The 71,497-nt window shown below is 45.6% G+C and overlaps 1 protein-coding gene across 1 annotated transcript; it reads right to left on the bottom strand.

The window, feature by feature from the left end:
- Positions 1 to 30,808: 30,808 nt before the first annotated feature.
- BCAS1 (brain enriched myelin associated protein 1) lies at positions 30,809 to 68,664 on the bottom strand. The gene is made up of 14 exons (XM_085558301.1): positions 68,516 to 68,664; positions 65,747 to 65,820; positions 65,576 to 65,657; positions 57,612 to 58,087; positions 52,387 to 52,539; positions 51,794 to 51,838; positions 51,318 to 51,341; positions 48,916 to 49,059; positions 45,960 to 45,995; positions 44,575 to 44,775; positions 42,486 to 42,653; positions 39,388 to 39,453; positions 35,428 to 35,676; positions 30,809 to 32,055 (listed from the first exon to the last, which is right to left on the bottom strand). The coding sequence occupies exons 1-14, from the start codon at positions 68,637 to 68,639 to the stop codon at positions 31,981 to 31,983; spliced, it is 1,917 nt and encodes a 638-aa protein (XP_085414427.1). The 5' UTR covers positions 68,640 to 68,664; the 3' UTR covers positions 30,809 to 31,980.
- Positions 68,665 to 71,497: the final 2,833 nt, after the last annotated feature.

Genomic DNA, 71,497 nt, shown 5'->3' with positions numbered 1-71,497 from the left:
AATATATTTGTTATTCCGAATTAACCAGTCAGCACCATTTCCAATCAGTGGTTCATGACTAGAAAGTTGTGTTTTTTCCCCAGATTTAAACCTGGGGCACAGGGAGGCAGAACCAGCAGCACTTTCCACCTTCCTGGGGAGCACTGGAGGCACAGGTGAGGATGGGCAGGGTCTCTGCAGGTGCAGCACTCAGGATTTATCAAATTCCCCATGTGCAGAGCTGTTCTCAGCTCATATTTGGGTTCATTTCTTGTTTTTACACAAGTAATTTCTTGTTTTTACACAAGTGAGACCCAAGGGCCTGTCTGCACTTCAGCAATTCTCCCTTCAGTGAGTTGGTCCAGCTGCTTTTTGCTCCTTTTTCCGAGCGCTGAGACTGAGCTGGTGCCAGCAATAAACAGAATTTTGTCCCTTCTCTCCCAGTTCTGCTGCACTTTGAGGTTTAGATGTGAGCGAGAGCCTTGTTTCCTGAGAAAAACAATGATTTGATTAGAAATTACTCAGCTAACGAGTCGGTTCCAAGTGGCTTCGGGGACAGCTCTTCCTAAAATCATTTTTTTGTCAGCAAAGAGAGTTTATAATAATAATAAAAATAAAAATCAAGAAACATCTGGGCTGTCACTGCCTGCAGGAGGTGTTTGGAACTTCCCTCTCTGAGCTCTGGACTGGGAAAGTGGAAGGTGGTCCTGCATGGGGTGGGATGGGATGAGCTCCCTCCATCCCAAACCCTTCTGGGATCCATTTAACACAGAATATAACATATATTATAATATATAATATACTATAACAGAATAATGAGGTTGGAAGAGACCTCTGAGATCATCAAGTCCAACCCATGCCCTAACACCACAACTAGACTACAGCACCAAGTGCCAAGTCCAGCCTTTTTTTAAACACACCCAGAGATGGTGATTCCACCACCTCCCTAGGAAGACAATTCCAATATTTTATTATTCTTTCAGTGATTTTTTTTTTCCTAATATCCAACCTAAACCTTCCCTGACATAGGTTGAGACATTTCCCTCAGGTGCCCTCCCTGCTGAACGCTGTGAAATTCACATTCTCTGGACACAAAGACATCATTGTGTCCCTCGGGATTTCTTAGAGAAGCACAGAGAAAAGAAGAGAAAATAATCTTTATCTCTGCTCCTTTGTTTTCCCCGTGTAGAATGTAGCATAGAAATTGTTTATCTGAATTGATTACTCAATTAAATTCTAGTAAAAGTTAAGTTCAATAACCAATCAAATCCAACTGTGTCTCAGTCTCAGCAGTCACAATTTGTTAAATAAATAAGTAAATAAAAAATAAATATACAAAGATAATATATGTTTAAATAATATATTCAAGTAATATAATATAGTTTTAATAAAACTCTCCTTCAACCTTCTAATCAAGAACCAAACATCATCATTTCTTCCTCACATCCAAAGTCACCACATTTTTACTATAGAACAGATTCTTTACAAACTGCACTACAAAATGCCGACAGGCCCTGTGCAGGATGTTTAGAAATTCCCTATTTTTCCATGAAATTCTTCCATGAAATATTGCCCTTGAAATATTAAATATGACAAGGGGAGATGCTGAGCATCCCCTAGAAGAATAAAGTGAAACCTAGAGGGTGGAATGGGCCCAGTAATAAGGATCCTGCTTTTATATATATATATATATATATATATATATATATATATATATATATATATTTATTTATTTATTTATTTATTTATATAAAATATATGTATATATATAAACACATATATATACATAAATAGGAATATATACAGATATATATCTGTATATATATAATATATATTATATATATTTATATATATAATATACAACATATATCTACATATATATACACACATAAATAGGTATATATACAGATATATATCTGTATATATACATATACACAGTATTTATAGGTTGTTTTTATTAGTAGTACTATTAGTATTGTTAGCATTATTATTTTTTTTCTTCTCTGAAAGCGTTGCAAGGGTTTAATTGCAGCAGCCCAATGAAGCTCTGCCATGCCCCCATGCTTCCTCCCCTGGCTGGAACTCGGGGGGCTGGAGGAGGAGGAGGGAAAAGCAGGAAAAGAACACTTGGCCAGGTGCTTTTCATGACATTGTGGTCAAAATAACCCAAACCATCCCTCGAAAGAGATGAGTGAGTGCAGAATGAAACCTCACAAGACATTTATTCTCTTTCAGACACTTTCCACTCTTGCCCCCCAACATTTAAACCACAGCGCCTCCAGCTCCACGGAATCCACGCGTGCATAGATGAAATAAAAGTGCATAAAACACCCCTGTGCACAGAAGTTTGCAGAAGTGCAGGCACGTGTTTACCAGGCTGGTATTTGAATATTTTACTTCTGCATTTGTACGGCTCAGAAGAACAAAAAGTTGAAGTCTCTAAGGGGGTGGTTTTATAATTCGGATTGAAATCCTTGGGAGATGTGTGTGCTACAACCTCTCATGGCATTTTTATCCATTAAAAATTCACTTGTAAGAGCTGTCCCACCGAAATGATTTGTGCTGAGTGAGATCAGTCACAAATAATCACTGCTTTGATGTTTAATCAATCCAGAGACACCCCTGGATGTTGGCGTGGGGATGGAACGGATCCATTCCCACATTAAAAATACATGGAGGAGCTTCCTGGCTCTGAGCTAGCACAAAAATATTTAAATTGCTTTACAGAGGACTGGGCAGGGCACAGCTCACCTGCGGGCAGCAAAGCCCCGCTGCACCCCAGCTCTGGGGCTCCTTCTGCTCCCTGACACACCTGGAGCTGCAGGGCAGAGTCCTCACCCCTTATTTTTAACCTCCAAATTCTCCTTCCGCTGCTCAGTCCTTGCAGAAATGAGCAGGGAAGCAGATATTCCGGAATTTAGATAGAGCCTTTATGGTTAACCTTGAAAAAAAATCCCTCACTTTCTCCCCACTTCTTATCCTCAACAACATTTTCAGTCTGAGCATCGCTGTATTTAATTTTTGTAGTCAAAACAGAACCACAAAGATCTCAACACAGAGCCAAAAGAATGGTTGTTGTTCCTCCTCTTACCTCAGCATCACAGTCAGAAAATGTCCTTAAATGAATGAAAGAGCATTTTTAGGGATGCAAAAACGTCCTGAGGCAAAGATACTTTTTGCCTGCTCTTGAATTTAGAAGGTTTGGACCAAATTATTTCAATTCACTGTGAGAAGAAGTTTTGCAATGATTACACACTTGTCAGACTTTGAACCTCTTCCCCAGAGAACTTCTCACCTCAGAGCAATTTCAGCTCAAGCTGCTGCCTGACAATTTCTTCTATTTACTTTTTGCTCTTTCCCTCCACCTGCTGAAGTTTTGCCCACTCAAGCCACACAAAAGGAATGAAATGATTTAACCTTTGATAGTTTTACCAAAAAGAATGTGAGACTGACCTATCAAATACTCAACCCCCTGCCCAGCTGAGCACCGAGCTCATTTTCTGCTACTTTTTCTTCAGGAAGTGCAGATTTTAAGCTCTGGCAGATAATAATACACAGAGCCAGGGTTGGTTTTTTTTACCCAGTGACACAAAGGAAGTGGTTTTTTGCTAGCAGGTACCTTGCTTGGGATAATAAGGTAATGAAAGTTCATCACTACAGACAAATTGTAACTGCAGCCCATCCAATCTGACCCCAAGCCTGAGTGACTGAATGAGAGAACTGCATTTTTAACAGCCCTAAGCCTCCAATAAATCAACTTCACCTCCCCGGAGCTGTTAGAACTTCGATAGATGCAGATTTGGAGCAGGAAACAAAAAAAAAATCTGTAAGAAAGAGAGGTTTCAATGGTGCTATCTGCATGCAAATCAAAGGCCAGTTGAAACTTTAATCACATTTAGCTTTTCTCTCTTCCAGATTGCTCCCTGATTTGAACAACCCCACTCTGGAAGAGAATGCACAGGGAGGGATATCAAGAGGCAAATTTACTCCCAGAGTTAGGAAAGATCACACATGGAGCCCTAATTCTGCAGGGCCAGCCTTTCACCATGAGAAATGCAGATTTTAAACTGGAGTAGGGGAATACAGAAATATGAGCATGTGTTTTAATCATAGCAACTGAATAGATGGGCTGAATAAATAGCAATAAAGGCACTCCTAGATCTTGCAGGCACATCTATAGAGAAGCACAGAGAAAAGAAGAGAAAATAATCTTTATCTCTGCTCCTTTTTTTTCCCCGTGTAGAATGTAGCATAGAAATTGTTTATCTGAATTGATTACTCAATTAAATTCTAGTAAAAGTTAAGTTCAATAACCAATCAAATCCAACTGTGTCTCAAACTCTCAGCAGTCACAATTTGTTAAGTAAATAAGTAAATAAAATTAAATATACAAAATAATGTCTCTTTACATAATATATTCATGTAATATAATGTAGTTTTAATACAACTCTCCTTCAAGCTTCTAATCGAGAACTAAGCATCATAATTTCTTCCCCACATCCAAAATCACCATATCTTTGCTATAGAACAGAATCTTTGCAACCTGCACTACAAGGTGCAGACAGGCCCTGAGTGGGATGTTGATACATCTGTAAAAGGTCTTTTCTACAGGCAGTGTTTTTGGAGTTCTTTACCAGTGCTCAGCGCCTCGCTGCTGTGGGTGTGGTAGAACACTCACCCTTGCTAAAGCCACTTTCCCTCCAAGCTGAAATAGTCACTTTTCCTGATTAAAACGGGTACAAAAAAAAAAAAAAAAAAAAAAAAAAATTATGTCGGTGGTTAGAGATTAAATAGTCTGCAATACTTCAAAAGCCTGTTTACCTGTGATTTAAAACCAGTATCTTCTGATCAAAGAGATAAGCTGTCTCCATGCTGTCTGCTGAGCACTCTCCTAAGGCCTTTCCCCCCTTGAGTTAACTTTTCTTTTTCCTGAAGTATGAAAGGATGCGAGCTTCAGACTTGTCCCTGTGCACTCACACACGGTTTTGCCTGGCTCTATCATCCTGCACGGCAGATAATGTTTCAGCAATTTCAGATTTAACAGCTGCTGCCAGGAGCTGCAATTGGATAATCTGGGGGCTGCTGCTGCTGCTTTGAAGTTGCCAAGTCCCAATAAACCCCACAGCTCCGAGTGCTGCACTTGGGATTATTACCAGCTAATTGGGAGAACTTTGGAAATATTGAAAGCACTGGGATGCAGTGGGGTAGATTTCTGCTAAAATCAGCTGGAAACAGCAGTGCAAAACTTTATTCTTCAGGTCAGCTGGAAACAGCAGTGTAAAACTTTATTTTTCAGGTCAGCTGGAAACAGCAGTGCAAAACTTTATTCTTCAGGTCAGCTGGAAACAGCAGTGTAAAACTTTATTTTTCAGGCCAGCGTGGAGTTGGAAGGGAGGGATGAGGGTTTGAGCTGCCATCCTTTGGTGCTTGGTGCTGCCACTGGAGCAGAAAGGAGCTCAGGGCCTGGCAGCCACTTCCTGAGAGCAGAAAAAATAACCTACATTTTCTGCAGGTTGTGCTGAGATCCGGGAGCTCGGATAGCACCACTCAAGTGCTGAAAAAGAGATGCGAGACCTCCCCTGCTGGACGAATTCCAGCCGGGGAGACAAGAAATCCAGAGCTGGGGAAGGATGGAGTGACACGTTTCCTCCTTGAGAGAAACCCTTCTCTCTGATAGCAGCAAAGAATTTGTTAAATATAAAACGCTGAAGCTGAGCTACTGGGGGGGAGGCATCAGCACTGATAAATATTTACTTGAAAATATCGTCAGAGTAGAAAGTTAATTGAAATGCTGAAGCTTTGTTTGCTTCCCCCTCAGCACAGCTGAAACAACAAAACCAGTCAGGCAACTTTTATTTTTTCTTTTTTTTTTTTTTTCGGTTTTTTTTTTTTTGTTTTTTTTTTTTTTTTTTTTTGGTTTTTTTTTTTTTGGTCAGGTATGTGCTGACTTACTGACAAAAAGCTTTGGGGTTCTCAGAAAAGCTGCAGCACCCCGGGGACTTCTCCCAGCTCCAGACTTCATTAAATATCCTGGGTGCTCTTTGTGTGCATCTGGTTTGTGGTCAGACCCAGAATTCAGTGTGAAAACGCTGCTGGGACACCCTTTCCCAAAACATTCAAAGCTTTACAAATGAGAGTGTAAGGTTCTCATTTGTGAGGGTGAAGTTTTTGGTGTTTTGGCTCTGGTTTTGCTGCACACCTCCCCCTTACAAAAATGAGTGTGGAGATAAAAATTGTGTGCTTTTTGCTCCACTCCCTCCTCTGTTTGTTTTCTGGATAAAATGAAATTTCTGAAATTCCACGGTGGGTTGTAACATTCTGTAGGACTCTCATGTTTAGTAAATTTGGGTTTTTACATATTGAATTTTTTTTTTAAATGCTTTTTACAGAGTGGCTGTAATTACAGAAGCGTAATTCCATGAAGTGCTTTCACACCTCTTCCACATCAGGGTTAGTGCTAAATAAGTGCCACAGACTTCATTTTACAGCTGGAAAGCTGCAGCACAGCCCCCTGCAAGGCACCTGGACATTTATTTTTGCACTGCATCCCAGCTGGGAGCTGGGAGTGGGCAGGAAAACCTCGCTGAGCTCATCCCCTCCTGCCTCACCTGCCTCCGGAGGCAGAACTCACGGCCACAGTGGAGGAAGAGCAGTAAAGGAGAAGGAGCAAAGCTTTGAGAATATCCTGAGCACAGAGGACTTTTCTTCCTGCTGGCTCTTCACATTAATTCCATTTTACCTGCGTTACCTGAACTAAACCCAGCAGCAGCTGCTACATCCCATAATACTCTCCTTCCCTCCTCCGGTGTAAATGCAGGTGAAGTTTAGAGTTAAAATCCTGATTATCCTGGCCCAAAGGAACCCAAACGGGGCAAAGCCCAGCGGCCAATGAAGACACCTAAGGAAATGAAATATTCCTTTTCACAGGGGATTGTGGTGGCAGGGAAAGGGGGAATGCATTAAAGAGGGGAGGTTTAGGTGGGATTTTGGGAAGGAATTCCTGGCTGGGAGGGGGATGAGGGGCTGGGATGGAATTCCCAGAGCAGCTGTGGCTGTTCTGGATCTCTGACCAGGCTGGACACTGGGGCTGGGAGCACCTGGGACATTGGGAGGTGTCCCTGCCATGGCAGGGTGGGATGGGATCAGCTTTAAGGTCCCTCCCAGCTCAAACCATTCCGTAATTCCCAAAATCTTCCAGCTGATGTGAAGACAGAGAACGCTGACCCTATGGAGAAAGGCATTTTTTAAAGAAGAATTTGATCTGGAAAGTCCCCCACGCTAAATGGGCTGAGGAACATCCCATGTGCCACAGACAGTTCCTGTTCAGAGAAGTTTTGTGCAGGACTTTTCCAGGACAGGTCTCTCGCCCCTCCCTTTTCAGTGGAAAAAAGGAAGAAAAGGGAAATTATTGTCCTGTGTGTTTCTGATAATGCAGAAGGATTCTCTTGTGTTTCACGCACAACATGTGGTGGTGCACACCAGGATGTGGGTGACACAAAGGTTAGTGTTAATAGTCAAAAATTACCTGTAAGTGATAAGGAAATGAAATTGAAAGAAAAGACACGAAAAAATTCCTGGAATTTTCATTACAAACCCTCACCCACACAAAACCAGACAAGCATTCCTGTTTTTTTGCCTATTTTTCAATAAGTTTGGGGTTTTTTTCTCTGTAAAAAGCTGTTTAAATGGCTGAAATAAGAATAATCACCAGCAGCACCCAAGAGTGTCCTTTGATTGCTGTTCCAGGTAAGGTTTTCCCAGTGCAGCACAAAGGAGCCATTCAGGGGCCCACAGGGCCACTCTCAGTACAGACCCAGCCACGAAACTTTGACCCCACAGCATGAAATCATAAATTGATATCATTTAGGGACAAATGTAGCATCTTATCCCACATTTATTGCCACCGACTGCAATAAAATAAAGATAAATGGGAGGGATGAAAGGCTCCTGGTGGGGCTGATCATATCAACACCTGAGTGTCAGATAGAGTCCAAAGAAAGCAAAGAAAGCTCAGCCCAGGGTGTGCAGGGATGGGGATGTGTCATCTGCCTTCTAGACAAAGCTTTTAATACATTAAAACCACTTAATATTTAAAAAAAAACCCATTTAATTCTCCTTCTGTGGCTTCCTGTTAAGGCATTCTCATTCTGCAGAAAAATGAAACTACAAGATTCATGCTATTTTTGGGGCTGTTTTTGAAGAACTCACAGCTTGTTCTGGGACACAACAGAAACTCGAGATGAAATCTGTAGAGCTCTGAGTTTCTCAGGTTGTGCTCACAGGAGACTGTGGTGCCTTCAGAAAGTGGAGCAAGTGCCTTGGCATTTGGCTGCAGAAACCTCCTGGCACTTGGATTTGCATAAATGGGTTTGTCCTTTGGCTTGAAGTGCTTCAGGGCTGTTGAAATGGTGGAAATGGCAGATTTGTGATGCATTTTTGGCCAGAGCAAACCTCTTTTTCCCATCCAGCCAGTCTGTCTGGGAGGTTCTGGGTAGCACAGGGGGAGATTCTCCACCTGCAGGTTAAAAACTCAAAGAAATGAGTGGGTGGAAAAACTCAGTGTAAGCAGTAAACTGCAGGCCATCATCTTGATAAGAAAAAGCAAATCAAAAAGCACCATTTCAGAGGGATAAACTGTGCAATCAAGGAAAAACTATGTTGTAACAACTGTGGTTTTAATGTCATGAAGACATCAGGAACTCAGGATGAGGAAGGCACCTAATGATTTATTTTCCTAATTTCAGAATGTCTCCTGTACCTTCTTTTCCCCTGGTGAGAATCCATTATTAATATTTACAGGCAATTCTCCTGTAAGCAGGTAAAGGCTCATCATCAAATCAAATCAAATTACTGTGCTCCTGATGGCACTTCATGAGATGAGCACTTTATTAGGGAACAAAAGCTTCCAGAGAGATTATTTAATGAGAAGTACATCAGTTTCTTTAATACTTTAATGGTAATTGCTAGTGAGACAATTATTTTCCTTGCCCAATGATTCTTCCTCCCCTAGTGAGCACTGTTGTACTCAATGCTTAGAGCATGATATAATTATTCTGAGTTCATTAATAGGCAATATTTCTTGTCCTTTCATTAAACCAGATCTGTGCATCTGTCTGAATAAGAATATATAAATCAGCAGCCATGCAGCACAAAGTTTCTATTATTATTTAACTGGTAAGGAAAGAACAATATGAGCCTGGCACTCTTCAGTAAATGGAGGAAACCTGACCCTGGTGGCTGAGCAAATCTCTATCTCCCTGCACATCTGCTCCACTTCACTTTCCCACCAGCCAGGCAAGGACAATGATTCCCCAGCCTTGCAGGGAGCTCTGAGAATTTAGAGCTGCAATAATAAATTACTAATGCTCTTTTTCAACCCCTGCCAGGCAGCAGGGAGCAGTGATAAGATGATAAGGCCACAGGGACGGGTGCCTCCGTGGCTTTCTGGTCCCGGGAGGGGAAGAGCTGTGGCAGTGAGCATCATTTTGGGGTGTCTTTTGCCCTTTCCATCACTTTCCATCACTTCTTTGAGACTTCTAATCCTCCTACTAACCATGAGCAAGGAGTTCTTTGGGAAGCCTTTGAGAATCCTTCTAAACATTGTAAGGAGTTCTTTGGGAAGCCTTTGAGAATCCTTCTAACCATGAGCAAGGAGTTCTTTGGGAAGTCTTTCCAGCTGGGAACCAGCAGCAGCTCCTGGGTGGATTTGGGTGGATGGCAGCACCAGTGAAAGGTCTCACCCCGCTGCAGCCACACTCCTGCTGGGTGATGCCAGGTTTGGACAAGGCTAAGGAGAGCCACGTCCAAAAAAAAAAAAAGGGAAAGGGTAAATCAGGGAGGTGCTCCCGTGGGTAACAGACACAGCATCAGCTACAGAGGGAGCTCAGGGCACCTCCTGCACCTGAAATATCAAACCAGCTTTGTCTGAGCTCTGCAGGTCAGCAGTAACTTCATCCTACCATGGAAGACAGTGTGCACGAACTTTTCTAAGGCCTTATCATTCTACTTCAGACCAATTTTCATTCTGAAGCCCCCTGAGCCTGTCTGCCCCCCAAAGCCCCAGTCCTTTTTCAGCACGAGCAGCCAGAATGAAGGGAAGTGCTGCAGAATGAAAGGAAGAGCAGAGCTGATGCTGAGCAGGAAAACTTCTCCTGAGTGCTCCATGTGGGAGCAGGATTTGCTGGCAGGAAGGAGAAAAAACAAGGTCCCACCTCCCTCTGCAGCTGATCCTGCACAGAACACTCTGAGCTTCCCCTGGATGGTTTTGCATGTGAGGGGTGATAAAGATCTTTTCCTCCAGTTTCATGTTTGCCTGCTGTTCTTGTGTAATGGCCAAACCTGTTTGGTTGCAGATTCCTCTGTCTGGCCTGATTAATATCCTCCTCTCTGGACCCCAGGAGGGAATCGGGGAAGTTCTTGGTGATTTTTAGGCCATTTGTTGCATTATCTGGGCTGTCATTCTCTATTTCAGCTCTGGATTGCTCAAAACCCAGAGGTCTATGCATTGCTTAAGGCTTTGCTCTGCTTCTCTGTTCTCCAGAGCAGCTTTTCTTTGAATTGCTACTGAAACCAATTTCAGGAATAATCAGCTGCTACAAGAGTTGAATGGAGATATCCCAATGTCTCTTCAGCCAAGGATTTCAAGCCCTGTATGTGCAGGGAACCAAGAAAAGCACAGCTGTTACAAACTCCAGATAATTTGGGCTTGTGAATTCCTCGTAGCAGAGAACAGGAAATCTCAGATGCTGTCCACTTTTCAAAGGAGGAGACAGCACCCAGTACAGCACAGAAAAGAGCACGGTGTGCCAGCATTCCAGTCCCAGTGTGAGGCAGCACAGCCTCTCCTGGGGGACAAATATCCAGAGTGGTTGGATATTCTTTAATTCCCCAGAACCTGAAGAAAATAAGCTCAGCACAAAGCGAGTTACACCTGGAGCCTGGAGAACCTGGGCACACAAGGCATGGAAAGGTGATTAAATAAAGTCACTTGGATGTGACATCCCCATAGAGACTGTTGCTGCAGCAACAAGACCTTTAGTTCCTCGAGTCACTTAAAGATAAATAATACCAGGAAAAAGAGATCCTGCTTCCCAAGCCCTTGTGAAATGTTCCAAAAAAGCACATTTCACCTGAGAAGAACCTGGGATGAGTGCTGTGCACATCCAGCAGGTGTACAGCACTGCAGGGCTGTAATCACCACCTTCCTCCTGATCCTTATTCTGAGGCAGCTCATCATCCTCCCCATTACCAACCACCCCTAAAAAAAACCATGAGAGGGAAAGAAAACAGTGCATTTGGCTACAGTGGACTATTTTGAATGGCTAAGAGAGAAATGGGGGTGGAAAATGAAAAGTGCATTTATTGCTGATTCTCACTATGAGATTTGACAGATAGCATTTGCCTCCAACCTTTCAAGCCAGAAGTGGAACAGATGTTCATGAAAAGCCAGTTAATTTCCTGCCATTTGTGAACTGATTAGAAACTGAAACATTAGCACACTGACACTTCTTTATTTTTAATCTTGCTCGTGTTTTGAAAGGAAAAGAACCACCGGGAGCTAAGGTCTGGTTTTCAGATAGGAATAGCTGCACATTTTTATTTCCTCTTTTCACCCAAAACCTGGCTGTTAAGGAAATGGGAAAAAGCCAACCTGAGGCTGCACAGGCAGGAGCTACTCAGTGCTGCCAAGTGTGTCCTGGCACAGCTTAGCCAGGGAATGAGGAAGAGGAGGCTGAGCTTCCACACACCCCTAGCTCTTGTTACAGCTGCTAAGTCCACCTACAAAGGCTCTACAACCGGTTTCCAACAGCTTGTAAACAGGCTGGAATGCTGGTACAGCTCACTGTCAAAAAGGAGGTGTTCTGCCCTGCAGGGAGGAGCAAGGAATGAGGAACCCTCCCAGGTTTGGTTTCCAGCAGTGTCCTCACTCAGCCTCTGCTTCAGAACTCCCAGAACAGAAATTCAGGCCCAGACACAAATGTGGCAGGAGCAGCTTTGAGTCCATTCAAACCTGAACGGTGGCTCCAGATCGAACTGAAGGAAACACTTTTGGGCTGCTATTGATCCCAGTGGGAGAACTTTGGGCGTGCATTATCAGTTATTCCTATTCTCCCTGCCCCAAGAAAGAGGATTCTACTCTCTTGGGTCAGAAGGAGCACGTTACTCAAAAGTAAAGCTGGGCAGAGGGTTTCTGACAAAGCGAGGTTTTGTTGGGCAATCACAGTTTGCCAAGCCTGGGATATGTTATTTAAAACATCCTGGGTTTGACGAGCAGGCACCAAGGCTGGGGCAGGTCCAGCCCAGGGCTGGGGCAGCTGCTGGGCCACTCCAGCCCCTGCCTTTTCCCTGCTGTCCTTGTCAATATTCCTGGAGAGCTGTGGAGCTGCTCGGCAGCCAAATGAGAAAACTTCATCTTCCCAAAGCAAGTTGGAAGTGAGCAAGCAAACAAAAAAAGGAAAAGGAAACCTTGTGAATGGCAAACCCTGCTTTTCACGGCAGCTGTGCTCAGGAGTAATTACAACCAAACAAAACAAGAGCTCTGTGTTTAAAACCAGGATTTAAGAGGAAAATCGGTCAGGAGAGATTCTGCCCCAGGTCAGCACGCTGGTCAATATAATATATATTTTTCCTAGGCTGCACTTACATCCACAACTGGAAAAGCACGTGCTTTCAAGCGTGGAACATAAACTTTGCCTATCAACAGCCCGAGCAGCACAAATGTGCTCAGACAGAGGATACAGGGAGCAGCACAGGTTGCGTGTGCCCATGTGTCCTCACACATGTGTGTGCACCAAGGCAGGCTCCAAAAATCACAGAAACGCAGAGCTGGCAGCTGGGGACAGTTCCACGCTGAGAAACAAAAGTTGTGTTGCCCGACAAAGCCATTCCTCCATCCTTCCCCCGAGCAGCCTGGGGAAGGTGGGGCGGTGTTTGCTGCCGAGTCTCAGGTTTTTGGAGCAGGTGGCTGGGTTAATCCCCCGAAGCAGCCCCAGCACACAAAGCCGGGCTGGTTCGGACTCTGCTGTGCCGCTGGCAGCCAGCACACAGCCAGCTGGAAGGTTGTGAGTGAAACCCGGCCGTGTGCGAGCAGCGGGGGATGTGACACCGAGCATCCCCTGCGCGCTCCGCCCGACCCTCCCGGCCGCGGGGACCGAGCTGCTGCCAGCGGGACAGCGCGCATCAAATTCAATTAATTCAGATTAAAGTTACCGGCCGCTAAAGGAGAGCCCTCACTGTCTCCCGGAATTCATCCCCCTCGCTAAAATTGTACCGTTCCCCTTTAAATTCCTTTCCTTGCTCCGCTTTTCAAGTTGTCTTTACTTTTTAATTCCTTTCTTCTTCCTACTTCTGCCACCACTCCTCTGCTTCCTCCCTCTCCCGGGGGAGGGGAAGGGGAAGAATAAATGCTTTGTTGTCGCTCCCCTCCCCCAGCCCCTAAAGTTTGCCTCTCGCATCCCCCTGGAAAACTGCATTTCCCTGGGAGAAACCCAGCTTGGAATTGGCAACTGGATGTTTGACACACAGACGGGAAGGGGGGAGGAAAAAGGCAGATTTTGCGGGAGAAAGGATGAATCGGGGTTGTTTTTTGGGTTGTTTTTTTGTTGTTGCTGGGTGTGTGATGGGGAGCGGGACCCGCATCCCTCCCAAATCCCCGCGCAGGGACAGAATCCACGGCTTGGGGAGCGTTTTGCTTCTCCCTGCGGCAGGAATTCCCTATTCCCGGCTATTTCTGGAGCGATCAGCTGCGAAACCATTCCCAGCGACAGGAAAAACCCCATCGCTGCACCAGCGCTTGGTGCTCCCCCGAGGAAAGGCAGAGCAGCTGCCCCAAATCCATCCCGGCATCAGCCAAAATCCCTCTCCAGCGTTACCTGCCCGCTCCTCCCCAGAGCCACGCCATTGTTTGGAAGGGGAATTCATTGTCTCACATAAATCATAAGTGTGCTCAAATGAAATCAGCGTTGGAGAGCCCGGGGAAAAAATTAACACAAGTCACTGAGTAATTTTAGAACCGTTCAGGAGCTCTGAAAGGCAGCTGAGAGGATTGTTTTGTGTTGTTTTTTTAAATTATTTTTTTTTTTAACAAACAAAATCACACAAAAAAAACACCCCAAGATTAATTTGCACAACCGTTGCGATCTTTAGACAGAATTTCAACTCCCACTCTTAATCCTTTCAATTTAAAATACTTCAAATATTTCTATACAAACTCGATTTTTAAAATTCCCCTTCCCCCCCCCGCCCCATTTTTGCCCATCTGTTTATAGAGCCCTAATTCAGGGAATAGAACGTAAATGAAGGTAAATTAATCAATTAAAAAGCAAATAGAAGAGAACAAGATAATGAGTGTGATTTGACCAAATTATGACTAAGGGAGGATATGACAACAAGGTAAAATATTTTAAGGCTGGGTAACAGCAGAGCCTCCAAAGGCTCCCCAAAGCTCCAGCAGGAGATGGGGGAGATGCTGACAGCTCCTTCTGCCCTCAATGCAACCAACGTGCTCCAGCAGAATTATTTAATAGATCTTTCCCAGGAGTTGATTATCACACATAAACAACAGGCTCAGAGCACAGAAGAATCCTGAAATGACAGGGGATAATTTTCCTCACTTATTCAAAATCTAAAACAAAATTTTAAAATTACACCTACAGTCTATTTAAAAATGCTATTTAAAATCAGGGCATTGAGTGAAGGTGAACTGAGGTATTTACTGATTTACACCAAGTCTGTGTTTATGTCACAAAAAGTTTGCTGGCACTCTTTTGTTATCTTTATGTTGCATAAATCCAGCCTAGTCAGGTATATTTATTTTAGGCAGTGCAGTTTTAAGGGGTTGTACTTTGTTCTAACTGAAATACAACAAAATTCAGCTTGTTCTCCCCCCCTTCCCAGGTACACCTAAACCACAAAAATAAAACTACAGTTTTGCAGAAAGTTTGACTTTGGATTAACATACTGAATTGCTGGATCTACTCCAAATGTTAAAAAAGTCTCACATATCTGGACTTGAAAACTCTGTTTTTCTTTTTAGAATTGATAGCACTGTAGTCTAAACTACAAAAAAATAAAAAAAATAGACAAAACCAAATACCATGGGGGTTTTATCACTAAAATTTGCTTTCATGCAACCTTGTCAAACATTTGTGTGTTTTTCCTGAGCAGAATTCTAGTTACAGTGGTGTGATTTCATAAAGCATTTGCCAAAGAGTCCTGCAGATAATCAGCTCCTGGTTTCCTTGGGGTAAATGAGCACAGAGCACCCTGCCCGTCCCTGCTCACTGCTGGAGGTGTAAAGCAGGACTTTGCTGGGGATTTTGTATTTCTGACATCTCTTCTCCATGATGGGTTTTGCTTTGTGTCTCCCCCACCCCCTGGATTTCCAGAGGCACCCAAAAGTGGGCAACAATCAGCAAGTCCAATTTGGTCAGCTGTCAGAAGCTGCTTGAACATTTGCTTATTGCCAAACTTCCTTTATAAAAATGTCTTTTATGAGCTGGCACTGAATTAGTTTCGTGCCCTTCCTTTTCAGTGTGATCTCTGCTCTTTCACTTTTGAGGTGATGCTAAGTGCTGGGGCTGAGCTCATTAAAAGCAGAGTTCTGTGAGCTCCAGGGGATGAATCTCTCTCTCAGCCATCACCCATTCATGCTCCTCCTGTCTCATTTTAGCTCAATCACCAGCAATAGCAGGGCTGCAGCAGCCTGGAAATGGAAGGTGCATTTTGGGATGAGATGCTCCAGGGGCCTTGGCACCTGCAGCTCCTGTCCCCACCTGGAATCCTGCACCAGCTCTGGGAGCTGCTGGAATCCTTACAGGAGAGTGGGCAGGGCTGGGATGGAATTCCCAGAGCAGCCGTGGCTGTCCTGGATCCCTGGCAGTGCCCAGGGCCAGGCTGGGCAGGGCTGGGATGGAATTCCCAGAGCAGCCGTGGCTGTCCTGGATCCCTGGCAGTGCCCAGGGCCAGGCTGGGCAGGGCTGGGATGGAATTCCCAGATTTGTTGTGGCTGTCCTGGATCCCTGGCAGTGCCCAGGGCCAGGCTGGGCAGGGCTGGGATGGAATTCCCAGATTTGTTGTGGCTGTCCTGGATCCCTGGCAGTGCCCCAGGCCGGGCTGGACACTGGGACAGGGGAAGGGGTCCCTGCCATGGCAGAGGTGGGATGAGAAGATCTTCAAGGTCCCTCCCAACCCAACCCATTCCATGGTTCCACCCGGGTGCCTGAGTTCAGTGGCAAAACACCTGCAAGTGTACCTGGAGCTGCTTTCCATGGACTCCTCAAACTGCTTCTGCACAAGGATATTGCAAATGCAGGTGAGCCCAGGGGGAAGAAATGACAACGTCTGATTCAGCTCAGAAGGCTGAATGATTTCTTTATTATAACTATGCTATAACACATTAATATACTATTTAAAGGAGCTACTAAAACTATAAACCTACTTTTTCTAACTACCAAATCTAACTCGCAACTCGTGCCCCTCTCTGAGCTCAGCCCCAGGTGGGTTGGATTGGCCACCAGGCTCAAACAATCCTCACCAGAATCCAACCCAGCACTCACCCCAGGTAAACAATTCTCCAAACACATTCCACATGGGAAAAACAAGGAGCAGAAATAGAAATTGTTTTCTCTTTCCTCTCTCAGTGCTCCTCTATGAAAAATCCTGAGAGAGAGAAAGATGTACCCGTAACAGAGGGAGACAAAAGAAACTGGCCCATGGTACTGAAATGAAGGTGATAAACCAAATAAACCACTCAGCTGGAGTTTCAAAGGTGTAAACACCAAGAAGGAGGATTTGTGCATTGCTGTTCTCCAGCACACTGAGGAACAGCAGCTCCAGCAGGAGCCCTGAAGCAAACTGAAGGCAGGGAAAGTGCTCTTGGGTCGGTTCTCAGAAGCTGGGCTCTGTTTGCATCACAGATCAGATAATATGCAAGACCTGCAAATCTCTTATTTCTGTCATCAAACAGGAAACAGAAATAACAGACTGTGACTTGCGGCCGATCATGTGAGAAAAAACTGAACAATATGATGCTGCTCTTGGAGCATCTATGGAAAAATCACAGGGCAGAGCTTCTTTGCACCAATTCTCTGACAAATCACTGTGAATAAATAGCAGCCATTGTGAATAAATTGATTTGAATCAGGTGATTTTAAATTAAAATCAAATTCAAATTTAATTAATTTATTCATGATGGCTATAGCAAATTCTAAGTTCTTTATCTTGTCTTACTCCACAAAATACTATTTTTCCTCTAAACTACCCAGTGCCTAAGTTAAACTCATTTGAGTATTAAATTGCAAATTGAGACACACACTGAGTGAGATTTTAAGTGAAGAAGAACAAAGTTTTGAGCCACTTGCAGTTCAGATTTGGGTCACTTATTTTACTCAGCCCAGTCTGCTCATTCCAAGCCCAAACATGACTCTCACTGACATTAAAAATGTCACTTCCCTATTCCAATACTGTGAGGAAGTTTTGATGCTTGTTTGTTTTTTTTTTAATTTTTTTTGTTTTTTTGTTTGGTTGGTTTTGTGTATTTTATTTGTTTTTGTTTTTCTATTTTTATTTTTATTTTTTTAATTACCTTTTGAGCACACCAATCTCCAAACATCTCCCAGATGTGTGGAAGCAGAATCAGCAATTTCTCTTTCTGTAACTCCCTCTGACACAGAAAACACCAAAAGCTTCTGGCCCAGACAGGCAGGAGCTCACAATTATCAATCCCTGCACACAGCTGGGGAGAGGCCCCCAAATATTCCAGGTCAAGTTCCAGAATTGGGGTTTGTGCCTCGATTCTGTTGTCACCTGATAGGCTTTGAAGAAGGAAGTGCTGCTATTGCTTCACAGAATAAAATAATTCACAATATGGATTATTTGGTTCCCACAAACTGGGGCTGCACTTGGGAAATTCTCCTTCTTTTTCTCTCTGTGCCCCAGAGTTTCATCTGGAGCCTAAAAGAAGTGGCTTCTCAGAGCTCTTTCTAAGAACAGGCATTTTTAAAGCAAGAAAAAGCCCTGCTGCATGTGGGAAGTTGCATTTCTCATTTCTGCAGCCCCTCCCGAGCCGCCTTTGTTTTTACACCAACAAAAGCAGGGCTCTGGCTCTGGGGGTGCTGCATTTATTCCGTGTTTGGGCTCTGAGAGAGCATCAGCTGCTGGCTGGTCTTTATGAGGACCAAGGAAACACCATGGAGTTTGTCAGGCAGATGTGTCAGGGCTTTTTGGGGTGTTTTTCACTCCTGGCAGCCCTGCAAACCAACATTTTGTGCCAGTGTCCAACAGGCATTCGACTGGGCTTCTTATTTCAAGATTCCATTCACTGCAATGAGGTTTTGGTAAGAAAAGAACCACCTGGAAATTGCCATTTTCCCCTGTGCTACTCACTGTCCTGCTACCCACAGCTTTGATTCTGTCTCCTTTCATTATGAAGCTGTATCACCACTGAGGAGAAGCACCTAAACTGGATTTATTCTGCTCATCAATTCTGATAATAAATCAATACCACTCTGTGGAAGAGAAGCTGGAAGCAGCTTATCACCAAATCTAGAGCAGTTTCCCCATCCCCACTCAGCTGCCAGCTCAGAATTTGCTCTCAAACTTCTTTTTATGGCCCCCTCTGGCTCATCTGGCCAGAGCTCAGTGAATTTGGAGAAAAAGTGAGGAGGTTCTGCCAGCCTGGCTCCATCCCACGGTCCCCAGGCTGGGCAGGGGCTCCACAGCACCCATGGGTGGCACTGGGAGCCTGGATCCCACCCTCCCTGAGCACCCCAAAACTCCAGCCTGTGCCACCCTCCCTTTCCACGAGGCTGGCTGACTCCCAGCAATAGCAGGGACGATGTTCTCCTGACAGAAATGCAGCCCCAGCAGGTTATCCCACCTTTCCTAGGGCAGGCAAAGCCACACGACGTGGAATGCTCTTCACTAGGCCAACTGACAAATTATTTTTCTTTACATTTCCAGATTGCATTTCCATGAAAAAATGCAAATAAAAATCATTCTGGCTCTGGTAACGTGGCCTTTGTCCATCACATGATTTAAATTCATGGAGAGTCAGAAATTTAAACCAAATTATCCAGAGGTGAAAACACATCAGCTGTAAGCATAAGGACCTCAAATTAAATTTAGGGTTTTTTTCCTATATTTAGAGGTTTTATTTGAGTATCTGCCCCCTACAATAACTTCTCTTTTAGGTGAATTGTGATGAAAGGGTAAACTGCTAATTGCTTCAGCCAACAGCCCTGGACACCTGCTCTTATCACCAGAGAAATCCTGAGCAGTCCCTGCAGATTTCCTCTGACACAAAATTGGATCTGGATCCCCGACTCATCTCTGCCCGACCCAGAATGCTGCAGTGGAGAAGGAACATCCCTCACCTCTAAAGGGGCAGTCCCACACATTTTCCATGAATAAACTGAAATATTAATTAGTCAGCTTTAGAAGCATTTCACCATTTCAGTGTCTCAGGAAATCCCAGAGATGCTCCAAAGCACAGCCTCGAACTGCAGCCCTGACCTGTGGACTGGGCAAAGATCACTCCAGAAAGGAATTCCTTCTCCAGCTGATGGTGACTGTCGGACAGTAACAGCTCTGCTTTGTGCTGGGAGCACACAGCTGCTGAAGCAGAGTGTGCTTTTTGTGCTTTTGAACCCAGCTGGGACTGCACTGGGATAATGCTGGAAATGATTGCTCAGCTGCACCTTGGGGCAGGACTGGCAGGACTTTGCTCCAGTGCAGCCTGAGGGAGAAGAAAATCTCTTTTTAAAAGCTACTGGTTCCACATGAGTTATTCTGCTGAGGTTACAGACAACAGGGTAAGGATCCCAGTTATCCCAGTTACCCTCATTAATGACTCAAGGGTCCCAGTTATCCCAGTTACCCTCATTAATGACTCAAGGGTCCCAGTTTTCCCAGTTACCCTCATTAATGACTCAAGGACCTCAGTGTACCCCTCATTAATGACTCAAGGCTCCCAGTTAACCCAGTGTACCCCTCATTAATTACTCAGGGATCCCAGTGTACCCCACATTAATGACTCAAGGATTCCAGTGTACCCCACATCAATAATTTAAGGATCCCAGTTACCCCAGTGTACCCCACATAAATAACTCAAGGATCTCAGTGTACCCCACATAAATAACTCAAGGATCTCAGTGTACCCCACATTAATGACTCAAGGATCCCAGTTACCCCACTGTACACCACATTAACAACTCAGGGATCCCAATGTACCCTACATTAATGACTCAAGGATCCCAGTTAGCCCACTGTACACCACATTAACAACTCAGGGATCCCAATGTACCCCTCATTAATGACTCAAGGCTCCCCACATTTATAACCCAGCCGATGCTGGCAGCTGTGGCTGCACCCCTGCTTTACTCAGGCAGCTGATTGCACCAGAGCCTCGTTAATTATGGCCACCAGCAGGCAGTTCTGGGTCTCAGAGCAGTGCCCTGACTGCGGCCTGAGCTGAAAGCACACCCTGACTGTACAAGTGGCAATAAATACATGCATGGCTGTAAATCACATTAAATCACACGCAGTTGTCTTTGCTTCCCCCTGTGCCATTGTCAGCCATCAGCAGCGTTTCCATTCTGCACAAAGCCCCCTCCAGTGACTTCCAGGGGTTCCAGCTTTCCCGGGGGCTGGCAGTGCTGGAGGGAACCCTGCACTGAGACCTCAGAGTGCAGGCTGCTTCCTGAGAGGCTCTGCTGAGAACAAGCAGCAGTTTTTCTTCAAAGCCCTGTGGTGAGGCTCTCAGGTGAGCACGTTTCCTCTCCACCACGGGCTTTGTTCCTCTCCTCAGCAGCTTTGTTTTAATTTCATTCTGACTCTGAACGGGACAGTAAGAGAAGAACAATACCACATTCACAGCAGCACAAAAAGTGACTTCCGTGTTATGGCATGACCAAACCTCTCCTGACCTTTTTGTTTCTTCTGCATCTGAAAGACAAAGGGACAATGGAGCAGGGAATATGTCTTTTCATATACATCAAGCACTTAGTCTCATTTATCCTCTCTCTTTTTAATTTAAAGGCACTTCTGTGGTGCTTGCTTAGCATTCTCGCACTGTGCAGAGTTACATGTTTAGTTTTAGTTGCATTGTTTTTTCCTGCCCTAAGCACATCAGTTTTTGCAGGATCAGTCTCTCATTTCCCCTTTAGCATCACCCCTTTCCCAGCACTCCTTGGCTTTTGTTTGCCCCACATCAGCTTTTGACCAGTGGGATCCCAACAAAGGCACCGAATGAAACCCCAGAGAGGCCCCAGCAGTGCCAGGCAGGAGCTCCCTGGGCCAGGAACTGGGACTAAACCACTCAGGGGCATCTCTTTATGGACAGCAGGAAACCTGAGCAGAGATCACCAGACACAACCCCCAGCCCGAGCTGTAAATCCTGGAGAACATCAAACCACCCCAAAAGAGCAAACAGAGGAGGAGCAGCAAGGCTGGGGGTGCTGAGCTGCAGCTGGGAGCAGCCCTGGTTCTGCTGAGGCTGCAGAAGTTTATTTACCCAGCACTGTGCAGAAATTGCTCCGAAAACATCTCGGAGGAGCCGCTCGTGATCTGTGGGAGTCCAGAGCATCCCTCTGCTGTCCTGGGACCCTGGCAGGGGTCAGAACCCCCTGGACAGAGCCCCCAGAGACACTGGCTGTGATCTCTGTCCATGGAAAAGAGTTTTCAATCTTACAGCATGAATTACCAGCTCTGAGTGTTTGATATACATAAGAATTAAGTGTGGCACGAGTGCAAAAGTAAAATTTTAGGATTCTAGATGAGGGGTCCAAAGGGGACAAGATGGAGGAAATTGGGTGTGCCTTGTCCTTTTTCTCCTTCTTCATGCCCTCCATGTCTCACTGTGGTGTTGGCATTTTTCTGTTGGTTCAGGCTGGGGACACACTGTCCAACGTAGGTGACAGATATTGGCACGTTCTTGTAAATGCAGCCCAGGGAGTTTCTGGTATTTAATGTTTGTCACATCCCACTGAGGGCAGAGCCCCACACGCTGCCCTGCAGGACAGAGCTGGGCAGGGCAGCAGAACATGTGAGAGATCAACAGAATAAACAACCTGGAAACCAGCACAGACCAATTCTGGCTTCTGCTTTGGCAGGGGAGCTACAGACAGAGACTTTCTGCAATCTCAGAATCATCAATAGCTCCGATTCTGACAGTGATCCTCCCCCCAGGATGAGCAAAATCCTCTCCCAGAAGAGAGGAGCTGGAGCTGAGCACAGTGGGGAACCCTCAGTGCCACCCCAGCTCCTGCCCGGGCTCCATCCCGGATCCCAAACTGGGATCAGGCAGTTTGGGATTATGGCCTTGTCTGGGGCTTCTCAGGGGGGGAAAAAAGCCCAAAAAACCTGTAAGAATAGTTTTAGAGCCTGAACCATGCAAGAAATTAAATCCAAGTGCCCTCTGCTGGCATTGGAGAGAGAGATGGGGCTGAGGAGGGGAGAGAAGGAGGGCGCACAGAGGAGGGAAGTGATGTGAGGCAATGTTCAAAGGAACTGTGCCAGGAAAGGGGGAATGGCCGAAATTCGATCAGCCACAGGCCTGAGAGAGCCTGGGCTGCGGCTGTCAGGCTCGGGACATGAGAAAGAACATGAGAAAGAACATGAGAAAGAAAGAACATGAGAAAGAACATGCCTGTGGCAGGCACATTCTTCTCTCTCTCAGGATTTTTCATAGAGGAGCACAGAGAGAAAAAAAGAAAACAATTTCTATTTCTGCTCCTTGTTTTTCCTATGTGGAATGTGTTTGGACAATTGTATCCCTGGGGTGTTGCTTGGTTGGATTCTGGTGAGGATTGTTTGAGCTGGTGGCCAATCCAACCCACCTGGGGCTGGGCTCTCAACAGAAGTTCATGAGTTGTTAGTTAGATATAGTAATTAGAAAAAGCAGGTTTGTAGTTTTGGTATCTCCTTTAAATTGTATATTAATGTATTATAGCATAGTTATAATAAAGAAATCATTCAGCCTTCTGAAGTGAGTCAGACATCAGCATTTCTTCCCACTGGGCTCACCTGCATTTCCAATACATGCCAAAGAATATTTTTTTGTGTGAGAGCAGAACCAGGCAGGGTGAACAAACTGCTTCTGGTTCAGGGGCAGGGAAGGGAGATAAAACTATTTTTTAATGTCATTTCTATGTTAGGACAGAATATCACTCTATTTTTTTACATTTAAAAAAAAATACACATTTTCAGTTTCTCATAGGAAAAATCAGTGGTGGAGGCAAGGAAGAAGAAACATTTTTGATAATTTAGCACTTCATGTGGTTATTTTAAAGCTGAGCAGTGTAACAGTGACATTACCACATGAATCTGGTCCTGGAAGAAATGATATCATCCATGCTGATGGGAACCTAATCCCTGAGGTCCAGCAATGCTGGGGTGGTGAGGGTGTGCAGCACTGACGAAACACTTCATGGAAAATCAGTTTCAGGCAGACATTTCTGCACAGAACAACTCATTCCTGCCCTGTTAGACAAGCAGCAGCTCTGATTTTATTGCTGACATTGGGTTTGAATGAGGAAGTTGTGTGTCAAACAGGATTGGAGGGCACTGAGATTTTACTGAGCTCACTAATCCACAGGATGCTCTCAACCGCCTTCGTAAAACTTAAAACAAAGTTTACTATAGATTAACTGCAGCACCAACAGCAGGGCTATGGCAAGAAAAGAATAAAATAAATAAAAGAAGAAAAAATGAAATAAAACAAGAAAAAATAAAATAAAGCTGCTTCTGATGGTGGAAGTTTAATATGCAACAAGAAAAAAAATAAAGAAAAGGTAAAAAAAAAAGGAGAAGCCTGTCTTGCCTGAATGGCCACGGGGCAGTCAGGGCTGTGGCACCAAACCTGGCTGGTGCAGACACAGCTCAGGGAAATTAAAAATGCTGGGAAAAGGGAAATTAAACAATGGCTGGAGCTCTCTCATTGTGTGTTCTCTGCACCTCTGCCTTGAATGTAAAAAACCCCAAAGACATCCAAGAAGTGTAAACAAATGTAGGAAGAATAAAGCATTCTCCTCCTGGAGGGATCTGATTCGAAGTCAGCACTGCATTAACTTGCAAAAACTGATGGTTATTATTATTTTTTTTTTCTACAGACAGTTAACAGCAAAATCTAAATTCAGGCTAACAACTGGAATAAAAATGTCACTTTAAATATCTGAGATGGCTGTTGGTGATAACAGCTAGGCTGCTACATTAGTTTTAATTGCCTCGGATTGCAGATTGAGATTTTTCAGGAGTACTTTGTGTTCTCCTATTGGCAGGGCAGAGTTCAACTGCATGTGTTAGGGAGTCAGATATGAAGAAGTACTTAGATAAATGTGGTCGATATGTGGAGTCTACCAAATATTCCACAAAAACAGTGATTTGTCCCCAAACTTCCCAACTAACATAGTATTTTTCACCTTTTAAGAAGTACTTAGATAAATGTGGTCGATATGTGGAGTCTAACAAATTGAAAATAGACAATATTCCACAAAAACAGTGATTTGTCCCCAGACTTCCAAACTAACATCATGTTTTTCACCTTTTATAGGAACTAACACTACAATCTTATGAAGGGTCAGTCAGGAGTAAATTCAAGGTAAAGAAGAAGCTGAAAATGAGCTGACAGTGCCAATTTGGGGTGACCTCCACAACATGTCACTGCCAAAGAATCAGCATTTATAAAACCTTCAGTTCTTGGAGGAATTACATGCAGAACCCCCCAAATTTAAAGCCTGTATAATCAGTAGTTGCTTAGGAATTTCTTGGCAGCGCGTGCCCATCAGAACAAAGCTACATCTGTGAACAACAAGCCTGAGGAACACGTTCTGCAAACCCCGAAATTCTATTTCCAGCCTCCAATACAGACATTTACAAGCATTTCTGCCAGTAACCAGCAGTAATTTTAGTGCAATGTTTGTTTCCAAGCTCTTGAAAGCACCTACTCTGTGTAAAGGACTGGGAATAGCAACTACCATCTTTACCCTGTCTGCAGCAATTACATTTTTCCTCGCCTTGAAGCTCAAAAAATCCAGGCGCAGACTGGATGGAAAGTGAGGAAATTTTTCTGAATTCTTCCCCTTTCAGCATATGGCTTAGTTTCAATTTTTTTCCAAGCTAGAACAATGTGCTGTACAGGGGACAAGATGATGAATGCTTAATTTTGGGCTCGGTTAAAACAAACAACTTTCTCTAAAAGCAGATGCTTTGTTTCAAAGTGACATTTGGTAAAAGCCTCGGTGTCCACATTGTGTTACATCACTGCAGGTCAGCTCCGTGACTGACACACGGGACCAGGGGAAAAAAGGAGATTTCCCTTAACCCTCACCTTGCCACAGCCCCCGGGTGCTCTGAAGGCAGAATTCAGGTTCCTTTCACACCATTTCTTAATCTCCCTGCACTAATCAAGGCTGTTACAAACTTGAGAGATGCTGGTAATTTTATCTGTTGAGAATTAATAGAACAGAAACAATTTCCCACCAAGATTAACCCAGGAAAGAGTATTTCACAACTTCTTTCACCAAGAAAGCTTTTCTGATGCTGGAATTTGGGTTTCTTTTACACCATTTCTTAATCTCTTTGTACTAATCAAGGCAGTTACAAACTTAAGCGATGCTGAGAATTTTGTTTGTTGAGAATTAATAAAACAGAAAAAAATCCCCCACCAAGATGAACCCAAGAAAGAGTATTTCACAATTTCCTTCAGCAAGAAAGCTTTTCTGATGCTGATGCACCAAAATCCATCATTTTTTCACATCAAAACTCTCAATGCCAGCCCTGTTTGGGTCTCTCAGAGGCTTTAGTGTCACATCCCCTCCTTCCCAGCACATTTTACAGGGAAAGACAACTTTAAAAACTTGTTATTTCTGTGATAAATGTTTCCCTGTACTTCCAGGCTCCACTAAATTCACATTTTAGCATTGCTGTTCACCTTTAAATAGATATTTAAGGAGGTCAGAGTTATTTACGCTCTCAGGGTTTAATTAGGTGGCCAAGGCCACATTTTGGCTTCCAGTAAAAAGGTGGGAGAGCAGAGGGATGTGCTGGGCTGCAGGTGGGCAGCACTTCCCAAAGGGTGGGGCTGGGTGGGGATGGAGCCAAGGAACTGCACAGCACTGCCAGGGGAAGCACCCCACAAAATCCAGGGGGAAGCACCCCACAAAATCCAGGGGAATCAGCCCAAACCATGGAGGAACCATCCCACAAAATCCAAGGGAAACCACCCCACAAAATCCAGGGGAACCACCCCAAACCATGGGGGAACCACCCCACAAAATCCAGGGGAATCAGCCCAAAACATGGAGGAACCATCCCACAAAATCCAAGGGAAACCACCCCACAAAATCCAGGGGAACCACCCCACAAAATTCAGGGGGAATCACCCCACAAAATCCAAGGGAATCAGCCTAAACCATGGGGTACCACCTACAAACTCCAAGGGGAACCACCCCACAAAATCCAGGGGGAACCACCCCATAAAATTCAGGGGAATCAGCCCAAACCATGGAGGAACCATCCCACAAAATCCAAGGGGAACCACCCCACAAAATCCAGGGGGAACTACCCCACAAAATCCAAGGGAATCGGCCTAAACCATGGGGGAAACACCCCAGAACCATCCCACAAAATCCAAGGGAACCAGCCCAGGGGAACCACCCCCCAAACCACAGGGGAGCCACCCCCCAAGCTCCAGAGAAAGCTGGAGCCATAGAACCCCATCAAGCTCTGCTGTCTCCTTGGGCAGACACAAAAAGACTGAAAAGGCTCCAAGCCACCCCCGAGCTGCCTGGGCACAGCTTTAGCTGCCGTGCAAAGCCAGCCCTTCCTCCAGCAGCTCCTGGCAGCTCTGCCTCCCTGCCCCAGCCCTTCAGGGGATGAAACCTTCCATCACCTCCCAAATGAACCCAACTGGGCTGAGCCCTTAACCCCTCCCGGGCCCCGTGGCACCTGCAGACCCCCTCAGCAGATGGACGTGGGCAAAACCTCGTTTTTACTCAGCACTTTTACTGGGTGGAGGCAGCAAAGTGGGAGAAGAGAACCAAAAACTGAGTTTCAAGTGTAGCCACAATGGCAATAAAAGCCTTTGCATGGATTTAGTCTTGCTGGAGTGAAATTTGTGTGGCTGTGTCTCTGGTGGGGCTGCTCTGCTGGAAGCACCAAAATCCTTCTGGTGTGGCCCTGGGGTTCTTGGGGTAAAGAGAATTTTTTCTATAACATCTAAGATTGGTTCTGCTCCGTAGCTGGCGTTGGGAATGTTGATAGAGCATTTTGTGGCAATAAACAGGGAGTAATAAAGTTATCTAGCCCTGATTGCTGAATTTGATGAAGGGCTCCCGAACAGGGCATTTGATCATTATGTGCTTTTTCACTATCTAAATATATGAAGGTTTAAAAAAAATTAAAAATATTTTTAAAATAGAAAAAAGATTGCTTCAGCTGAATTTTACAAGCAAATTTTTCACAAGCAATTATTTTCTTTCACTCATGGCAGCCTAGCCAGGGCTCAAAAGCCGCAGAGAGAAAAGCTTCCTGTGATGATGGAGTCCCAACATTCTGGGCTACTTCAGTTTATTTGCCAAAGCAATAAAATTTCAGCCTATACCAGCTCAGAATCTATTTCTCCAATGGACTTGAAACTGCTGACAGCAAAAAAAAAGTGAAACCTCTGCAGCTTAATCCCCACTTCCCCTCTGTTTTCCAGACAACTCCAGTGAAGTGATCACAAACATCCCTGAAAGTGGCGCCCAAAGATGAGTCTGCAGAATTCTAATTGTGTTTTCGGTGTCATTGTGTTTTAAATGCCATCGTGTTGAGGCCTGTCCTGTGATCAGAATAAAGGACCTTGCTGCGTGCAGAGGCAGGTGAAGGGGCACTGCTGGATTCTGCATCACCTGGGCTGTGATAAAGGAGGAATTTGGAGTTTGTCCTTTCCGGTTTAAAGTTGAATCTCCGGTGCTTCCTGTGCACGAGGTTCTTTCCTCTGCCCTGCAGCAGGTGACAGATTTAAGAGGAAATGATGAAGTAAAAGCAAAGAGTGGTGATAAGAAGTTTATTCTTCTTCGAGGCTTTTGAGAGTTTGTTTCCAGAAAATGACACTTCTTGAAGGAATTTGTAAGCATCTTCAGCCTGCTCAGGGCTGCTGCAGAATTTCCTGTTTTTGTGTTTTCAGAGCTGCTGAGCTGCTGAAATTGCCAGTAAAGCCCAGGGTGTGCTATCCAGAAGAGGTGGAGTCTATAACAAATCCAGATTTCTCACTGATATTCTCAGAGATTGTGTGACTGGACAGAATTCCACCTCCAGTCCCACAGCCACAACCCCTCTGTGTTTATCTCCTGACACACCATCCTTCCATGCAGGAAACCATGGGGATTTCTGCTTTAGGAATGGCTTGAAAGCCAGCTGCAAACATTTACATCCCAAAAGGCGTCAGGTGTTCATAAAAAAACCTGATTTTGTTGTGGGTGCAGAGCTGTGAAACACAAACTGGAAGTCGGGGCCTGGCTCAGCGTGAGCAGACTCGGCTCCCAAAGTGGAGGATATTAAACTTCCAAGGGGGCAGATCCCGCTCACATTCCCTGCTCTGGGGCAGATGGGTCTGGCATGGCCAGCAGGGAGGGATTTGGTGCTTTCTAGGCACTCTCAGAGGAGTTTATGGCCCTGCAGCCCTCCTGGGAATGCACAGTGGGAGCTGAGCTCAGCTCCAGACACACAGAACCCCACTGGGAACCTGCAAATAAACCTCTGCGTGCTGTCAGACAGCATTTCTTGCACAAAAGCTTGCAATTTGGATCCATTCCCTTTTATATTTATCAGATGTGTAAAACCCTTCCAAAATGCCCCCATGAAACACTCCCTGAGACCCTTGATCAGCGTGATCTGCTCCAGTTGTGCTCCAAAGCATAAAAGCAGAGAATATTGTTGACAACGGGCTCCAAAGGCAATGTTTGGCCTTGGCTGCTCTTTTCCTTAGTCCTGCAGCCCTTTCCAAAGCTTTGATTTCCAAATGACTTGTTAAGCTTTCCTGGACATGAAAGCTGCACTTTAATATTCCTTATATCCATGTGGGATGCAGAAATTCCGCTGAGGTGGGCATGCTTCCCTAAGATTCCCTAAGACCTTTCTGAGCTAGGGATGCTTCCCTAAGACCTTTCTGAGCTGGGGATGCTTCCCTAGGTTTTCCTAAGACCTTTCTGAGCTGGGGATGCTTCCCTAAGACCTTTCTGAGCTGGGGATGCTTCCCTAAGATTCCCCAAGACCTTTCTTCCTCTCGGTGGCTGCTATGGGGAGCCTCAGTGGCTTCCTCAAAGCTGCTGGTGCTGCTGCTGGCAGGAGGAATCAAACAAAACCAGGCAGTTCCTGCGTGGAGCCCGTGCCAGCTCTCAGAGTGGTTTTATTTCATGTGCAATGAGAGCCCTGTGCCATGGAGGGCACCCACAGCCACTTGTGGTTCTTGTTTCTGTGCCAGGAGCGTTTCCTCACTCCTCAAATCAGCCCCTTTGCCAAGTGATGGGGTCAGGGCAGCAGCCCAAATCCCTGGGAGCAGAGAGTGCCCTCAGCACAGGCCTGCTCCCAAAGGGGAGAGCTCTTCTCCTCCAGAGAAAGCCTGCTCTAGCCAAAATATAAAAATAATTTATATCTACACAGTCTATAATATAGTAATATATATATATATATATATATATATTCTGTATTTTCAGCCTGGAAAAGAGAAACTTTTTTTCTCTTCCACTGCCTGAAGGAGCTGCAGGAAAAATGGAGAAAAAGGATTTCCAAGGGATGGAGAGGCTGGAAACAGGGAATGGAGGTTTGGGTGGGATACAGGGGAGGAATTCCTGGTTGTGAGGGTGGGGAGGGGCTGGGATGGAATTCCCGGAGCAGCTGGGGCTGCCCTGGATCCCTGGCAGTGCCCCAGGCCAGGCTGGACACTGGGGCTGGAGCCCCTGGGACAGTGGGAGGTGTCCCTGCCTTGGCACTGGGTGGGCTTTAATGCCCCTTCCCACCCAAACCCCTCTGTGATTCTGTGCTAATATAACTGATCACAATCATAATTTTTATTTGAAAATTACTGAAATACTCTTACTGAGGTAATCACAGCAGTGTGATCACATCATTTATTCCCCATGCTTTGATAAGAGCTCCTGTCTCACACCTGGCACTCCCACAGCCCTGTGTGACCACGGGGGTTGTCTCCCTGCCTGTGCTTTATTCAATTCAGTCTCGTGTCATGTAGATTTTATTTTATTGTTAAATTTTATTATTAATTAAAATATTAAATTTTGTTATTAATTTTATTTATTAAAGCTTAATTTTATTTCTTTCTTTCTGTGGAGCAAAACTGGGTAGGACAACCCCAATTCTTTCATGCTGGGGCTGCACAGGAGTCACTGGTCCTGCCCAGAAGGACAAGGAGGGGCTGTGGGTCAGGCTGGAAACCTGGGAGCAGTCCCCAGGGATGGAGAAATCCCTTTGTGTGGCATCAAAGTGCCAGTGGGGGGAGCAGAAAGAGCCTTTGTAACTAAAGAACCTCTGGTCTGTGCTCTGCACAGAACCAGCTGCAAGTTTTGGCTGGGCACCCCAAAGCTGCAGCCAAAACCCCACAGAACTGCAGGGGCTTTTCACCTCTGTCCTCTCTGCTTACTAGAAACACAGTTCTGCAGAATTTACAGAATTCTCCCTTGCTTTCCAGGTGTAATCTTCACTCAGATAAAGAGAGGATAACTATTCCCTCCACAGGCAAGGTTTGTCTGTGCTGATTTATAACTTAATGTCACATCAATCATCAGACCACGGGGGATGGAAATAACAAACTTGGTTTGAGAACTGAAGCAGCAACTGATTTTTTGTTTCAAAGGATAAGTATTAGTTTATTTAAAGATAAGGATGTCAAAATATACAGTATTGCATCATTAAGATCAGTGTGGATTAAAACGTCAGGTCCCTGGCTCCCTATACAGGCTAGGATGGAACGAGCAGAAATCTTAATTTTCTGTAAAATTTATTAACTACAGTTATTACAGGAGTCTTGTGAAGCAGAGAGCTGCCTGGGCAGCTTTGATTTTGGCTTTTATTAGGATTAATTACAAGTATGGATATAAACAAACATCGGGATGGACAACTAAAGTTTCCTACGACCTAAGGAACATTAATTGCGGGCTGGCAGGCACAGCCCGGCGTTAGGGGATGTGGCTGCCCTCTTGTGTCCTATTAGAACCTTAAATAGCTTTTAATTTGTTATCCCACCCGCCCGGCCAGGAGAGGAGCCGCCTCAATGGCGTCAAGCCTTTGCATTTTAGCGCTTTAATTTCCACTGATGAGCCGGGGGAGCAGGGCTGGGTCAGCAGGGGCTGGGTCGGGCTGAAGGCTCCGCTGCACTTCAGCTCTGCGGGAACCCCAGCAAAGCCACTGGGCTGCTGTTCGGCTGCAGCAGAACATTTCGCAGGGGATTTGTGCTTTCCTGGCTGCCCTCGAGCTCTCTCAAGTGAAGGATCCTCTGCCCGGGCCTCGCTGCCATCCTCTGCCACGTGCTTTGCTTTTCTGTGCCATTCATTGAATTCTGTAAATCACAATGGGCTGAAAAATCCTATATGAAACCGGTGGTAACCTTGTGCAGCTCTGGCAGATTCTCTGCTTTTCCTGCCATTTATTGAATTCTCTGCCACCCTCATACCTAACTTACCCTCCCCTTTACTCACTTCATCCACAGCACCTTACCTTTAACACATTTCATGGGGATCTTTAGAGCTGCTTTCTACAGGTGAGCAACAAACCCTGCCAGTGACTACCTGCAGTGATACCCCGGGGTTTGCTTCAGCCTCGGGGGTTTGTGGCAGCGTGGGGAGGAAAAGGAGTTATTCCTGCTGCCAGAAAGGAGTCATTTCTGCTTCCAGAAGGGAGTCATTCCTGCTGCCAGAAGGGAGTCATTCCTGCTGCCAGGAAGGAGTCATTTCTGCTGCCAGGAGCTCCCCGAGAGCTGCTGAGCCTCCCTTCAGCAGCCACGGCTGGGCACTACTTGGATTTCCCAGCAGGGAGGATGGACACGGGATCTGTCTGCACTTCAGCATCCGACATCCTTTTGGAGCCCTGTGGGACGAGAGAGACACCTTTAGGAACATTTCCAACTCTTTCGGAGTGGTCAAGTCTGGAATTGTGTCCTAGACTTTTGCTGCCAGGTATTTCTCACTGATTTAATCTCCCTGCTTCTCTTCATTTAATATGCACAAATATATGAGCACCATCTGCATCATGAGAACCACACGAAGTTGCTGCCTAAATGTGGGGGTTATCTCAATATAATTGTCTCAATTGGCATGGAAACAATTGTTTTCAGGAGCTGGGCTCACACAGCAGAGCCAGGCTGCTGTGTGTCTGTAGTACTGGAGTTTTGGCATAACTTTCCCTAACATTTCCCTGCCCTAAATGCTTCACTGCAGCCCTTCTAAGAGTCCTTCAAGCATGATGAATGGTGTATTCTAGCCAGCCCTGCTCTAGGTTAAAGGAACATTAAATACTTTTATGCATGACAGGTATTCGACAATGTTCGAGTGATAAAGGTTTTTTTTACACTGCAAACATAATTCTAGGTTTGGAACCACTCCAAGACACTAATCCAGCTTAGATGAAGGAAATGTATAGCTCTAACTATACCAACTACATTTTTCACTAACTGATAAAAACTTGGCTCTGGTTTAACGTGCTTGACCTAATTTTGCTGGCCTTGAAGCTGCCAAAACTTCAGCAAAACGGACCCACAAGCAGTGTTTGAGGTCACTGTTAGCACTGCGGGGTGTCAGTGCTGTTTGTAACCCAAATCATGCCTTGCTAAGCAGAAAATCCAGCAGGACAAAGCTAAAGGTGACTCTGTGCTTTCCCTAGGATAGGAACCAGGCAGAACAATGTGTGAATTGTCCTTCCCTGAGGCTTCTGTGTTACACACGGAGAGTGAAAGGTCTCGACTTATTCATCCCCTTCAGGGAAGTAAAACCAGCAAGGTTTTTGCACTGATAAGACTCCACCTCACTGATCTTTCTTTAATTTTTCACCTTGGAGGATCTAAGTATGAAAATGAGCAGCCAAAAACAACAATGGACTGAAAAATCCCATCTAAAACTGATGGTAACCTTGTGCAGCTCAGCTGCCTGCAGTGGCTTTGCTTCTGCTTCCCCTGATGTTGAGTTTGGAGGAAGCTCTAGAGCAGAATAAATGGGTTTGGCCACTTACAGGTAGCAGCGAATCCATCATTTATCCATCAGCCAATACTAAGTGAGCTCTTCGTTCCAAATTTACCCAGAAACCCTAAAAAACCTCCACATCAGGTAAGGATTTTCCATATCACAGGAGTAATGGGGTCTGCCAGCTCCAGCTCCTGTCTGAACATGATGAAGCGACTTCTAAACTGATTAGGGAATAAGATGATAAAATTTGCCTTTCTTCCTATAAAAGGGTGGAGGGAGGAGACAGGAGAGGAGGCTCCTGGGAGATAATTCCCATTTTTGCCTCATTTAGCACTCGCTTTGCTGCAGTCTCCTGCTGCACCCATTTTCAAGGTGCTTGCTGATTAAAGCAGGAAGATCAGCCTGGCTGATGATTCCTGTTGAACTGGAATTTCCAAGCCCTTCTTTCTCCTGAAAGAAAGAACTTTGTTCTGCCTTTTTTAATGGACAAATTCCAGCTCTGCCCTGGGATTCAGGAGCTCAGGTACCACCAGCTCATGGCTTTGTGGCAGCGAGGTTGGAACATTTGGGCAGAGCATTTTAAAGTGCACACACAGCAAAATAGTGGTGCTGGAGTACTTTTTCCACCAGATTTTGCTCAGGAGAAGCCTGGCTCAGTGCAGCACATCCTCTGATCAGAAAAAACCCAAATACTTTCCACGTGCTGAGCACTCCCAGCTCCTGACAACTGCACTATGAGTTATTCCAGCTCAGGAAACAATGTTATTAATCTTTTTTCCCCCCTTTTTCTTTCTAATCTAATCTTTCAAAGACTCCCTTAATACACTTGCTACAGTTTATAAATTAATCTCTTTTACCATAGGAACAACCTTATCTGTGCTCAAACCCCGCAGCTGGGCACTGATGCTGTTTGCTTGCGAGAATGGCTCCAGCTGTAGCCAAAATTTCAGCATTTGTAGCCCAAATTTTGGCATTTGTAATCCAGCAGCTGGGAGCAGAGGCTGGAGCTGCAGTGTTTAATCTGCACTCCTGCCCTGTGGCATCCTCCTGCTCTGTGCCATTCCCAGGGGACTCAGGATCCAGGAGAGGGTGGTGTTAAAATCCAGAACAGGAGTTGTTGGGTGGGCACAAGCTGGCTGAGCTGCTGATCCCCTCTCCAACATCTCCTGCTCCCATTTTATCAACTAAAAGCTGAATTTCTCTGCGGAGTTGCTCGCAGACAATCGAGCTGTTACCTTGGGATGGCAAGGCTGGCACTGGTTGGTGTCTGTGATCTAATTATTTTAGATCAATGATTGCAACTTCTGATCACCTAGGAGATGAGGAGATTATTTTTTAGATTGAAGAATGAGTTTCTTAGTTCCTGGTAACCTTGAGGATATTCTAAGAGAGGTAATAATAATAATAATAATAATAATAATCCATAATTCTATTTAATGAGAATTTTTCCCATATACGGACTTCATTGTTATGTGGTTTGCTGCCACGTTGAAGCACAATAAACTGACCAAACCAACTTCACTGTTGTCAAAAATGTCTCTTTTTTTAGAGTTAACAGGAAAGGGAAGCTGCAGGAGCACTCTCTGTAATTGCAGCAGAAGATAAGGCATTGCACAGCCAAACTGAGGCAGAGTGAAAAAATAAATCCTACAGAACTTCTCTGCTTCCTCTACACTGATTCTGTTTTATTCCTCAAACGGTCTTTTTCCCTCTCACAATCTCCTCCTGATCTAAAAGCTTTTCTTGCCTTTTCAATCTGAGCCACCTTTCCTGCCTCTCTTCTTTCATGAATTTTGAAGGTGTTTCTGCACTCCTTCAGATCTCCCTTCCTGGAAGAATTCTAAATGTGTGTCTCTTGTTAAACTCCACGAAGGAGTTTTGATTTTGATCCCCTCCCTTGATTTGGAACTTGCAGGGATTTTGTCTTGCAGGGATTTGCTTTGGCAGGGATGTCCCAGCTGCACCCCCACGGGGGCAGGCAGGTTCCCTTGGTAAACCAGCCCCACCTCCACTTTCCCTTAATTTTTTCTTTTTATTTTAATTCCCTGTAATTTGTAGGAACATCGAGCCATCGAGGCATGAACCCCAAACCCAGCACTGTGCCAACAATTCCTGGGTCAGCACCCAGGCCTGAATTTTCCTTCCTTTCCCAAAACCTTGCTGCTCCTTGGCCCGAGTTGAAGCTGAAGCACAAACCCCACATGGAGCAGAACCTGCGTGCCTAAACCAGCTGGAAAACAGCAAAAAAAATAATAAAAAAAAGGAAGAAAAATGAACGTACAAGGCCTTTAAAAAACCCTCCCAGGGACTGCCTCTTCTCTGTCTTCTTGTAGGAGGGCTCCTTGCTGTCGCCGCCGTTGTGGATGGAGTCGGGCTCAGGTGCTGGCTGCTCCCGGGGCTCTGGCTGCTCCTTGCCCTTCTGCTTGCCCAGCTCCAGCGTGGATTTCTTGTCTTTGGAGCCCTCTTTGCTCCTTGGGCCCCCAGGGTCGCTCTCGGGTGGGGCAAGAGGCTTCTCCGTGGCGTTCAGAGTCTGCAGCGGTTTCAGACAGGGTGTTTTTAGTGGGGAATGGAAGGAGTGCAGAAGGAGATCCATAAAAATGTTAGGGGAAAAAAAAAAATCATAATTGGAAAAATGAACGGGCACCTGGCAGGAGGAATCCTGCTGCCCCAGCGGGTTTGCATTTCCCCAGGTTGGGGTGAAGTCCTGCAGTGTTGGCTCAGGGAGCTGATGGAATTCCATGAGCAAAGGCTGCAGGATCAGAGCATCCCTGCCTGGAGCAGCTGCACTGGTGGGACTGCTGGAGTGGGCACAGAGTCACTGCCCACTGCAGCACCCCCAGAGTCTGCACCCCGAGCTCGGAAAGCACCCAAAAAGTGCGAGGAAAAGATCCGAGAGAGGACAAAAATCAAAACACAAAGCAAAGGATGAAAACAAATTCCCTGTGAATGAGCAACACTCCAGCCAAAAACTAACAACACAGGGTTTGCCTGTGGAAAGCCAGAATATGATAGAAAATTTCATGTACAAGGGCAAAAGAACAGACAGGAAATCTTCCAAAAAACCACAATCACAAAGCACCTGTCTAGAGTAAAGGGGAAGATTCTCGAACTCAGAGAAATTCAGGATATATTTGAATTTCACACAAGAAAAATCATACCTGGCAAGCAAAGGATCAGACAATGAAATTGTCACTGTTTGGAAAGTAGTAAATGAGGGTGTTTTTGCCAGGAAATCTGTCTGTAAATTGGATTTTCCTTTTTCTTATGAAAAAAAACCAAAACAACAAAACCCAAACCCATATGGCTTTATTTATTGCCATCAGTAAAAGAGCACAAATTTGCCATGTTGAAAAGCTGGAAATCTCACATCTGCTCTCAGACCATGGCTCAAGCTTAAGGCTGTGTATTATTCCAGCATTGGGAATTTTACCATTAGTTTTGAAATATTTGGTGTTTTTCTGAAGGCCTGGGGTTGTGTGCTCACACGCCAGGCTTAGCTTACATTCAAAACAAAAACATTTTTAGATATCATAATTTCAGAGAAAACCCTGAAAGCAGAAACTCTAGAGAAACAGAATGCAATACACCTCTTGTATTTAAAAATACAAAATGTTCAAGCCTGTCTAATTTTGGGGAAACAAGAAGGAGAGGGGACAACAATCCTCCTGCTTGCCTTTTTCACTCAATTCAGCTCCTTTCTACCATATCTTTGAAAAGTTCCATGTTTAAATCACAGAAACTATTTAATACAATCAAACTTGACCAGGGGACTCAACTCCTTCACTAAATATGAGGTTTTGGAGTGATTTATTTTTCCAGGGATTGATATATGTGGGCAAATATTTCCTCACACCTGGATTGCTCTACTCTTACACTTAAAAAATCCAGTCTTGTCTTAAAAGATCCAGCAGCTTGTCTTTGTGCAGGACAAGGTGAAGGAGGGGATTTATAAATTTTTCAAGCAGGTTCAGTGGGGTCAGGGGGGAGCAGAGCTGTGGTCTGGGCTGGGTCATCTCACCTGGGAAGTGACACTTTGCAGTGCCCAGGGGATGCAGGAGGATGGACACCAAGAACATTTCAGGCTCACTTAACTCTGGGAGCTCTGAGCTGCTGCCCCAGCAGCTCTTCCCAAATCCCTTCCCACTGGAATTGGCCCCAGCTCACCTCTGGAATGGCTCAGTTAATTCTGGGAGCTCTTCCCAAGTCCCTTCTCACTGGAATTGGCCCCAGCTCACCTCTGGAATGGCTCAGTTAATTCTGGGAGCTCTTCCCAAGTCCCTTCTCACTGGAATTGGTCCCAGCTCACCTCTGGAATGGCTCAGTTAATTCTGGGAGCTCTTCCCAAAACCTTTCTCACTGGAAATGGACTCAGCTTACCTTCGGAATGATTCCCTGGCGAAATTTTAAATGTTCACCTTTGCTGCAGTGACAAGCACAGCTCTGGGGCTGAGCCCAGACTCTGAGTTCAGAGGGGCCAGAGGAGCCTGGAACCCTCAGAAACACTCGGTGAAATCTGTGGCTTTGCTCTGTGGGTGTAAAATTAGAGTTTTTCCTCCCCACACGTGCCCAAGACGCTGCAGCCAAAGCAGAACCGTCCCCATGGCTGAGAGCAGGTGAGGCCTTTGATGTCAGGCAGACAAAACACTTTAAAAAAAATATTCATAATACATTTTTCCAGGCAAAAAATACCCAAGTCGAACCCTATCAGATAATCTCTTTGAGGTGTTTCATATTAACCTTGAAAGGCAGGAAATGGGCAGATTTGATATTGATGGGAGCAGCTCAGGAAATGCGGAGTGAGGCCAATGAATAATGAAAGATTTGGATGTTCCTTATTCCAAAGGGGAGCTGCTCCTGGCAGTTTGCTTTGCCTCCCTCAACATTAGCAGTGCCACTGAACTAAAAGAAGAAAAATGCACAGCATTTTTCCCGTTATCTTACAGGAGACCTTGGGCCAAAGCTGATTTTTATACCCAGGATTTCTGTGGTTTTGGAGCAATTTCTGGAGGGTGAAGAGTGGCAGGGATGAGGAGAAAAATCACAGCATTCCAGAGGCACTATGGCATAATTTAAGGAAATCCTTTCAAAGAAATCCCCAAAAAAGGAAAAAGTCAACAGCAGATCCATTTTTCCTTGGGCTCCTCTGAGGAATAAAATTGTTCTGCTTTACACCAGGGCAAGGAAGAGAAAGAGGAAGAGCAATAAACTGATTTACAAAAATGGAAGGAAGCTGGCTGCCCATTAAAATAATAAAATAGATCCAAGCTGAAACTTTTGGTGTCTTACTCAGATCACTTCACAAAGCTCTTCCATGAAATAAGGATTAAGTGTCACAAGACAAGGCCCTTCTATATTTAGGATGCTTTTAGAGACATAATTCATAAAAATTAACCTTGGTGTCATCAGACATTGTGAAAATAGGAAAAGAGAGATATAATTTTACAGCTATTTATAAAAGGAAATTCTGAAATGTCAGCTGTGAATGCAACTTCAGTTTTCCTCTTAAAGGAAACTCTCAATAGACAAAACCTTGTTTTAGTTCTCATTACTGAGGGGTGAATTCTTCTGGATATCTTTACTTGCAAGTGAGGGTTTCTCTCAAATTAATAGAATTTGTATTTCTAATGAAAATATGATTTTTCTGAAGCATTTTGAAAGCCATGAAGAATAGAATGCAAATACCACACCCAAAGGTTGGGTTTAGATTTTATGAACACAGAATGAAAGAAACAAAAACAGAACAAGAAACAAATATTTTCATGGCTTTTGTTACATTGCAGTGCACAGTTTTCATTCTCATTTTCGGTTCTCTTTTGTAGAGTTTCCACCTAAATGATCCTTTCCTCAGAAGACAAGTAAATCAACAAAGTAAAAATAATTCTGTGTGTTTTTAGTTCCACTGCCTGAGCCAAGGTTCTTGCAGAAAGTCAAAAAGCAGCAAGAGAGAGGAAGAAGACTGAACACAGACACACTGATCACTGATTATTTTAACAAAAGGAACACACCCAGAAAAAAGCTTATTTAAAAAAAAAAAAAAAAAAAGATGACTCTTTAAAATCTTGTTTAATATTATGGATAGATCAAAGAAACAGAAAAGTTATGAGTAAATACACGAAGCTCAGGGAGTGCAGCACTTTCAGTGATTTTACATTTCAAGAGGCAGAGCTGTGTGGAAGGAGGTGACAAGAACCCATCACCAGAGGATGAAGAAGTCCAGGCCAAAAACACAAAGTCCACTTACGTGGTGTCTGGGGCTGGGACCATCTCCCTCTCCTGAACGGGGGGTCCCTGCATCCCCCTTGGCTGGCTAAAACAACAAAGGGTCCTGTTTGAGAGCTGCATTTGGGATGAAAACTCCCAGGAATCAAGGCTGGAAAGCACTCTGGAAATACCCAATGTCCAGGGTGGGTTTTGCAGGTTCTGTTCTCTGGGATTGTCTCTTGCCAGTCAGGTTTCCCATCAAAGCCTGAGCAGGGATCATTTCAGCCACTAAACAAGAACCTGCTGCCAGAGTTTTCTAGGAAAGAGCTTTTCTTTGCTTTCCAGAGCCAAATCTGTCCTACAAGACCTAGTGGGACTTGCTCTCTATTTATCCACCCCACTAAGTGCATGTGTAGTGAATAATTAAAGCCCATCAGCTTCAGAGGGATGTTTCCATATTTTGTCATCAGCATCCATTTAATCCTGATTTTTGCTTTCCAGTTGATTCATGCAGTCCTTAAATCTCTAAATAATAATCCTCCTTGATTCCCATACTTCCCAGCCAGGACAATCCAAGCAGAGCCTGAGGCTGCAGCACTGGAAGGTCACTCAGAGCGAACCTTGGCTCTGAAATATCTTTTTAAGGTAAAAAACCCATTTCCACCTAGATTTAAAAGTGAGAAACCTATGTTTGACCAAACTGAGTAAATAATACAGTGAGAATTAGGTTAGGCTTAAGTTACAATTAGTACTACAAAAGGGACGACAGGAATAAACATTTGTGTTTAAAAACATGTTGGAGAGTTCAGTGTGTTCTCCTGGGTGCCACAGAATCCAGAGAGATCAGCAGCAAAGCATAAAATAAACTGCAGGATTTCAGGGCACCCAAATTTAAATGTCATTTTTCATTGCAGAAGTTCAATGAAAACAATGAAAGGATGTGACTTTTGTTCTAAATTTATCTCAGGCGGAGCTGTGGTTTGCTGCAGCTCTACATTTGTAACGTGAAGCACAACAGCACCAATGCCACAGATGGGGTTACTGCAACCCTGATTTTCCTACAAAACCACGGAAATCAATGCATGGCAGCAGCAGGAGAGAAAATTCAACCACTCCATGACAATTCATGGCTTTTGTGGGGAAATGCCTGTGCCTGGAAGGTGCCACTGCTGAGCCTGGCACGGGTTTGTGCTCAGGGAGCTTTATCTGTGCAGGGGAGGAAGCACAGTGTGGTCTGTGCTGGGGACAAACCCGCTCCAGAGTGCATCAAGATGGGCTGGGACAAGATCTGCTCTGCATTTCTGTTTTACCAAGTCCTCAAATTCCTTAAGAAAAAAACCAAACCTGCTCTAACAGCAATCAGCGTTACCTTTTCCCCTATAAACACCCCAAACCCAGATAAAAACAGCCCTGCTTTAGCCAACCTCTCTAACCCACCTCGTATTTTTATTGTTATTATTATTTTAACCAAAAAGAGTAAAGACCTTGAGGTCTAGACAAAGCTCCCTCTTGCTGCCAATGAGACGAGGATGAAACAATCCCAAGGATTTCTCTCCAGAGCCCTGCTGACCCCTTATCCTTGCCTCTGGTCACTTGGGCTTGCTGCTGGCCAAGGCTGCCCACAGAGTTTTCTGCAGCCAGCAGGGTGGGATGCTTTTAAATGGAGGAGGGTGGGGCAGCCAATACACTGCTACATTTTCATCTATAGCTGTGACAACATAAAAGAGTTACTCTCAATTCTAAATGCTGTTTATTGCCTAAATTTGCTTATGTGGGGAAGCAGGGCAGCGCAGGGAGTGCAGATGGTTTGGGAACAATTTTCCTCTGGGAAGCAGGATTAGATTCTGCTTTCTGCCTTTCCTCTTTCCCACCTGATGGATTTTCCCACTTTGCAGGAGTGACTGCCTCCTTTCCTTTCACATGCCAATTTACCTAATCTACATAAACTCCCCAAAAAAAGCCGTGCCACTAAAAATACAACTCCCCAAAGCCAGTGTAGGACAGGACACAGCACAGGAGGACTGCCAGTGCCGTGGCCAGCGGGAGATGGGTTTGGGGCTGGGGTTGGAGACGGGTCCCTCCAGGAGCATCCCACGGGGGGATGCGGTTTGTGAAGAGCAGCATCCTCGGTGTCGCGGCCCCTGGAGCTCCCTGGGCCACCTCGGCGGGGAAAGGGCCACCGGAGCCCTCGGGACATTCCGGGAGGAGCCGCGAGAGGGAGATGCAGGACGGGGAATGCGCGGGGGGATGCGGGGGAGAAGTCCCAGCCTTGCATCCCTGAGCACCGCCCACCGCTGAGCATCCGTCATCCCTGAGCATCCCTCAACACCCTTCATCCCTCAGCACTGTCCATCCCTGAGCATCCTTCATCCCTGAGCATCCCTGAGCATCCTTCATCCCTCAGCACTGTCCCATTCCTGAGCATCCTTCATCCCTGAGCATCCCTCAGCACCCTTCATCCCTCAGCACTGTCCATCCCTGAGCATCCTTCATCCCTGAGCATCCCTCATCCCTCAGCATTGTCCATCCCTGAGCATTGTCCATCCCTGAGCATCCTTCATCCCTGAGCATCCCTCAGCACCCCTCATCCCTCAGCACTGTCCATCCCTGAGCATCCTTCATCCCTGAGCATCCCTCATCCCTCAGCATTGTCCATCCCTGAGCATCCTTCATCCCTGAGCATCCCTGAGCATCCTTCATCCCTCAGCACTGTCCATCCCTGAGCATCCCTCATCCCTCAGCACCCTTCATCCCTCAGCATTGTCCATCCCTGAGCATCCTTCATCCCTGAGCATCCCTCAGCACCCCTCATCCCTCAGCATTGTCCATCCCTGAGCATCCTTCATCCCTGTCCATCCCTGAGCATCCTTCATCCCTCAGCACTGTCCATCCCTGAGCATCCTTCATCCCTCAGCACTGTCCATCCCTGAGCATCCTTCATCCCTCAGCACCCCTCATCCCTCAGCACCCCTCATCCCTCAGCACTGTCCATCCCTGAGCATCCTTCATCCCTCAGCACTGTCCCATTCCTGAGCATCTCTCATCCCTCAGCACCCCTGCACCCTCCCAGACAGAGGCAAAGTGTTTCCCAAGCCTCTCCCCGGATCCCTGAGCCCCGAAGGGAAAAGCTGCTCTTACCAGCTTGAAGAACTTCCTGAGGTTTGCCTTGGGCGTTCTGCTCTCGGCCGCTCGCGGCTTGGCCCCGGCGCTCTCCGCGCTCTCGCTCTCGTCCCTGGCCGGAGCCGCCGCCTCGGGAGCCGCCTCTGCCTTCTCCCTGCCCGCGGCCTCTGCTTCTTCCGAGCAGTTCTGCGGGGCCAAACACAGTGGCAGCAACCTCCTGACTCCAGCCCTGAGGAGCTGGGTCATTTCTTAAAATTTTACAATCAAACGGGGCATAAAAACATCCTCAGTCTCACTGTTCTCTTCATGTTGCTTTAGGAATTTGATTGATCCCAATTGAAAAGCGCAGAGAGCTGCAAAAAACACTGCCCAGTTAAATTAGGCTTAGTCAGCTATTCAGGGATTGAATTGTTTCAAAAATCTGGGATTTTTTTGCATGCTTCTTCAGGAAATTCTTCTGCAGGACAAGGGGGAATGGCTTCACACTGCAAGAAGGGAAATTCAGGTTGGATATACAGAGGAAATCCCTCCCTGTGAGGGTGCTGAGGCCCTGACGCAGTTTCCCAGATTTGTTGTGGCTGCCCTGGATCCCTGGCAGTGCCCAGGACAGGTTGGGCATTGGAAGGTATCCCTGCCATGGCAGGGTGGCACTGGATGGGCCACTTTAAGGTCCCTCCAACCCAAACCATTCTAGGATTCCATGTTCTCCTTCACCCAGTAATTAACCATTTTGCTGTTTGCACATCAGTAAAAGAGCATGATTTTCCTGCAGTTGCATGGCAAGAGTTGCTTAAAATTCAAATTTTTTAAGCAAACACATCTGCTTTTAAAGGCAGATCCCAGAGCAGTGTAAATAATGCTGCCTTGATCACCTTCCACCCTGGCCTGGCCTGCTTTGATCAGATAAATGTGAAGCATCATGTTTCCCTGCCCTGATCAGATATCTGTGAGGCCTTGAAAGCAGCTTTCCAACACAAATATTGGAAATTGCCCACTGTAATTCCCTATTAGTATTCCTTCTGGAAAAAAAAAAAAAAAGAAAAGAAAAAAGAAAAATGCTGGCACAGCAAATATTTGAGTAACAGTTCTGAAAATTCTGGTGAAGACTGATCAGGAAATGGGGCAAATACAAAGTGGCACCCAGCTGAGAAGCTGAATAAGGGATTTTTCATTTTGCCTTTCCATATTTATTCATCTGCAGGCAGAGCAGCAGCATTAACTGCCACGTGTTGACAGGCACTTCATTAGCTGCACTTTGAAGTGAAAGCTCATCAGAAGATGGATATTTAAGAGAGTGCCTGGAAAGAGAAGCTGGAGCTCAATCCTGCATCTATTGAGTGTTGTGGTTGCTGTTTGTGACTTCAAAAGCAAAGCTACTCTTGACTTTGAATTCTACACCTATCTGAGCCTGGATTCTCTGTCCTAGCAAAAGGACAGTGCATTAAATGTGCCAGAAAAAGAGAAATTCACTGCAGAACACCCCACAGAGTCCTCAAACCAAGCTGAGTTTGAGGCCAACCTGTTACCTTTTGTTTTTTTGTACATCTCCGATCATTTTATTTAGTTTCAAGCTGACTGGGTCACCAGGGTAAGGAAATATAAAATATTATTCTCTTCCAAGAAAACTTAGTAAAGCTGCATCAGCCTTTTACAGGTAAAGGAGTCAATGCTCAGGCAGAGGCTGGTTTTTTGTAAATTCTTAGGACCAAATTCGGTTTTCTACTGCAGTTTTCAGGAGGGAATTCCTGAAAAAACATTTGGTCTCAGCATGATCCCAGACCCAAGAAGTTCTAACCAAGCAGAAAGGAGCTCATCTGACAAAGTTCAGATTTCCCAGGCTATTGAACTCAGTGCATTTGTGTAAATGCTGTCACCAGCCCTTAATATTTTTGGATGCAACAAAATCTGCTTGGAGTGGTAGAGAATTCCCTAAAAAACTTTCTCTTCCCTGATATAAAGAGCTGAGGGTGATGTAGGAGAAATCAAACCCAGCATTATCAGCTAACAGCAGTGAATGTTTATTTTGATTGCAAAATAAATATTTTATTTTTTCATTTTAATTTGGCTGGACAGATTTTCACTTTTAACAGCTGCCCACTGCCAGTACCTTTTTCCAGAAGAGCTTGCTCAGGGGCAGAGGAGTGGCCGAGCCCTTGTCCTTGGTGGCCTCCCGGGGGGGTTCCGTGGTCTCTCCCTGCGGAGGCGCCGCGGGCTCCGGAGTTTTCGGGTTCTGCTTGGCCGGCGGCTCTTGGGAGGGAGGGACATTTCTGTCTTCTTTCACACAGGTCACAGGAGGCTGCTCAGGAACCTGGGAATGAAAGGACATGGATATTGTGGGGAGCAAATCCAGCACGCTCAGCATCACCTGGGGCAGGTGAGAGTTGGAATCTGAGCTATTGATGATTCTGAGATTGTAAAAGTCTCTGTCTGTCAGCCCCCTGCCAAAGCAGAAGCCATAATTGGTCTGTGCTGGTTTCCAGGTTGTTTATTCTGTTTATCTCTCACATGTTCTGCTGCCCTGCCCAGCTCTGTCCTGCAGGGCAGCGTGTGGGGCTCTGCCCTCAGTGGGATGTGACAAACATTAAATACCAGAAACTCCCTGGGCTGCATTTACAAGAACGTGCCAATATCTGTCACCTACGTTGGACAGTGTGTCCCCAGCCTGAACCAACAGAAAAATGCCAACACCACAGTGAGACATGGAGGGCATGAAGAAGGAGAAAAAGGACAAGACACACCCAATTTCCTCCATCTTGTCCCCTTTGGACCCCTTATCTAGAATCCTAAAATTTTACTTTTATACCCATGCCACACTTAATTATTACTGATATCAAACACTCAGAGCTGGTAATTGATCCTGTAAGATTGAAAACTCTTTTCCATGGACAGAGATCACAGCCAGTGTCTCTGGGGCTCTGTCCAGGGGGTTCTGACCCCTGCCAGGGTCCCAGGGCAGCCAGAGGGAAGCCCTGGACTCCCAGAGGTGAGCACCACCTCTCCCCGCTCAGCTGCACCCTGTTACCCTGCTTTTTAAAAGTGTTTTCTTTTATAGTTCTTTTGAAAGTTTTAAAATTCTCATAGAACTTCTTTAGTTTTCTGATAATGTTTACATATTTGAGAGTCAGAGTTAGCATACAATTTTACATATTTCTTTGTGGGTGGAGAGAAATTATTAATTGGTCTTCAGACCAGTGTGGTTGGAGAGGTGGTAATTCCATTCTCCAGTCCACGGTCACTTTTGGAATTCTATAAATACCAGATTTTTGAATAAAACTGAGTATTTTTCTCTTTTGAATTTACCAAACTTCTATGTACTCATTTCATGTTCAATAACAACAGCACCCTGCCTTTCCATCCATCCCTTCCACCCCTGCTGCAGACACAGCAAACCCAGAACACAGATAAAGAAACTAAAACACCTAAAAACTGAACATGCCAGCGAGAATTTCCCTTTTCCTGTGTTGCACAGATAATTCAACCCCTCCTACTCACTTTGGTGTTGGCTGTCTGCTGGGTTTCTTTCTCAGCCTGAAGGGAAACAAAAGACAAAGATGAGTCTGTCTGAGGCAACGGCAGCACTGCAGTTCCACAGGCCAGCAATTGTCTGTGTCACCGATTATTTTAGTTTTAGTGATTGTGGGTGCAAGTCCTGGCTCCTGCAGCCATGGAAACTGGATCCCTGGAAGAATCTGGAGGGAATGCCAGGTCCCATCCTTGTGCCTGCACCAGCCTGGTGCTGCACTCGCTGTGCTTGTAGTTCTCAACTTGTTCTTTAAAAAGATGTATATTTATATATGTATTCCCATATTGCCATTCAGCTCAGGTAAACCATTACAGAGAATTTCAAGGTATTCCAGATTTTTCTGTGTCTGCAGCTCCCAGTGCTCACAGACACAGAGCTGGGTGTTCTCCATGGGAATCCCACACCATCATCAGGGACGTGCTCCCATCACCTTCCTGCAGGAGGCTTGGATTTCTGGGATCCAAGGAACAACAAGAAGTCCTGGTAACACAGGGGTGGAACAGCCCTGGCTCTGCAAAGAGCAGCTCTGCAGGTGCTGGAGGTTGGTCCCACCCAGCCCAGTATTTTTGGGCATGAGGTGGGATTTCCTTTAGTACAAACATTCAGTGATGGGGCTCCTGATTGCAGCAGAATAGACAAACCCAGGAGTTAAATCCCTCCCTGGCCAGGGATGTTACCTGCATCTCTTACCCCTCACCAGCAGAGCTCACACTGAAGGATGACCTGAGCTGCACAAAAACCCATCCCGGGGCCAGGCCCCAGCAGCCTGGGCAGACTTTGGGAAGTTCTCCACAGAACAGGTGAGATATTTTGCAGGTGAGATATTTTGCAGGAGCCCAGAACTCTTTTTTGGGGGTCAGCTTTGACAAACAACATCCAGAACAGGAGGTGAGAACAAGGGGGAGGATGCCACAGCTGCCTTCAGCATTAGTGCTGCAAGTGGGGGATTCACCCTTCTCTTCCAAGGGAAAATTCTATCCATCAGCACAGTTATATGCAAAATTAGCATGGAATGAAGGGCAAATATGCATGGATGGGAAGAGCATCACAAGTTTAGAGTTAGGATTTTGTAACACAGGAGCCTGAAAAACAATTTTGCCGTTAACCCACAACCAATCTAAGCTGGATTATTTTGGACGTTCACAGAAAGCCCTGTCAGAAAAGACAGTGAAGTGTTTAAACAAAATTTATCTATTTAAATCATCATTTCAAATAAAGGAATTGGTTATCTATTCATCCAATTCATACAGCATAGAAAGCATAGAGAATTTAACGATATAAACTATATTTTAATTTTCTTCTTACTAGAAGTGGTAACTCCAGGGCCTGCTTGTCACATCCCTGCTCTGAGTTGAATTCCCACTTTTAATCAGTCTTACAAGGAAATTATTGGCACCATTTTAATCCCTCTCCTCGATTCCTAATAGGTCATAAATGATATCTCAGCTCCTGCTTCTGTATTTTGGATGTGGAAAGAAAATTGTCAAAATAAACATAGAAACAAGAAAAAACTATTTTAAAAGTGATATTTTATAAGAAAGATTTTACTGGTGTGAAAAATTTCTGCTCTTGCATTCCTTCAAGATAAGTGCTGTCATTCCAGACAAAAAACTCTTTAAACTTCCATTAAATATTCCAGGGAATTCAGTACAATTTATTGCAAGATTAATTATTGGAACAGAATCTTTAAAAATGTTAGCCAGGTTTGTTTTTTACCAGGAAGCTTTAATTCATTATGAACAAGTAAATAATATTTTAATTTTATTAAGAAATGAAGCTGACATCTCCAATTTACAGTTTAGGCAAGAACTACACACTTGAACTCATTTGAAATATTATTATTCCTTCAGCAATATGCACATGACATTTTTTTTCTCAGAAATGAGACAGTGGAAAGAACATTTTTGGTTTTAAAATGTATTAAAGGATGGCCTATGCCCATGATTATAAAGCCCCCTACTCACCAGAAATTCCACGTGGGTGTCTGGAGGGAGAATTAAATATTAATTATGTTCCTCCCCCACTGGAAGGGTCTCTGCTTCTGCATTCTCTGGGCTAAAAAGCTGCAATTCTCTGCTGTGCCAAACTTCAGAGAGTGCAGAAACCCCAAATGCAGAGCTTGAGACCCAAAGTTGTTGCTGATTTCTGGTTTTTAATATAAAAGCTCATGTCCTCTGAAACAGCCATTTGCTTGACTGTAATTTTAAGCCCTTTAAAGTACCCATCAAACCCAGATTTTTTTTCTACTCCTAACTAAAGCATGACTAAAATAAATTAGTGTTCTTGGTTGCAGGGAGAAATCCCTATTTCTGCAGGAAATTCCATGTTCCAGCCTCCTCTGTGCCGTATCAGATGTCCCAAAATGCCAATTTTAGCCAAGTTCTGGTGCACATTAATGACATAAAACCTGAACTGTGGCCGGGCTGAGCTCCAAAACCTCTGTGGTTTCAGGCTTTGTTCACCTCTGCACAATTCATTGTTTGTCAGCACCTCTGATTTTGGTTTTTAGTGGCATGGGGGCGTTTAGTCCGTGTTAGTAACGGGCAGGAATTGTTCCATGAATTGTTAGAGGAATTGTTAGAGGAATTGTTCCAGGAATTGCTTCAGAACCCCGAGCTCACAGAGGGCCCAACGAGAGGAAGGTGCAGCTCAGGATGGTTCCCATCCCCTGGCACAGAAATGCTCTCCCAGGGACTTCCAGAGCTCTGCACATCTGGCCAGATGCTGGGAAAGAACTCCAGAAATGCTCTCCCAAGGACTTCCAGAGCTCTGCACATCTGGCCAGATGCTGGGCAAGAACTCCAGAAATGCTCTCCCAAGGACTTCCAGAGCGCTGCACATCTGGCCAGATGCTGGGAAAGAACTCTCTCTCTGTGCCAGCTGTGATTTCTCAGGGTTCTGCTGCTCCTGGAGCTCCATACCAACCTTGTGCCTAAAGAGTTTGCTAAAGGTGCTGTGGCCCAGCTTTTTGGGGCTCTCTGCCTTCTTTTTCTTGGCTCCTTTGGAGGGGGATCCTGTGGCTGCCTTCGGGCCAGGCTGTCCCCCAGGGCCCTTCTCCGCCCTGGAGCCCTTGTGCACAACAGCAGGTGCAGGTGAGTGTTTGCTGCAGGTATTTGCTTTATCAAAGACATTATTCCATCGCTCACACGCGTGGCATTAAAGGAAAATATTCCCTCTTAGCCCTGGAAAAATTGTGGTTTTTTTTCCTGAGTGATTTCTCAGCTCTCCTCAGAGTTTCTTTCACACGAGCAGCAAAATAAAAAAAAAGCCAAGGCAATCCACGTGATTCCAAATTAAAGCACAACTTTCCCTTAAAATCTCCTCTAAACTGAAACCTAAATCCCATAAACATCTGCCTTTTCAAGTCATGAAGAGGCAGTTTAGGATTTATAATTTTAAAACAGGGAAATATATAAATCTTTGGACGAACTGTCAGTCTTTTTATTGCAGCATAATAGGGACTTTAAAATGTTGTATATAATGCATTATTTAGGAAAAGGGCAGTGTGAATATTCATGACATACACTGCCTAAAGTATTTCAAACTTGCATTAATGTCCTTGAAATTAATTAATTAATTGTTCAAGGTCTCAGGCCTTAAAGCAGGAAGATGCCTTTGATTACCTGGCATGAAGGAGGATGAAGGATTATTCCTTATTAATTCTCACAGCAAAACTGACCCTTTTTCCTGCAAAATTCCTACAACTCCTGAGCACAGAGTGACCCAGGATCGGCTCAGGGTCTGCCACAAGAGGGTCAGGTCAGTGATTTGGGGCAGATCTTGTCCAAACAAGCTCTTGGTTTGTAGGAGCTGCCCAAGCAGGTGTGGCTGGGCTCTGAAGTGGGGTGGGCACAGAGGAAGGGACAGCCACCGAGGGACGGCCCTTGAGGTGATGCCTCAGGGTTTGGCTTTATATTTTTCACTATTTATATTTTTTATTATTTATATTCTGGGATGCAGAATATAAATTTATTATTTATTTTTTATTATTTATATTTTTCATTATTTATATTCTGGGCTGCTTCAGTGTGTGGGTCTGGGCTTCACATGAGGGATGCTGAGCTCTGTGCACAGAGCAGAGACAAAACAATTCCTGCTCCAGCTGGGCACCAAGGACAAATGATCCAAACCTCAGCCCAGGAACACAAACAGCGTGGGCTGGAGAGAGAAAAACAAGCAGGATGGGACTGATGGGCTGGAGCTGGAATGGGACAATGAACTCCAAGGTGCCAATGGAGCAGAACTGATCCCAGGGAGAGCCCCGGGAGCGCTCGTGCATTTTGGGACCATTTTGGGTCATTTGGGTGCAGCCCTGGCTGGGCTCTGGTGCTGCCCAAGGTGGATCCATGGAGTGGATCCTTTGAATAAATCCCTGCTTTATTTTTTAGCTCTGCCCAGCTCTGCTCTCGCTCAGCTGCACCAGGCAGCAGAGGGATGCCACGGAGGGGGTGCCAGGCTGCTGGCAGCACACACAGCCCAGCAGCTGATCAGGGCTGCAGCCAGCACTGATAAGAGCCTGACCCTGCAGAAACAGAAGGTTCTTCCCCCCAGAGGGTGCTGGGCACTGCCCAGGCTCCCCAGAGATCGTTCCCTGCTCCAAACCTTCCAGAGCTCCAGGAGCGCTCTGGGTGGGATTCTTGGGGGTCTGTGCTGGGCCAGGGCTGGATGAACCTTTGGGTCCCTTCCAGCTCCAGGATATTCCATGATTCTCTGATGTGAAGGCACAGCAGGCACCCAACCGCCCCACAGCACTCGGAAAAAATTCACTCAGCAAAGCTTTACTTTTAATACACTTCAGTTGTTTGTTGGGGACAAAAAAACAACCCCATTATTTTCTATCAGCCAAAAAATCTGCAGCTTTTCAACGTGGGAGCTGATAAACTACCCTCCTCGACATATTTCCCCTTGATTAAAGTACAAATGCCATATCAGATAAAGGAATTCCCAGTAAAAGAGAACTCCCACTTAATCTCCTGTAAGGAGTTTGCACATCCTGCAAGTCACCTGGATTTGTTTGCCCTGCCAGGTGTGCCAGCAAACCAAACCCACCCAGAATATTCGTGCCCAAATGAGAGCAGCACCAGCAGTCACCTGGCACAGGGGCAGGGGACAGAGTCAGGGAGGGAAATGGGGTTGTTTCCATCCAAACCAGATTGTTCAACACCTCTGGGAAGAGCTGCCAGTCTCCCTGAGCCAAGGCACTTTAATAACTGCATTTTCTGCATTGCTTGGAAAAGCTTCACCCTATTTGATGATTTTCAGAGTTATTCAGAATTATTGAGAACCATTTTTAGAGTTATTCAGAGTTAAATCCCCCATGTACTCACCAAGCTTGCTGCAAAGACTGAACACTGAATAGGACAAAAGAACGAAAAAATAGGAGAAAACTCAAAAATGTTGTGATTTTGGCTAATATCTGCATGGGAAAAACACTTCAGTTTTTAGGGTTTTATTCCCTTGTTTCTTAATAAAGTTTTTTTCAAGTCACAAGGAAAACTGTTCTACGAGCAAACGTAATTTTTTTGTGGACTCAACTGCAATTTTACATCAAGGACAAGTCAGAGAAACAACCGAAAGCGTCACCAATCAACACCAAGCATGTAGAAAACACAACAGATTTTGATTGTAACAGGCAGTATTAGGAATTGCACTGTTTAGTCTTTTCCTTTTCAATTTATCCCGGGGAAAAAATATTTGAAATTACTTCAAATGATGACATCAGTTGGGAAAAAAACCCGACAAAATGAAGAGGAAATCCCTGTGTGAAAAACACCTAACCACCAGTGAAAAAGGAATTGCCTACCTTATCTTCAGAATCACTTTTGGCTTCAGCTTTGCTTGAGGAGACCTTAAAAGAATTTGAGAAGAAACAGTCACTCAACCCAGCCTTTCAAAGGATGGAAAAGATAAGTTTGAAATCAGCAGGTTTTATTTGCACAAAGGGAAAATACAAATATTGCTTCCCTCAAGTGGGAAAATTGATAACGCAAATATTCCTTGAGAACAATGTAATGGCTATGATGAAAAAGACCTAGATGGAATATTTCCTGTTCAAGCTTATAATCATCTAATAAAAATTATTTTTTAGAGGTGGTACAAAAGGAATATCGAGCAGAAAGTCTTTGAGGCAGTTAAAGATCTGTATCTTTAGAAGTATCTGTAGATACAGATGTGTATTTTATCTGTATCTGTGTTGAGGTGGAATTTTGCAGAGCAGGTGGCACTCACTTGATCATTCCACTGTCCCCCCCACACCCCTCCTCATCCTCCCAGGACAGAGAACATTTTACATTTATTTCTCCATTTTTACATGATTTATCCCAATTACCCGATGCCACGGGGGATTTTTGGAAGCGACTGAAACCCCAAGAGGAGGAAAGGAAAGGGAGAACTCACCAGTGTTCTGAGGAAGCTCATGACTGAGCCCTGTCCTGCAGCTGCCTGGGCACTGCCCTGCTCCACCTGTGCCCTGCCAGCTGCTGCAGCAGCCGGGCTCCGGTCACCTGCAGAGTCCTGCCCGAGCTCCTTTTGCCTGCACTCATCTAGCTCCTAAAAAATAAAAAGGGGGCACAGCTTGCTGGGTGCCAGCTTGCCTGATTCCCAGTGGAATGCAGAAGTGGCTTTTGTGACTTGCTGGGAGTCACAACAGCAATTCCAACCATTCCTGGCCAGCCCACGGGCAGAACAATCCAGCATTTATCCCTCTCCTGCCCCTCTCTCCTCAGACATTCAGCGCTGCTGCTGCTTTTGGGGACGTTGTTCTCAGCCACAACAAGCCCAGAGCGAGCCCCAGCCTCCACTTTTCAAGGCTGAACTTGTGAAAAATGGGAGCAAGTGCTGAGATTTTGGCCCTGCCAGCTCCGTGTCTGAGGGCACCATGCAAAGTTGGCTTCTGCTTCTCTATTTTGCCACGCCAGGAATCATTTTTATCTACCAAACACAAATGTGACACGCATTAAAAGAAGGAAAAAGGCAACAAATCAAAGTAATTCCTCTTAGCCAGACGGAGCTGCCTCTTCTCTTCATGGAATTACAATTCCCAGAGCCCCAAAAGGATTTCCAGTGATCAAACGCTCACAAGTAGATAATATTAAGGTACTTGTTTTCTGTTTAGACACCTGGAGAAGGGTTAGGTTCTAAAAATTCACTTCTTGAACCAGTTTTACAGAGTTTGGCACCTCTCATACTGAATTTACCTTTCATTTTAGCCACCTTTGCCTTGAGCCTGTATAGGAAAGCTCAACAAAAGTGTCGTGCAGGAGAGAGTGACATCAAGGGGTGCCCAAGTGATATCAAAGGTATTTTTTCCTAACCAGCCCATTATTGCTCAGTGCTTTTTTTAGTGGAAAATATTAGAATAAAAACATTTTAAAGAACCTTGCCCTGTGCTGGGTGATTAAAATACCACAATAATTGTACAATATGGATTTCTTTATGTGACCAGTGGGAGAAATAGACTTTAAATGCTGTAAAACTTCATAGGGATCAGGAGAGCTGGCAGAGGGATCACCCCAGGGCGTGGGGTGGGCAGTGCCAGCAGAACACAGGGAGTTCAAGCAGCCACTGAGATGCCAGAAGGGACCTGTGTGTCATTCCCCACCCACCCAGCTTGGCCCAGGCAGCAGCAGGGCCCTGCTGGAGCGCTCAGCAGGGTCTCACACAGCATTTTGTGCAGCTGCCAGCCCCAGGGTGGCCCCAGGAACAATCTGTGCCATGCAGGACACGCGTGGCCATGCCAGCCCAGGGTGGCACACACTGAGCTCTGGGGCCATGGAAAATGCTGGCTCTGCTCCAGGTGCTCCAGGGACAACTGAGGCAGGAGGAGGAGGAGGAGGAGGAGGCCGATGTGCTGCTAAACAAAACCAGCTGCACAGCCCAAGTGCTTGGTGACATCAAGCTCTTTAGAGCTGGATGCTATCAAGAAAAAAAAAAAAAAAATCAACAGATTTAGTAACTTTTAGGAATTATAGACAAGCCCAAGCCCTGGCCTTGGGATGAATTTCAGGAGGGAGCTGCACACAGCTGATTCCAGCACCTCTGGCTATCCAGGACATCTCCCTGACAAAGCCACACTGAAGAGAAAGCCACTGCAGACCCTGAGGGTTGGGGCCATCCCAAAATCCCTGAACTCCAAGCTCACAGCTCTGATGTGCCCCATTTGATGTGCCCATTTGAACTCCCTGTGTTCTGCTGGCACTGCCCACCCCATGCCCTGGGGTGATCCCTCTGCCAGCTCTCCTGATCCCTCTGAAGTTTTAAAGCATTTAAAGTCTATTCCTCCCACTGGTGACATAAAGAAATCCATATTATACAATTATTGCAGTATTTAATCACCCAGCACAGGGCAAGGTTTTTTTAGAATGCTTTTATTCTAATTTTTCCCACAAAAAATGACCCTGCCCTGCTTGAGGATCCCTCTCTGTGATTCCCAAGCTGAGGCTGCTCTTTTCCACAGAGAATCACTCCAGTCTGGCCTCGGAGAGGGGCTGTGATCCATCCTGTGCTCCCATGGGAATATTCCTGCGGGAAGAGCACAGGCTGGGGCCATCAGCACAGGAATCAGGCACAGAGAACACACAGCCCCGCAGGATCACGGCTGCAGAGCCACGAAATCACCACAAAAGCCTCTGTGGCAGCTCCCTGCTCAAAGCCCTGGGGGTAAATAATGAAAGAAACCCCAGGAATAACAGAAGATCAGTATTAGGAGTTAATAGACGCTATGTAAATGTTCAATTCGTGTCTTTGAGAAGCTAAATTTGGGGGTAATAAACACCTTAAATGTACTGTAGTTTCAGTTCAGTCATCAGGAAAAAAAAAAACCCCAAACATATCAAAAGAATGTATTCCTGCCAGCACTTTTGTTTGCATGAATCATGGCTCAGTGAAACATTTCAGGCATATAATTTATCTTTTCTTTGGCTTACATAGTAAATGCTTCATGAATTCATGAATTCTGCCCTTGTTTTAATTATGCTGCTCTCTGAATGTAGTTTTGTAGACCACAAAAATAAAGAGTGGCTCAGCAAACACAGAATGTTTGTGCAGCTCTTAAGCTACAACTGTGGAGCCTCTCTCTTACTCACCAGCAACGCTGTTTGTTTTGTCTTGGCACTCAGTGCAAGGAAACTTTGCTTTTAGCATTTACAGATACTACAAGTCATAATCCACAAAGAAAAAAGACAGAGAGAGAGAAAAGAGGAGCTGTTGGCAGCGGTATCTCGATTTTTAGTATGATTATTTGGTAACAGTTTGTAGTTACTACAGGAACAGTAATTAAATTAGGCTTGGTCATTCTCTCATCCTGCAGGAGAATTGGAACTTCAGAGGGAACAGAAGGCAACTGTGCAAGGCAGAGCCACAGCCTTTGTTTTAGGGATTGAGTTAAATTTGGCAACACATTGCAGTGTCTAGCTGCAGTGTTTTCCCCCAAAAAGGTGCTTAACTCCTCTCTGCCCCTTCTTTTCATATCTGAAAGCACCAAAGTCAAAATTATAGCCCAAAAATTCAAGCATAAGTTTAAAAATCCTCTCCCTGTGATGCAGACCTGCCTTTTCTTTACACAGTGAACCCCAAGTTTGTGATTCCTCAAAGATGTCCATGGTGCAGCTTCAAGTACACACCTAGGAGGTGCAGAGGCATTTTTGAGAACCAGACCTGTCCTCAGGAGTGTTCCTGGGTTCCCAAAAGCTGCTGGGATCCTGCAGCCACTCCCAGCCAGACCCAGCACCACCCACAGCTCAGCAGTGCCTGGGATTTCCAGGTTATTCCCAGCAGGCACCTCCAGGATGGGGATGGGTACAAGGGGCAGAACTGCCAATCAGTAGGAATTAATAAGAAATCCAGGTGTTATTGGTATAATAAAGCTTGATCTGGATGAGCAGTGCTTCCCTGTTTGAACTGGGAGAATGATTTGGATTCCCTTCTGTCCCTGATCTTGCTCTGCCTCACCTGTGCTTTCAACAGGATTGTTTGCTCCCAGCAATGTTTAACTCTGAATTTTACTTAAAACTGCTCCAAAGTGTCCTTTCCTTGGACTTTCACAGCATTCCTTCAGCAGCAGCAGCTGTGACCTTCCCCACTCTGTAAATGAAAGCAGTGTCACTGCAGTGACAGCAAAATAAGAAATGAGAATTTGGCATTTTGGTGGGAAAAGAGACAATTCCTGCAAGCCACGGAATTGTGTGTGACAGTCAAAAATATCTGCAGGAATTCGGGGTGTTGAAAAGCTTAATTCCAAGAGGCTGAACACAGAAGTGCCAGTGTGCCCTGAACAGAGGATTCATCTCAAATGATCCACCCTGTTCTGCTTAGGTGCTGAATGCTTTTATGGATTCTTTAAATGTTCTTTAAGTGTGCATCCCGAGCTGCCTGAAACACTCCTGCGGGGCAGTGAAAAATGCAACTGTTCCTCTTCAAAATGAACCCTCAGAAAAGTATTACAATGTGTAAATTTATACAAGAAATGTGATCTTCAGATTTGAGAAGGTCTACAATAGAGAAGACAAGGATTAAAAAGAAAAGAATTTTGGGGCAACTTGCATTGCTGGCAGTGTAAGCAGTGAGTATCCCATGAGTTCAGCTCAACACTACCCAAAGCATCAGTGCTCACCATCTTATTTGTAAGCCTGAACTGGCCAATAAAAGCAATTATTAAAGTGGTAATTACAGATTGGATTTTCCGTCCTGTTCCTGACATTAGACAGGGTTTCAATTTGATCACCAATTCCTGCATTCCACTTTTCCAGCAGAACTCAGATTTACACCATTATTCCCTTTCAGAGGATGGGATTTTTCTGTCATTAATTACCTGAGAATTACACCTTTGCTGATATCAGATTTGTCAGAAGTGTAAAATCTAAACTCTTATTATCTTTCAGCTCATTTGACCAGTGTGCTCTTTCAGTTAAGATCCACAATTTCTTATATCACATTTTGATCCTGTAAAATCATTTCTAATGAACCACTTTTCCTTGACTAAAACATCACATTAAGCTGGAGTACAAAAAAATCACTGCTGCCTAATATTCCTTCTTTTGATGAATAGGGTATCCAGCATCTATTGCTCAAGGAGCAGGATTATTTTAAAAATGGCACAAAACACACCAAAGAACTTTGAGAAAACCATCCAGTGTCAAACATCCTAAACAAGAAACTGGTTTAGTTTCAGGTGTTTTTGCTTTCATTTGCAGCTGGCAGTTGGAGCTGTGTTGTCCAAACTTCCAGAGAATTATAAATGGAATTAAACCGGAGGTCAGGATTTAGTGATGAGACAGAACTTCACTCATGGCCACAGGTTCATCTTCCACACCTCCATCCTGGGGTGTTACTGCGGACATTTTAAGGGCAGCACTGATTCATTTCCACCTCCATCCTGGGGTGTTACCCATGGTCATTTTAAGGGCAGCACTGGTTCATTCCCACCTCCACCCTGGGGTGTTACCTGCAGTCATTGTAAGGGCAATGCTGGTTCATTCCCACCTCCATCCTGGGGTGTTACCCGTGGTCATTTTAAGGGCAACACTGGTTCGTTCCCACCACACACAGTCACCCCACTCTGCCAACATTCCCAAGAGGTTTCACCAGCGAAAATGAAATTAAGGGTGTTTTATGGAAGCACTTGCCTTTCCCAGCAGGACCCCGTTGGGCGCGCCGGCCGCGATGCTCCCATCGGGATCGTCCAAGCTCTGCCTTCCCTCCTGGGGGTCACTCTGTGTCCTTCCCTTGCCCTTCTCCAGCCTGAAGATCCTGTCGAGGAGCGTCACTTGCCTGCCCTTTGGGGCGGCCACATCGTGTCCCTCAGGCGTCCCCGCGAGCTCGGCGTCCTGGCCCAGCTTGGCACGGGTTCCCTCGAGGGTTCCCTGGTGGGGCGCCTCTGTGCCCTCGCTCGGGGCTCCGTTCAGCCTGGTGGCACCGAGGGCGGCCTCTCGGGGGGCTGGTGGCACGGCGGGCTCCTCGGCACGGCCTGGCACAGCCCAGGGGAAGAAGGGCGGGGAGCGGAGCCTGGCAGCCGGCTGGGCTCTGCTGGCAGCGCTCCCGCCGCTCTGCCCGCCCGCCCGGGCACCGGGGCCGGGCTCTGCCAGAGGCACGGCTGCGACCGCTGCAACACGGGAGAGAGGAGAGAGGAGAGAGGCAATCACACAGGGGCACTGGGCTCTGCCAGCCTGCAGCACCCTGGCATCCCCTGCAACACAGGGAGAGAAGGAATCACCCATGGACACCGGGCTCTGCCAGCCTGCAGCACCCTGGCATCCCCTGCAACACGGGACAGAGGGAGAGAGGAGAGAGGCAATCACACACGGGCACCGGGCTCTGCCGGCCTGCAGCCACCCTGGCATCCCCTGCAACACAGGGAGAGAAGGAATCACCCACGGACACTGTGCTCTGCCAGCCTGCAGCACCCTGGCATCCCCTGCAACACGGGAGAGAGGAGAGAGGAGAGAGGCAATCACACACGGGCACTGGGTTCTGCCAGCCTGCAGCACCCTGGCATCCCCTGCAACACAGGGAGAGAAGGAATCACCCACGGGCACTGTGCTCTGCCAGTCTGCAGCCACCCTGGCATCCCCTGCAACACGGGAGAGAGGAGAGAGGAGAGAGGCAATCACACACAGGCACCGGGCTCTGCCGGCCTGCAGCACCCTGGCATCCCCTGCAACACGGGAGAGAGGGAGAGAAGGACAGAGGGAGAGAGGGAATCACACATGGGCACTGGGCTCTGGCGCCTGCAGCCACTGCAACACAGGGAGAAAGGGAATCACCCACAGGCACTGGGGCTGGGCCCTGCCAGCCTGCAGCTGCTCTGGCAACACGGGAGAGAAGGAGAGAGGGAGAGAGGGAATCACACACGGGCACCGGGCTCTGCCGGCCTGCAGCCACCCTGGCATCCCCTGCAACACAGGGAGAGAAGCAATCACCCACAGGCACAGGGCTCTGCCAGTCTGCAGCTGCTGCAACAGAGGGAGAGAGGGAATGATGGAATCACCCACAGGCACCAGGGTCATGCTGTGCCAGCCTGCAGCACCCTGGCATCCCCTGCAACACAGGGAGAGAGGGAATCTCCCACGGGCACCAGCAGCTGCTCGTGCTGGGGCTGAGGGCTGCAGGGCGCACCAGGGACCCCGGTGCTGCTGCTCAGCCCCCAGAGCCCATTGCTGCTGCTCAGCCCCCAGAGCCCATTGCTGCCTCCCCTCACTGAAATCAGTGCGAGTTTTACCCTCTGGTCATTCTTCAGAGCTGAAATCAGTGCGAGTTTTACCCTTTGTTCATCCCCCTTGCTGAAATCAGTGTGAATCCTACCCTCTGTTCATTCCCCTCACTGAAATCAGTGTGAGATTTACCCTCTGTTCATTCCCTTCACTGAAATCAGTGTGAATCCTTACCCTCTGTTCATCCCCCTTGCTGAAATCAGTGTGAGATTTACCCTCTGCTCATCCCTCAGAGCCAATTTCTGCCACCCCTCACTGAAATCAGTGCAAATTTTACCCTCTGTTCATCCCCCTCACTGAAATCAGTGCAAATTTTACCCTCTGTTCATCCCCCTCACTGAAATCAGTGTGAGTTTCACCTTTTGTTCATTCTCCAGAGCCAATTTTTGCCCCCTGCCCTCACTGAAATCAGTGTGAATTTACCCCTGCAAAAGCCCCTTGCAGCATCAAAGTCAGATTCCAGCCCTGTTTGCCACTACCCAGCCCAGTGGGCAGCAAATTAAAATCAGTGATATGCAAAAAAAAACCCCAAAACCCAATAAAACTCAAGACAGTTCTATATCAATATATCACCTGCTCCTCTGTCAAACATAAAGAAACAAAAGGAAGATCCCATTTCCTGCTGCCTGCTCTCCTCACTGCAGCTCCTACCTGCACTTCTCCTCTGCCTGTGGGTTATTTTGAGCCTGATTTGAATCCTGATAAATCACAGGTTTCATATCCTCGCATTTCTCTTTACATTTTACATTTCTTCTCTCACAAACTGTGGCTCAGAATCACATTTCCTCCCCCAAAACTCACACTGATCATTCCATGTGTACACGTGGGGCCATCACACCTCAGATGCAAAAACCCTTCTGATTTAAAAGTATATTTTATGATTTTAGGAAACAATGGTGCTTTGATAGGACAGTTGAGGTGGAAATCCCTGGTATGGGATTCACAGGCAGGAAAAGGCAGCTCCTGCTTTACACAAGACAAAAGAAACAAGAGACAAAAGAAGAATAATCTTGCTTGGATCTGTTTTGTGGCTGGGAGGCAGAACCAGAGATGAAGTGGTGTGAAGCCTCAACAAAAAGGGGTCTTGTGAGAGGTAAATCTTACAGCTCCCCCCGAGCTTCGGCTTCTCTTCCCTACTTGGACTGGAATATGGATCTGATTTCCCTGTCAGTCATCACCACATTTCAAGGATGAATTTAGATGTATTTAATTATAACTGTGGAAAACTGACAGACTCAAACTGACTTGCTGAATTAGAACAGGAAAATTGTCAGTTTCAATGTAAAATTGAAATTATTTCAAGTTATAATTGTAATAATCCAGTCAATATTATGCCTTTCACATTTTCCTTTAAGAGAAAGAAAACCCCAGATACAAAAAAAACCAAAAAACACAAAAAACTGATTGAAGCACATCTTCCACAAAGCACAGATCTTAAGTGGGAAATTATTTGAGATTAGGGAAACAGAACAATTTTAGAGCCCAGCTTTCAAAGCTACCCCTTGACTTTTCACAGCAAAATTTTCCCAAGTTTCCCACCTCCCCAGGGATTGTGGATAAGCCAAAAAACAGCAGGTTCTGGGCTGATGTGTCTGTGTCCATCACACTTTTCCTTGACTAAAACATCACAATAAGCTGGAGTACAAAAAATCACTGCTGCATAATATTCCTTCTTTTGATGAATAGGCTATCCAGCATCTATTGCTCAAGAAGTACGACTATTTTAAAAATGGCACAAAACACACCAAAGAACTTTGAGAAAACCATCCAGTGTCAAACCTGCACCCCACAGCTGCCAGGACCTGCCTCCCAACTCCTCCCCTTGGATCATTTTAATGAACCTTTTGCTCCCTCTTTTTTGGGTGTTTTGGGCAGAGCTCCTCAGCACAGCCTGCTCTGGCCAGGCAAAGACATTTCCACTTTCTGGGCATACATGATTTTTTTTTTTTTCTTCCTGGATTCTGCTGCTGCTGTTCCTGTAAGGAAGCAGCTCCAGTGGCAGAAATCCTTGGGCAGCAAAATCCTCCTGTGATGTTTCACGAGCAGCAGTTTCAATTTCAGTGTCCTGACAGGCACAGCAAAAAGTGCAAATCACAGCTACTCCAGCACCTATTTAGACACTCAGCTGGGGCCACTGAGATCAGCTGTAGTTTCCTGAGTAATGTTTGAAAAAGAACTTCTAATTATAGTTGGAAACTTGGGAAGGAAGCAAAAATCAAAAAGCTAAAGAAAGGAGAAACAACACCCATTGGAAAATACTTGTAAGGGATGCTGAACTTCTGCTTTATGTAACAGATAACAAATGGACCACAGGAAAACTGGCTTTGGCTCAAGAATAGGGATATAAGCTCAGCACTGAGAAAACCAGCGAAGCAAGCAGCAGCTCAGGAAGCGATGGAGCTCTTTTTATCTCAAATTATCACGGGAGGAATGGGAGCCCTGGAAAATGTCACTGCCATGGGCTCTGCTGGGTGTGCGCTGTGTCAGAGAGCTCCAGCTGCTCCCAGGAAATTCTGCTCAGGCAGGGGCAGAGCAGATCCCACCAGCGCTGGGCTGGGCTGCACTGAACAGCCACAAACTGAGGGAGAAAAGCCTTGAAATTCCAGCATTTGAGTGAAAAGCGTGTGTTATTTTTGTTTTTAAAGACACACAAGTGCCATTTATTTTTCAGATTTATTCCTCGATCCAGAAGCAGAATCGCAAAGATAAGCAAAACCCCCCAAATTCTAGGCCAGGTCTTTGAGCAGATCAAAGCTGCTCATTATGCCTGAGATTAAAAGCTGCTCTGAGATGAAAATCAATATACAATTTACAGGCTGCATTTCAGACTACTTGCCTTTCAACTCTTTAACAAAAGGCAGTCACACTCCAGAAGATCTGTCTCTCTTTCCCCTTCCCGTCATCAGAGTGCGTTAAAAAGGAAATTTTGTGGCTACACAAAGTCCTTTTTCTGTAAGAACACTTTTTTCCCCCTGGAATTTGACAAATTAGACCAACATTTTTTCCTTGACTTAGCAAAAAATAGAGAAGCTCAATGGTTAATGGAATATCACAGAAACATGGAATGATTTGGCTTGGAAGGGACCTTCAAGCTCATCTCATTCCTCTCTTTTGAGTACAAGCCAGCCACAAATAAATATTTTGCTTAGCCATGGAATTAGAGACACACAGCACTTTTTTTCTCCCCTAGTGTTCAGATAATTGTGGAGAAAATATTTTAATGGCCATCAAGAAAACATTAAGGGCTACAAGGCAATATTTAGCACCAGGAATTCCAGCAGTGCAGGGCAGCACAACAGCCCTGAATTAATTTCTGCAGCAAATACAAATCCAAAATTACAAATCCAAAGGATAATATTATATTATTCTTGTAATAATAATAATATATAATTATTACAATAATAAACCACTCCTCCTTCCTTAAAACCAGAAGGAACACACCAATATCCTTTTGCCATCTTGCTCTACCATTCCATGCAAATTTTGTGTTCCAAGAATCACCTTGTTTCACTAATTTAATTTGCATTGTTAAATACGTTAAAAATACGTTAAAAATACGTTAAAAATACGTTAAAAATACGTTAAAAATAAATATTAACATTATTAAAATTATTTAAAAATTATTTTAAAATAAAAAATACTTTCAAAAATACTTTAAAAACCTGCAGCTTTCCAGAAATTAATGGAAACAGGGAGAGAGTGCCAGAAGCAAAAATAGGAGCGCTCATTCTCTAAAAGCATCCCCAAAATCCTTCACATTTCAGGCCTTACAGGCACAGCAGCTGCTGCAGTCGGGATTTGCTGAATGGGATTTATCCTCTGGGACAAAGGAGCTGCATCCTCACTCAACCTTTCTCCTTTGTAATCTTTTTAATCCCTTTGTAACTCTTTGGAGGAGCAGGTCGCTGTTTCAGTCTGCCTGGAATTACCACCCAAGGCCACAGGAATTGGGAATTGTTCCTGGTTTGTGCTCCTGCTGCATTTCTGCTCGGTGCGGTGCAAATCAGAGACACAAAACTCCAATTTCGTCCTTCCTCCCTTCACCTGTTGCTCACCAAGTGCTTTTATTACTAAAAGTGCAACAAAATTCCCTTTCTTTAGCTCTGGCTCCCCCCAGTATCCTCACTTTACACCCCGAAACTGCTATTTATTGCAGTATTTTAGAAATACAACCGTGTTTTCACTGTAATAACTTCCATCACTTGTATTTCTCAAAAATCTTGATTACTGTGCACAAACATGGAGATTTCAATGGTATCTCAATGATTTTAAACTGCTTTGCAAACAGGAAAAAAAGGCAAAATACAAGAAATATCAACACAGCAACGTCTAATTTTTCAACTTGCTACTTAAGCTGATTTAGCAGTTACATTAATTAGGTAATCCATTTAAGTAAAGCAGTCCCATATGCTTCATTTTAGGTATGAGGAATAAAATGTACATGTATTTTCTAGGTCTTCAGGCAGTGAAAATCATCTGGCTTTTATTTCCTCCTCAGAACTCTGCTGGTTTACACCAAAAAATAAAAAAAAACACACAGAGAGAGGCTTTGCTGGTAGGCAACTGCTTAAAGTGACTTATGGTGGGATGGCACTGGAAAATTTGGGTCATGGAGCAGAAATTCTGGGCTCTTATCAGAACCATCTGCATATCCCCACACCAGCCTTTGATTATTTTTACCTAAATTTAGATTTTTCAAGTGCCTGTGACAGACTGAGAGGGTTCTCTTAACATGAAATCATAAAGTATTTTTCTCAGCATGGGGTTATAATGTATTTTCTTTGCTGATAAGATTGAAGAGGAAATGTTGGGGTTTATTTATTCTGAAAAGAAAAGAAACTTCAGTGCTGCTGCTCGGAAAGGCTCCAAAGCCAACAAGGGGTGGAAGGAGGAATTAAAGAGGTGTGAAAAGCAAGAAGAGCCACGTGCCTGTGGATGGGAGCAACTGCCCTTGAATATATGGAGATAACTTCGAAAAACCACTTGGAAATGCGATTTTTTTAATGGTCAGGCCATGTAGTCACAGCAGGATTTTGAGGGGGGCACAGCTGGATTTTTGAGGGGGGCACAGCTGGAAGTGGGGCTCAGGGTCCTCACTGGGGTGCTGACCTGCAAAACCAGTTCCCTCTGACCCCACCCAAACTGGGCTGAAATAATGGGATTAACTCGCTCAACTCACTTCATCAACTGTTCTACACCCAGTTTATCCATAAAAGAGACAGTTTATTTAATTAGTGTGCAGGGAAAGAATGAATTACTGAGCTTCGGTCTAAATTCTCTAGAATTCGAGCTCAGGAGCTGCATTTTGTTGAACAGCTTGATTTTGTTATGAAGATCTCACTGGAGATTCTAGATGGACAGTGCTCTCTTCAGGAAGGGCTGCAACCTCCAAAATGAGAGCAGGGATGGTTTCTGTACATTAAATACTCACTAAGGCCCAGCTCAGGAGCAGAAGAGGCCAAATGTAATTCTAATTTAACAACTTCACTGCAGCTTTAATGCCTGCCCCTTTCTGCTTCTCTTTTCCCAGCCAATCACTATTTTAAAATTAAAATCAAGACCAAAAAAATCTCTATATATATTTAATTATTAATAAATAACTGCTCAGCATATGTCAAGTCAAAGCAATGCCCCTGCTCGAGAACACAGGACCAGAAAAGAGAGAACAAGATGGAAATGCTCAGATGGATAAGGATTCTATCATCAATAAGGCATTTCTACAGTTTCAGTTGTTGGAAATTGCTGCTGAAAAGATCAGAAATATGGATTCATATTTAAAAATGCAAAGCTGGTTTTTAAGACTTTATCATCCTGTGGATAGGAACACACAGCCAGGACATGGATTTTTTTTATCCCTTTCCAACACATGAACTGTTCTCTTCTTGTAAAACATTTCCTGGTGTCCCCCAGAAACCCCAAACCTCTCCAAGAGTCCATGATCCCCCTGTCCTGATGCCACTTCTTCATTTTGTCCTTTCCAGGAGCCTGAATTTGGGTTCCTTGCAGCAACAATTCCCCCAGGGCTTGTTGGGCCCACAAATTCACCAGGAATTCCCCCAGAGCCTGGGCAGAGCTCAGCACCAAAGCATCCCTGCCTGGTGATGCTCCACACAAACCCCCTCCCCTGTAAATCCATTTTTTGGGGCCCAGGGCAGGACCAAGTGCCCAGAAGTATTATCCAGCACCCAGAGAATATTGGAAATAATTTCTTATTTTTCTTTTTGTTGTATGTAAACTTTGCATCTTCTGTAGAGATGCGTTTCCAAGTCAGAGCTAGAACACGGGTTCATCCCCTAATACAAAGCCATGCAGGAATATTTCTTGTTCCTTCAGGCCAAGCCTCCCCCAGGGCACTTCCAACCCCCTTTCCCAGTCCATACCTTCACCATTCACTGCCAGGGGAGGGGTCTGGACAAACACCACGGATCCATTGGTAATACTTTCAGGAGACTCCGGGAGAGGCTGAGATAACAAACAAGAGTTTTTAGGACATCAAAGGGGTGAAAACTGCTCTGGCAGCAGCCAGGGGAGGTGGGAGGGGGGTTGCTCACCTGGAAACTCTTCACTGTGCAGGTGTTGTCATCCTCAGCTTCCTCTGGCACACTCAGGTTATTCCCCATAGCTCCTGTGAGGTGCAGGAGAGAAAAACCCCAAATAAAATAACCCTTTTTCTGTCACTAACACGAATTCACCACCTAATTCTCATAAAGAGACAGCCAACGGGGCCAGGCTGTTAAAACCCCTAAAATCCCACCTGCCTTCCTAGGGCACCTGCCCCAACCCCATCATGCTCGGGGCTCACAGCTGCTCCCCAAAAATGGCACAAACCAACAAACTTTTCTTGTTGGTGGAGGCAAACTGGCTGCAGCCCCACCTGCAGCGTTCCTCGGGGCTCAGGAGTGCAGGCAGCAGCTGAGCAAGCCTAAAACCTGAGCAGGAATTACAGCAGCTTGTGTATTCTTGTTTGGGTTTTATTTCATTAAAAGCAGAGGGAAGGAAAAGAGGCAGCACGGAAAGGCATCACACATGGAAACTCTGAACTGCAGCCTGTGGATGATTTCACATAAATCTTCTGGGGGATTGTTTTGATATTAAGAGGAAAAGAAAAACAAATACATTTGGGGGATTTTCTTTTCTTGTCCCTTTATTCTAAAATGCATTTATGTGCCCTCTGATCTTGCTCTGTAGATTCTTTGGGGCCAAACACTCCCTGAAAATGGAGGAAGAGCAAAGCAGACCCAAGTCAAGAGGGGAGTTCCTATTGACTTAGGATATAAATGTGTGTTTGCTGTTAAAGTACCCAAATAAACAATGAGGAGTGTCATGGTTTGTGCCAGGACACACCTCAGGCACAGGATGGAATATTTGCAGGTTTGCTTCCTTTCTCACACGTTCTGTAAAGTCTGTGTGTGAGAGAGAAGTAAATTCCTCTTTTATTTTTTTTTTTTTTTAATTTCAATGATTTGTAGTTGATTCTCAGCCCCTGCAGCTTCCTGCTGATGCAGATTTCCTCACACCAGGTGAGTTGTCTGGAGCTGATGCAGAGCAGGGACCACAGGCTCTGATCTCTGGCAGACTTTGCTCCAGGGGAGCTCAGCCATTTCCTAAAATCCAGTTTATAATTCTCACTGAAATAAAACACACACAGCAGCCATGTGGAATTTCAAAACATCTTCACTCACAGGAACTCTCTGAAGGAAAGATGGAGATGAATAGGAGGTGCTTTTTGCTAAAAATGGGAAAACTTGCTACACAATCCCAAATGTGATCCCAAACCACCAAACTCTGTTCTCTGCTGTGCACGTGGAGCAGAGCAGCTGTGGCTGCTCCATCCCTGGAGGTGTCCAAGGGACAAAGGAAGATGTCCCTGCCATAGGACAGGATGAGCTTTAAGGTCCCTTCCACCCCAAACACTCTATGATATAGAAAATATCCCTGTGTGCTGCTCTTGCCCTATTTTAAAGAAAAATAACAGGTCACTGCCACCTATAGACAAATGTGAGCAGCAGCAGTGACGATCCAAACACAGAAAATGGAACAATTTGCCAGCTGATGCCACAGCTCTGCCCTTCTCTTGCAGAGGTTGTCCCCGTGTGTGGCTCCAGAGCTGAGCAAACCAGCAGCTCCAGCCCTGCCATTCCCAAGGAATGGCTTTGCTTTTCCCAGAGTGCTCAGACCTCTGTTTATGTGGTCAGATCCATTTTTCTCTCACTTGTTATACCGTGGCTTGGAGCTGGAGTTACTCAGTGCGAAGGCAAAGAGGTTTTCTGGAAAAGAAAGGAGCTCCCCCGATGTGTTTGTGGGTTAGATAATCACAGAATTGCAGCAGAATCTGCTTGGAGCTCACCCTGCCCAGGCAGGGCCACCTGCAGCAGGTGACACAGGAACTCAGCCAGGTGAGCTTGGGGTGTCTCCAGAGAGGGAGATCCACACCCTCCCAGGGCTGTGCCACGGCTCTGCGGGAAGAACTTCCTCACTTTGGGAGAGAAAATCCCACAATTTTATAGGAGAAGATGAATTTGGAGGAATGGGTGGGGAAAAGAGATGACTCTGATACAAGAACATTCTTCAAAATGAGAGGAAAGCCCTTAAAAGTCAGGAGGAGCTGCAGTAATTCCTGTCATCAGGCTTCCTTTCTAGTACAGGTTTTCCAGCAAGTTCCAAGGATATTGTCCTTGTGGGGGTTTCCCTCAGGCCAGCTGGAATCCAGCCTGACTGGTTCCAAAAGGAATACCAGCTACCAGCTTCTACAGCTCTGAAACAATCCCTTTCCTAAATTATGCTTCACTGCTTCCATTGTAATGCAGAAAATAATTCAGAAGGAAAATAAATGTATTTTTAATTGGTTTTAATGTTATGTGAACCAAAGTGTGCCAAGTTCAAGGCTTGGGAAAATCTTCCTTTTTCACTCTCTCTCTCTTAAAAATTGTTGGTTTTGTCCTGGCAGAATGGTAAAAGCTTTGAAAATATGAGAGAAAATTACAGAAAAATCTATGATCTGCTGTGTACTCCTGAATGCATCCAAGCCTCACCTTCCTGATGTATTGACCAGCCTGGAATATTTCAACCCCAATATCTATTAATTGCAAAAGTCCACAATGAATTCCTCACTAAAACTTACCATATGTTGTATTTAATCATCATAGGAAAGAATCAATTTTCCAGCTCTTGGAACCCAGGTGAGCTTGAAGACACGGCCGTGTCCAGGTGGAAAAGGAGAATTTTCACCCCTGAAATCCCAAATCCGCCTGCAGAGTGTGCAGGCAGAGTGGAGGGAAGAAAGGGCTGCTAACAGCAGAGAGATGAGGAATTCTGCTTACCTCGAGAGCAGCTCTGCCTCGTCCTGCAGGGAGAAGCACCTCGGGGCCGGGTGGCTGCGAGCCCTGGCACGGCAGCGGGCACAGCAGGGACAGCAGCAGGGACAGCAGGAGGAAGGGCTGGCATGAGTCACCTACAGCAAACAAGGAACACCCAGCAACTCCTCAGAGCCTGCCAGGGGTGGGCATGCACCACCTGCTGTCCTCAAGGCTCTCGGGACAGTTTTGTACAATTCTTTCAGCCACTCCACGCTGGAGCCAAGTGGGAAAAGCAAAATAGTTCCAAACATTCACGCCCTGGGCTCTCGGGGAGGGGACAGCTCCACAATGCCACCAGGTGAGCACCCAGCCCCAGTCTGGCTGGGGAAAGGCTCTGCCACAAAGTTGTGCTCCCATTCTGCAGGAAAGGCCAGGACACCGTGGGGGAGAAGGCAGAGAGGTGATTTAAAGCCCAACTTGCAGGAGCTCCCAAGGTCCTTGAGCAGCAGAGCACAGGCAGGACTGTTGGAGCAGAGCAGCAAAAAGCAAGCGCAGAAAATGCTTTTGTGAGAGCAAAACCCAGGAAAAGCAAACCATCCCAGCAGAGCTGCACATTGGGGAAGGAAGGATAGGAAGGAGATGAAGGAGAAGGAGATGGAGGAGATGAAGGAGTTACCTGGGGAGAGGGGCCAGGACAGCCTCTGGGAGCCGGAGCTGGCCCAGGTGAGGTGCTGCTCACCCAGCCCCAGCTGTTCACACTGTCCTTGTCCCTGTCCCTGCTGTGTCCCTGCTGTGTCCCTGTCCCTGCTCTGCCCCACAGCCAGCCCAGGGTGTGCTCACAAACTCTGGGTACAAACACAGCCAGGGTGGAGCAGCCCCGTGCCCCTCCCCAGCCCTCCCCAGGTGTTTGCTGCTCTCTGGCCACCCAAACCTGCTCTGTTTCTGTAAGAGAAGTTCATTACATTCACTATAAATTTGCACCATATTTTGCCTTCCACAGATCTCTTTGCTCCTAAAATATCTTCAAATTCAGCCTTAAAACCTTAATATTCATCATGAAGGAAGTAATTTGGATTATCATGTCCTTCACCTGTGAATATAAGGATTGCAGTGCTCCTTTTCCTCAAAAAAAAGGCTTTTCCTTGAACTGAGCCATCACAGTGAGCTTTATCCTGATTAATTTTTCCCATTTGTATGGACAATGAACCATCCATTCTTTGAGGTATCTTTCAACTCTTTAATATTCTTTCCCAGTAATTCCAAAGCCATCCCATGTTTTCATCAAGGCCAGACCAGAGGGGCACACGGTGAGTTTTGTTTTGCCAAACTGGGAATTATTTAGCTGGGTGGCAGCCACAGAAAATCTTCTGCAAAGCACATCAAACTGTGCCGCTTTCATGATTTTTCAGCGCTCAAAATGCTATTTTTTCTTCCTAAAATCTCCAGTGAGCCTGTCACCAAAGAAATCTTCCTCCCCTGCAGGAAATGCTCAGCTCGTGCATCTGACAGCTGCATAAAACTTCCTGTTTGTCAATGGCACAGAGCTCCCAACAATTATCAGTGATTAACCAGCTTCTTTTATTAGTGTCCAGAACGAGAGCCAAGAGCATTCAAATATTGACAGTGCAGGAGCAGATGACTCCTGCTCTGTGTTTGCATCTGCTTTTGGCACACGTGGTCTGGAGAGGGGCTGGTGTGTGGGTTTAAGGTGAGGATTTCCATCTGGCTGCTGCTGTCAGGGTTTATTCAGCAGAGCACGAGGGATGAGCAGCAAAACCCCCCTGGCAGCACGAGGAAGGGAGGGCAGAAGGAACCTGCAGGAGAACAGCTGAGGAAAAAGCACAATTAGGCATAACTCCTGTGGAATTCTGACAGTTTGGAACAAAATCTAAATGAGGTTTGGACTCAGCTTTGATGCTTCACTCAGAGGAGGATGGATGGAGTGAATCATGGATTCTTTCAGATGAGAGAGCCCAACGTTTGCATGGATTGATGGATCCTGGATCCCGGGCAGGGAGAGCTGTGGGAACCTCCTGAATCCCAGATCCAGGCCTCTGAGAGCCACAGGGTTTGGTTCTTCACAGTGACACCTCTGAGGGTCACAGTGTCTGTTCAACCTACTCAGAAAAGGTTTCCAAAAACCCCGAGGCAATGCAGTGACTGATGCTGTTACACAGCTGGGCCTTCCACATCTGCCAGACCCCAAAACAAGGTGCTGGCACTCCAAAACTCCTGATATCCATTACAAATCCATAATCCTTGGGGCAGACGTGAGCTGGAAGCTGGCGCAGAGGTGAAACCATCCCCATCAGCACAAACATTTGAGCTGAAAAAGGAAAGCACATCTGAACTCGTGCTCCTGCAAACCTGAAAAGCCTGGCTTGGAGCTCCAGGGAAAACTGCTCCTGCTGAAGTTCTGCTGAAGTTCTAAGCTTGGTTGGATCTGGCTCCTTCACAGCTGCTGGTTCCTGCTGGTTGCCCCAGTTATGTTTTCAGCCAGTTGGGTTTCCCTGCTGCCTCTCAGGGAGTTCCCATCCATGGCGGGCTCTGCCTTGTGTTTCACCCCTGTGCCCTGGCTGGGTAGTGAAAAGGAGACAATGATTGCTGCAGTGCAGGAGCTCTGGGGAGCAGATAATTCCCTAATTATTGCCATGCTCCCCGTGCCTCTCAGTGGGCCCCGGGTGAGGCTCAGCCCGTTCTGTGGTCTGGCTCTGCAGCAGCTCCACCAAACCCAGAGCAAACCCTGCAGATCCACGCTGGGCTGGGAGCAGCCCCTGGCTCACACCCTCCAGCTGGAGCTCAATGGGAAACATTCCCTCATTCTGCTTCCCAGAGATGCCTGAGCAGCGTTTTTAAATGATATTTCACTTTCTGCAGACTGTGAGTCACAGTGTTGATGTAGGAAGGGAGCTGCTGATCTGATTGTCTCTTCTTCCCCCATCACAAAAATCCCCCAGGTTCCTGCTGCCACTGTTCTTCTGGTTTTAAAGAGGGAGGATTACAGAC

This window comes from Lonchura striata, chromosome 20 (genome assembly GCF_050655825.1).
Source record: "Lonchura striata isolate lonStrDom1 chromosome 20, ASM5065582v1, whole genome shotgun sequence".
Classification (NCBI taxonomy): Eukaryota; Metazoa; Chordata; class Aves; order Passeriformes; family Estrildidae; genus Lonchura; species Lonchura striata.
Note: the sequence above shows the minus strand (reverse complement) of the source record. Positions and strands in the feature narration are given on the sequence as shown.

Coding starts and splice junctions, on each gene's coding strand:
- BCAS1 (XM_085558301.1), bottom strand. CDS start 68,639: ATGCCAGCCCTTCCTCCTGCTGTCCCTGCTGCTGTCCCTGCTGTGCCC. Junction 39,454..42,485: donor TCAGGAAGTTCTTCAAGCTG/GTAAGAGCAGCT, acceptor TTGTTGTTTTAG/CCAGCCAAGGGGGATGCAGG. Junction 35,677..39,387: donor GTCCCAGCCCCAGACACCAC/GTAAGTGGACTT, acceptor AAACCGCTGCAG/ACTCTGAACGCCACGGAGAA.